This window comes from Galeopterus variegatus, unplaced genomic scaffold (assembly GCF_000696425.1).
Source record: "Galeopterus variegatus unplaced genomic scaffold, G_variegatus-3.0.2 Scaffold13, whole genome shotgun sequence".
NCBI classification, from domain to species: Eukaryota; Metazoa; Chordata; class Mammalia; order Dermoptera; family Cynocephalidae; genus Galeopterus; species Galeopterus variegatus.
In genome coordinates, this window is record NW_007726124.1 from 1,109,794 (window position 1) to 1,165,890 (window position 56,097).

General features: G+C 38.8%; 1 protein-coding gene across 1 annotated transcript; it reads right to left on the reverse strand.

Moving 5' to 3' along the window:
• Positions 1-16,513: 16,513 nt before the first annotated feature.
• Positions 16,514-40,565, reverse strand: FBXO9 (F-box protein 9). Its single transcript, XM_008593258.1, has 13 exons — positions 40,441-40,565; positions 36,487-36,576; positions 34,275-34,427; positions 31,855-31,912; positions 30,068-30,167; positions 27,525-27,664; positions 26,955-27,069; positions 22,383-22,501; positions 22,101-22,191; positions 21,408-21,503; positions 20,979-21,072; positions 19,109-19,260; positions 16,514-17,122 (listed from the first exon to the last, which is right to left on the reverse strand). The coding sequence occupies exons 1-13, from the start codon at positions 40,441-40,443 to the stop codon at positions 17,014-17,016; spliced, it is 1,320 nt and encodes a 439-aa protein (XP_008591480.1). The 5' UTR covers positions 40,444-40,565; the 3' UTR covers positions 16,514-17,013.
• Between the last annotated feature and the right edge of the window lie 15,532 nt (positions 40,566-56,097).

Sequence of the window (56,097 nt, forward strand, 5' to 3'; positions counted from 1 at the left end):
CGCGCCTCGCTCAGCCAGTGAGCGGGAACTGGTCTGTATGTGGGATCCGAACCCTCGGGCGGGAGCGCCGCCGTGCTTCCCAAGCGGCGCACTTATTCAGTGCGCCACCGAGCCGGCCCTCAAATATGTGTTTTACAAATATTTTTTCCCAGTTATTGTGTCCTATCTAACCTAAGGTCACAAGAATTTTCTCCTATGTTTTCTTCTAGAAGTTTTATACTTTCAGTTTTTACATTTAGGTCAGTGTTTCATTTCTGGTGAAATTTTTTGTATATGGCATAAGGTGAGGGTTGAGCCTCAATTTTATTTTTTATGTTGATATTAAATTGTGTCAGCACTGTTTGTTGAATTGAAGTTTTATCACAATCTTTGGTTAAATGAATATTAAGAACTTTTACTTTTATGACTATGGTTATAGCTAAGCCATGTGGTATACTATAATGACATTTTCTTTCTTAGACAATGGTTTGTTTCTCCTAGAGTTAATAATATCTCATCTCAATGCTTAATTTTCTATGTAAATAATAATAGTTTATCCTCAAACACTGTCCAGGCTATAAAAGTCCTTTTCTTTGTTGTAACTCATATTTTTTTCTTGAAGATACTTCCCCCAGAACCTTTATTTCTACTCATATGTGGACAGGCTGCTCTGTAATCTTGCTGCTCTGCAGTCATTCTGTCATTTCTCTTCACCGTCATCTTTGGACTTTCTTCTTCTCTCTATTGAATTCCACGTTTTTCTCATTTTTGCTGTGTTTTTCCATTTTGATGAAGCACACATTCCACTAGTTCCCAAAGAAAAGATGCATGGGAGATACATTTTTGAGCTCTTGCATATCTGAAAACATCTTAATTCTACTCTTACACTTACATGGCTGAGAGTTTAGCTGAGAATGGAAGTCTAGGTTGAAAATAATTTTCATTCATAAATTTGAAGTTATTGTTCCATTGTTTTCTAGCCTCTGTGGTGGTTGTTGAGAAGTCTAGGTTGAAAATAATTTTCATTCATAAATTTGAAGTTATTGTTCCATTGTTTTCTAGCCTCTGTGGTGGTTGTTGAGAAGTCTAGGTTGAAAATAATTTTCATTCAGAAATTTGAAGTTATTGTTCCATTGTTTTCTAGCCTCTGTGGTGGCTGTTGAGAAGCTTGGGTGTCATTTCTGGTTCTTGGAATGGGGCCTACTTTGTCATTTCTGGTTCTTGGAATGGGGCCTACTTTTTCTTTCTAGGAGGTTTTAGATATTTTTGATTACCTGAAATTTCATAAAAATGAGCCTTGGTATGGGTCTTCTCATTTTTTATTCTTTGTATAGGGCCCATCTTCAGATTTTTAATATAATCACTCATATCTTTTAGTTCTGGAATGTGTTCTTACATTTTTAAAAAATAATTTCCTCTTTCTTTTTCTGGTTGTCTTTTTGGAACTTCTTTCGGTTGGGTACTGTATTCAACACATTTTCATTGAGTACCTCCTAACGCACTTGCCCTGGGCACTGTGCTTATGCTGGCCACTCTGCCAGGCAGAATTGCACCAGCCATGTCTACTGAGCATTGCCTAGTTGCAAGAACCACACCTGAGCCTTGAGAAAGTTACAAGGCATGATACCTGATAGTAAGGATCCAAAATCTGTTAAGGTCAAGATAAAGTACAATTAGAAAAATATAAAAGGCAAATCAAATAGGAACATGGATATTACTAGTTACTACAGCACTAAAATTTATTTATATTGATATTGTCATAATATTTGTGTGTAATTGGTAAACATGCTGTTAAGCACCTGGCTCAGTGCCAGGCTCCAAGAACTGTTCAGTGCATATAGCAGACTTAGAGTGGCCTGAACATTAAGAAATATCAAAGGCCAATCAAAAGCAACTATTGGGACTATTATTCTGATTTTAACAAAAATGTAGTGTGAACAAAATGTCTAGAGTAGGAACTAGTTCTACTGCCTGTTTTGTATAAAAACATTAACGTCATCTATTATTCAGTTCACAGTGGCAGACCAAACTCATGTCTTTGCTGCCCCTCCTTCTTGAGATCTTAAATGTCAGTAATGAAGTATCAGAAAAGAATGAACTCATGAGCCAAGAGGACATTAGGGAGACAAGTACCTCAGAAGCGTCAACACATTCCTGAGAGACGTGAAGTGGATGGAGGGTACGCTGGAGTACACTAAAGATGTGCAAAGAAGTGAAACAGAGGAGGCAGGACCTTTGAGCAGCTGTGGGCTCCACATCACCCAGCTGAAGGGTGGGAATGAGAAGGGGTGGGAGGCCAATTCTAGAAGTCCTTTCTGTAGATCAGCTGCTGGCAGTCAGGCCCTCTCCCAGCAGGTGTTTATTCAAATATGTGTTTAGGGAATTAAAAAAAAAATTTAAATAAAATGAAAATAAAAGTAGGATTTGTCTCAAAAGAAATTGAATTAACAATTCTAGGAGAACTGAGGCTTCTACTAGGGTGCTTGTTCCCCAGAATACAGCACTTTTTGTCCTTGCATTTTAGGGGCTAAGGTCTAAAGCCACCATAAAGTGAAGCCTCTTGTTTGACATTTGATCTTGATGCTAGAAACTTTAGACCTACAGAAAAGGAATGAATCCTTGGCTGCTCCGTGGTTGTGCAGTTGTAAAAGCAGGACTCCCATAATTGATCCTCTGACCCTTTTCCCCTAGGGCTGGAATAGGCCTTAGCCTTGGAGAAAGTCTGCAAGGCAAACTTGCTGGCTGAATCTCCAAAAATAGGAGTGCGCTTATCTAGCAGAATATAAGATAAGCATAAAGGCTAGCTTAGCAGGCATTTCTCCAAGTTCTCTCTTTTCCCATGGTTATTTGATATTTTGAACCTTGATTATGGGGCAGGATGACATGATTTATATAAATGTTGAGCTGTTTTTCAGACAACCTGGAGTTACAGTTTTGCTATGAGGCATGTACCATCCGGACCCTGAGAAGCCAAGTAAGACATCAATCAAGCTATGCTGATTGCACTATGAGCCAATAAAAAATCCAGCACGACCTCTACTCTCAAAATTTACCCTATAAATGCTTATGATTCTAAGCCTTTGAGGAGTTCATATACAGCATTAGCTGGCCTATTCTCCTTGGTCAGCACCCTCCAATAAATGTTCATCTTTCCTACTGCAAATCTTGGTGTACAAATTTACTGGCGAACTCATTTGTTTGATAACACGGTGAGCTAGTGACATAGACACAATAATTGAGTTCCAACTTTTAAAAGTAACTACAGATGGAATACAGAAGACTGCATAAAAGTTACAGCACAGAACTTAACTGTTATAAAGGTAAAGGGATAGTTGACAGAGGTAAGAGAGTAAAAGAAGTGGAAGAGAATTTGGGTAGAGTCAATACATCTTTGTATGAGAGGGAATCAGAAGATGCTGATTAACATTGATGGAATAATAAGTAGTGGCTTCATATGTTATTTCAAGTTACAAATATATCTAGGACAAGCATGGAGAAAAATCATGTAACAATATGTGACTGCAAAAAATCACGAAGAGGAAGGTAGAGGGGAGGAAAAAGGGGTGATAGTACAATTGAGCTAAAATCCCATTTTTCATTCTGGGCAATCAGTAGAAATCCAAATTTGATAAATTAAGAAACAGAGGAATAAGTGTTGATTTGGAATGATCAGGGTTACATCAAAACAAAACAAAACAAAACAAAATCAGAGAAGGTTTAGAGTGGTTATCTCTTGGGGAGCTTGGGGGCAGGGGCACTTCTTTCAGTATAAATCCTTTGCATGTACTATTAAACTTTTTTACCATGTACCAATGTTATTTTGATTTAAAAAATTAAAAATAACAAAAGTCAAATAAAAATCACTAAATGAAGTCAATGTAAGTTTGTCATATGTACTTTTTAATGGCTCTGTTGTTAATCATATATGATTAATAACATTTGTGTCTACTAGATGACTTATAACAGCTGTGCTTTTATCCTGTATTTTTCCACTACTGACATATTAGCTGATCCTGAAAGGCACTCAATGGCCCTCCATTTAGGGGAGTGCTTTCCTGTTCAGCATAAGTAAGATTTAATCAGTAAATGTGTTAATGGAGAGAACTGAGCTGAGAGGCAAGTGAGAAGATAACCCCAGACTGGTCAATGGAGTAGAATGGGAGTAAGGGCATTTGGTTAAGGTGCTGCTGACCTGTAGGTGGCCTTGACTGCAGGCAGCACCTTGGCGGCCACTGCTGTCTTTTATCAACCTGCCCCTGCCACGGAGTCCACCAGCAGGGATTAAAGCTAAACTGGACCTGGACATCAGGGCCTGGTTGGAAGGTGGAGATACTCTGTTGGTGGCCAACTGGGTCCTTCCAAGCTCACAGGATGAGTGAGAGATGGAGACCATTCAAAAGTGGGGTGATGGGAGGATTGGGGGAGATGGAGAGGGGGAGAAACAATTTTCTATGCTGACTGAGGAAAAAAAGGAGGGAACAACTTTTAACAACAGAACCAACTCCCATACTTTCATTGTGATATTCAAAACGGAAGGAATAACTGTCCAGCTTCTGACCAAGAATCCCTCCCTCTGTTACACCTCTTTTCCCTGTGTAACAGATATGAAGAAAAGAATTACATGAATACTCAAGCACTATGTATGCACTGACGCCTGGATGGACTGCACTTCAGTAATTTACCCATTAGGAGGGGCTTAACTGAATGTGTCAGGGCCCTCCAAAGTTAGCCTCTCCCTTTTATTGTGGAGACAAGGAAGTTTTACAAGAAAATCCAGTTGATTTAACCATTACAAAAACACAAGGATATCGGCAGAATTATGGCTAACAAATGGAAAACTAGAAACATGATTGAAATAAGCAAAGTGACGTTCCATAACGCAATTTGCAAAAGGTTAAGTCAATCCACCAACAAAAGCTTGTTCTTAGCAAATACTGTGTTTTCCTGCAGCAGTTCCCTCAGTATTTTTACATAACAATTGGTAGGTTAACCTGCTCTCAAGGGCATCTGTCCTTGACAGCCAGCAACTTTGCTATGTTACAATTCTATATCCACAACAGAGATTTTAGCCTGGGGAAAGTTTCCTGTCTTTTGCAAGGTTAACATTTCTAGACGTAATTTTTAAAAGTTAAGCTATACCTGAAACTACAGGGCTTTGGACACTAGGCCCTGTGAAATACATTTGCTTTATAAATGTGAATATACTCCATATCCCTCAAACTTAGAGCATTGTCCTGTGAAGAGGAAAACTCTGGCTCCAGATGATCTCAGCATTTTCTCCACTCATCCTGCAAATATTTACATAGAGGCCACCTCCATAACAGCTTTTCCTTGGCCAGGAGAGAAGACACATATACCATGTGGTTCCTTTCTTGGCTATCCTTTGCCCTAAGAAAAAATAATTTTGGGAAAAAAAAAGAAAAACTGATTTGGCAAATCTAAGCATCCTCTGCTAAGCCTGGGGGCTTTTGATATGTCACAGAGAACCTGTGTTCCATTTGGTATAAAATAAAATACGATAATTGGACAGTGACCCAGAGACATAGGGTTCTTTGGGCTGACGCAGGGTGAGATTTAAAGGCCTGAGAGTTCTTACTTCTTCATGCTCTTTTTGTGAGAGTTCATGCCAACAATTTTCTTCTCATGATACCACAGGAGCAGAATTGCTGTGCTCTGTCCTCCAAGGAGAAAAACAGCTTCTAGTTCCCTGTCAGGTGGGGCTCTTCATGTGCCCTCGAGGGACCTTCTAAGGACTGTCCTTTCCCAGTTCTTCAGGACCATTTGTATTTGCTCTGGTTTTAAGGGAGCTGGAGAATATCCCTTTGAGGGAACTGAAGTCCGTGAGCTGTTGAAGCACCATTCTGAGACGCTAAGTTTTCTAGGAAGGCTGGGAGAAGTGGTTAAATATCCCGATAGTTTTAATGAGAATGTAGAGTGGGCCAGACATTGTGCCAAATGCATTATATACATTTCTTTATTTAATCCTCGCAATGATGATGTAGAATTTACTATTGTCCTCATTTTACATTCAAGGAAAGTGAGTTCTGAGATGTTAAGTAACTTACAAGGATACCCAGGAGACAGTATAGAGTAATGGTTAGTTAAGAGTATAAGCCTTCAAATGAGGTTTGAACCAGCAGACTATTACTCAATACTACTTTGTGTGTATGTTTGGGGGAGGGGGTGCCCACATGCCTTCCTTTTCAATTTTAGTGAAAAATTTCAAGGCAATCCTGCTTAAAGGGAAACTTCAGGGGTGTTTGCTGCTCCAAGTAATTGTGTTCAAGGCTAGCTCAGAATAAATTTGTGACTTACAGGATGTAGTGGATTGAATTATGTCCCCCCAAAACTCATTGAAGCTTGAATTGTGTCCCCCAAGTTTTATGTATTAGAAACTTAGCCCCCACTGTGACTGTTAAGAGGGTGGTAAATCCTATTATGGTAATTGAAAAGTGGAGCTTTGAAGACGTGATTTGATTGTAGGGCTACGCAGTAGTGAATGGATTAAAAATGGTGGTCAGGGGCATGGTTTTGAGGGCTTTAAAAGAAGAGAGAGTACAGTCTGTCTCGCTCTGCTCTCTCTGCTTCCACCATCTTGCAATGTGAGACCCCTGGGTCACTGTTGCCACCACCAGATGGACTTTGGACTTCCCAGTCTCAGAAACTATGAGCAATAAATTTTGTTTTTCTTTATGTATCACACAGTTTCAGGTATTTTGTTATAAGCAACAGAAATGGACTAATACACAAAAGTTTATCTTTTTCTTCCATATCTCACTTTCAGAATCCCTTTCAGAATCTTTTCAGGATGTTCGACTTAATTACAGTAAGAGAAATGCAAGGTAAAACTATACACCAAGATGCCTTTTTCATCTGCCAGATGGACCAATCCAAAACTTTGACCACAAAGCCCGATGACCAAGCACTCTGACACACATTGATGGTGGGAGTATTAATTGGTACAATCAAGGGAAGGAAATTTGGTAATATCTACCAAAATTACAAATGAATTTACCCTTAGCTCTAATAATTCCACTTTTGAGATGTATTCTGCAGGTATACTGGCATATGTGTGAAATGACGAGTATCCAGGTTTATTCATTGCAGCACATGTATCAAAACATCAGATTGTGCTGGCTGGTTAGCTCAGTTGGTTAGAGCACAGGCTTGTAACACCAATGTCAAGAGTTCAGATTCCCATGCCAGCCAGCCACCAGTAAGTAAATAAATAAAAGCTGTGTGAAAAAAAACCCACATCAGATTGTACCCCATAAGCATGTACAATTACAATATGTCAATTAGTGAATAAATTAATTAACTTTAAAAAAGAGGGAGTGAAGGTGGAAGGGTAGAAGAAGAACGAACAACAGTCTACGTAAAGATGTTCTTAGATGTGCTATTTAAGAGAGTAAAAAACTAGAAATCATCCAAGTATGGTCATGAAAATTAGGATCTATCAGTAAGACAGACTTTGATACAGCAATTAAAAACATATCCAGTGACAAAGGAGAACAAATAATTTGGAAAGATGTAAATACAGTCTTTTTTTTTATTGTACTATTCTGTGAAGTTGCTTAAGTTCATGAAAAGGGTGCTTTCCTAGTGTGTCAAAGAGAATGTCACATGACTCAAAATCAAAAGCTTACTGAGATTAAGAACAAATAATTTACTACATCATCCTTGTCTATGGGGTTTTCATTCTATCACAGAACAGGAAATGGATCTGACACGACTGATTTTCACAGTCATTTTGATGATAATTGCCCTAGTAGCTTGTGCTGTCATAAGTGATACCAAGCTAGGTGTTACACGATTTGTTCCAGTTTCTTTCTAAATGCTGAAGTTAAGCTGATTTTAAAATTCCTTTACTTTACCTCAGGACCTTTGGTATTGAGGATAAAGCTATAACTTCTGAGATCTTGAAATTATTAGACATTAAAAGGGAGAATGGTGGCCTGATGAATCTTGTTGGTTTGACATTCAGACAAAATGAAAACTCTTTTCCTACTTCTAAAGAAAAAAGAGGAATATGAAGAAGATAAAACCACACCCTTTCTCATCAATCTTCAAATTTCCAACATCATTTTTATGACATCTTTTTGTGGCATTTTTTATGTGTCAATGATTATTGAACAAAGCACTTGTCACCAGTCTTAAAAAAAAAAGAAAGAAAAGCAAGCTACAATTTACTACAATAAATACAACTTAATTGCGAGCTTTCTGAGAAAAGACAGGCCCATGGCTAATATTTCTATTGTTTCCTCATATTCTTGAAATGGAAAAGTTCAGGCTCAGGAGCCAAGGGGACTTGCTGACGGTCCCAGCGTGAGTCTACCTGGTGGCTCAGAACAAAAACCAGGCCTCCCCAAATTGTAGCCACTGTTCTACAGACATGTCAATGTTCAGGTTTATCTGACACCCTTATGTAATCTAACAGCATGGGCTTCTCTGTCCTGTGAGTATAAATGCCACCATGTTGACATGAGCGTCACCTCAATTCTATGAGTTTATTTTTACCATATTCTAGTATTTCAGAGATAAATAGATGCATCTCCCTATTTATGTGTATATTCAATGTTGTAATGTTCTTTTTTTTTTTAATCCCCTTAAAAATAGTTATTAAATCAATGGCCCATTTTACTATAAATAGCACCTAGGTATTAAAAAATCTGGACAATCTTAATTCTCAAGAGCTCTCAGTCCATAGAGATTCTCACTGGAAGTCCAATAATTCCTCTCCCTGTGTGTTGCCAGGAGCCCTAAGCTCTGTGTGATGGGTGTCACCCAGGTATGCCTTAGTGTCAGGTACTTGGGTGTCAGGTACAGTAGGTCTCTTTGGCAGTCTGTCCTAGAGTTTACCCCACCTGCTATTTGGCAGGCCAACGGGACTCAGGGGCTATGGCTGAGCACTTAGAACATCTAGTTATATTTATTGAGCCTCCACCATTAGGGCCTAGCAAAGCTCCCTTTGCAATACTTAGAAATAAAAATTATTTAAATTCCATGGTGTCCCTAATGTTCCAATAAACACACTCTTTTGCATGTCAGTTGTCATTCTGTCTCCATCAGGCTGTTAATCATAGTAGTTGTGGTTTCTTCTGCTGGCTTTTATTGGTTCTGTGGTAGGAAAACCCCCCAGGGCTTAGGACAGAGATATGGCACTCTGGGTTGAGGTGAAGAATTCTGGGCCAAGATGTGGACACATGCTTTGGATGAGTGGAGGTTAAAAGGCTGACTTTAAATGAGAGCATCCTTAGAAATGGTTGGCACATCTCAGAAACCATCAAAACTTGGTGGTGTTTGCATCAATAAGTAATTGTATTGTAAGGAAAGAACTCTTTGAATCTGTCTCTCTCTGAGGCTCCTGTTTCCTGAGCCACATCAGTCCAACATTGAAGAAATATGGGCTGGTCAGGTTGCTTTGGGCTACTGATCCAGAGTGACGCTGCCAAGAACCTGTCTCTCTCTGAGGCTCCTGTTTCCTGAGCCACATCAGTCCAACACTGAAGAAATATGGGCTGGTCAGGTTGCTTTGGGCTACTGATCCAGAGTGACGCTGCCAAGAAATCTGCAAAAAGCTGGCCGTGAAGATTGAGATCCCTAGCTTCACCTTACAAAATGTAGCATGTTTAGGGAAACAGCCAGCATGGTGACAGATCAGGCTTGGGGAAAAGGAGCAGATAAGGACTGTGGACTGAGCAGCCTACCTGGGGACTGTGTCTGTCTTGCTCACCATTGTATCTCCAGAACCAAACACGTGCCTGGCCCATTTATTTGAGTGCAAATTAATGACAAATAATTTTGAGCTGTTTTGAGTCTCAGTTTCTTATCTGAAAAATGAAGACAATGTTCTTGTCTTAGCATCTTAATAGATCCCTTCCTACATTGACTTACTCTTTAGCAGAGGTTCCCATGGTTATCATGAGAATGAAACAGGATAATCTCTTGTTTTGAAGACATAGTATAAGTGTAAAAATGTCTTTTCTTGACTTAAATGGTAGACCTCACTTCTTTGAATATTCCCAGGGAAGTAAGGCAAGCTATGACAAAGAGCAGATCAAGACATATTGCAGCAAATTATCAGCAAACGTTTTCTCATTTTGTGCACTCCTGCAACAAATGTCTTCCAAGGAGCTTGCAATGTGTGGATGCACAAGCAGACGCATGCCACTCTGCCTCTGCGAAGGTCATCCCACTGAGGCAGGGAAATGGTTGCAGCAGCAAACATTACTCTCTGAATGCTGCGTTCACAGAGGCAGGGAGGACAAGACAAATCAGAAGCCCATTTTTGCACAGCTGCAAAGTGGAATTTTTGAAAAACGTGGTCTTGAGAGATTTCAGCTGTGTTTTTTATCAGACCATTTCAAATAATAGTGGCAAATCTATGGTCAGTGGGAAAAAGTCCTCAGAGTTGGAGTTAGATGACCTGGATCCTATGTAGAACTCACATTTGCTTTGTCCTTGGGCAAGCCACGCATCTCTGGGCCTCAGTTTCCTCCTTTAGTCTTACTGTCTATAGAGCCCAGGTTGAGTTTTAAAGGCACTGTGAGCAAAACCTCATTGTGTGCTGCAATGAGTAGGCTTTGAAATAATTGTTTCATCTTTAGATTGCAGGGAACTTTACACAATTGATCTGGTGTAAACAGAGGTCTCCCCACCTTACAAATGAAGAAACTAGGCTTTGATAGTGTTTCTCAAACTGTGAAGGACAGTGGTTCTATTCGGTGAAATACCTGACCACCTGCCAGGACACATCAGAGAAGACGAATCTTCACCAAATTATCTCCCAGTCCAACCATTAGTGTCACCACAGTCATAATGCATTAAATTTACACCATGCTCACAAGCACTTTCTGTTACCCCACTTCTCATCATTGTGGTGACCACCATTTTTGTACCTCCGCCTGTTTCAAAACTTGTTCTTTCTTAAACAAAACCTCTTGAACTTTACTTTTCTCCTGACTCCTCAAGTTCTTCAGGATTTTTTTTTCTAACTCAAAAAAAGGTCTGCTTTGAGACTGTTATTTCTGCTTCAAATACCGCTATTTCTTCTTGAGCTGGGGCAGGGGTGGACAAAGCTAGGAAGAGCAATTTGCTATTTACAGTCTCCACGACCCTTACGAATGTCATCTTTTGTACTCTGTCATTAAGGAAGAACCAGACTGCATTTTTTCTTAGTTCTTCTCAAGATTAGAGTCCTCAGAATGGGTGTATTGAGACATTGTTGAGCAATTACAACAAGACCATTGGATTTTGGAAGGGACATTAAATTTAATGATATTCAAGGCTTTCCTGCTGTTAATCATTTTGGCTATTTACAAACTGAAGTTTCTTAAACTAATGCTTCCAAGGACAAGGTTGGGCATTTGCTTTAATTTTACCTGAAATTCCTTTGTACTTCCTCTCTCCTCCTGCTCTTTAACTTGGTCTCTGTGGACGTACTTAGGGTTTCCCAGTATTCCAAATTTGCCCTCGACTGTTCCTGGCAATTAGTTGCCCAGGCCTTTCTGGCTACCCATCTTGGGCTGCTCCTGAGTAGAGTCAGAAAGTCACTGAAATTTTCCTGACATGCTATCAAGGACTTCCCATAATCTTCCATACTTTCCTTTTCTATCAGACTTTGGAACATCGCTGCCTTTCATCTATCTCCCCTACGCTACACAAAGCCTGTATTAAGGGCAGTCTCAGCCACTGGTGGGTTAGGAACAAAGGGTAATTGTGTGGTACACATGCCTCTTCTTCCCAATTCCGTACCTAGAGCAGGCATCACTGATCAATCAGTCATGGCATGCTTCCCTACAGAGTTGTGACAGCTTCAGAATCTTTCTCTACCAGCACTGTAGGCAACCACTACCAATTGATCAAGCCCAGTTGCTGATTTGATATAAGTTAAAGCTTAATTGACCTAGTATAAGGGGATCTGTGGTATAAATTACCTAATTGAGATGAGTCATAAGTATAGTCTTAGGGTTTTTAAAAATTTTTGTTTTAATAACTGAAAGACACTTGAACTATAGAAGCCTCTGTGTATACAGCTCTCTTTTGCTTTGAATGGTACTCACATCTACTACTGTAGGCTTGAATTGAGGGCGCCCCAGCAGAGAAGTCCTCCTCTGACACCTGGTTGGTAAAGTCGGCCACAGAGACCCCTCTTCCACTGCGAGGATTAACTATGATGGTCTAACTGGGAATCAGCTGGCATTTACTGAGCATCTGCCAGGGTCAGGCTCTGTGCTAGGTGCTCCAGGTTCATATCCTCTGTTCCAATTTGTGGCCTTTGCACCACATCATGCAGCTAGCTCTTCACATCACAATGTGCAAAATAAATCCCTCCTCCAGGAGCTCATGCAGAGGTGCATCACAGGTGGGGATGAAGAAGCACACGCCAGGATGGGAAATTTTGCTACTATCCATAAACCTTAAGGAAATACAAATCATCACGCAAGGGAAAGATTATCTCTCAGCAACTATACACATTAACTTGGGATCATGCCTGGAAGAAATTATCAGTCATTAAAGAAATCAGACTGAAATCAAGAACAGATGTGAGAAAAGTAGAAAATGACATATGAATTCAGTACTTTTACAAACTGTTGGCAATTCTTGGCACCAAAGCCTCTGTTAGCCAAATGCAGAAGTTGGTGAGCATTCTGAGGGCCTCCAAAATCCACTGTGGTGCAACAGGTATGCTGGAACATTCTACAAAGTGGTTTCACAGTAAAACTATAGAAATTAGTGGGGTCCAATGGCAGTCTCTCTACTCTTCACATTATGAAACACCATAGGCATTTTCTTCTCTCCTGTCAGGAGGAAGAAAAATTGCCAGAACACAATAACTTTCTTTCTAATTACATCTGACGAAGAGCTGGCTGTAGGGGTTACGTCTTGTATGTAGTGACCATTCATCCCAACTTGCCCAGGAGAGTTTATGCTTGTCACAGTGTAATTATAAAAATCAGCACTCTTTCCACTAAAAAGTGTCCAGGTTTTGATAATAAATTGACTATATGACCACTTTGCTTATATAGCAGGTTTCAATTTACTGCTCCTTTGGCACAAACACAGTAAATTGGACTGGATATACTTCCAGGATATGAGGAAAAGTTAGTCTGCACAGAAAAGCCATTTTGTCAGGAAAAAAAGTGCTGCAGATGAAATTTCCACATTATCCTTCCTCAATCTGCTACCCACACATACCCATATTCACACCCATGCCGTATCTACGTATCTAGTGTCAGCCAGCATTATTGGAACAGTCTTGCAAGTTCCTCTGAATCTCAGTTCTACTGCTAAAAGTCTACTGGGTTCATAGGAAGAAGGTGCAAATATGGAAGCTTTAAGTGGATTTAATAGTGATCCACTGTTATCTCTGTATGAGTGGAAGACAACAGGAAGCAGGACTCGGGGCCTCCCAAGAGAGTCACAAATCGGGCCATTTGCTTGTCTGATGGGAACAGGTTGGCCTCTCTTCTGGCTCCCTCCCAATTCCTTCCAACCCCAGATCACTCATCCCAGGATCCCTTTCCTATTCTTTCCAAAGCAGGATATTCAATTTCCTCAAACAGCCAAGACCACCTGGCCAGATGAAAACCGGCCAAGAAAACCAGGATTTCTTGACTAGCTGTTGAGGACTTCACCATGGCAGGAGTTAGAGCACTGTCATCAGGAACCATTTGCTTTTGGATACGCACCTTAATTCTTAGATCCTATCATTTGCAGCTGCAAAAGCCAGTCAGAAAGATTTGGGGTGTTCCTATTTTCTTGTTAATGTGAAAACCAGCTGTCCCTAGCTCTGACTAGGAAGAAAGAGCAAAAATAAAAAGCCTGGGACAAGAGTGCCACCTAGTGGCAAAAGCATGCTTTCATTTGTTTCTTTCAAAAAAGAGAGCCAGTGGAATATGTCGAGGGCTTCCTAGGGATTATTTTATTAAATGTTTGCAACGCAGAAGTAATTTGGAATCAGGAATTTAAAAGAAATGGGCCCTGTCCTCAAAGAACCCACAGTTTGATGGAGGACATCGACATGTAACAACAAAATTAGAATGGAGGGTAGATAGAGTATTTTGGAGACACAGACAAGGGACACCTGGTGGAATCAGGGAACGTGTACAGAGGCACTGAGCTTACGGATAAGTGAGAATTAGCCCCACGCTTGGCTTACCTATCCCTGTGCCAATTACACAAGGAGAGGAACAACTGTGAGGGCTGAACTTGGCACAAATTATCCATTTACTGTCACTTTCCTGTGACATACTCCACGGTTGAAAGCTGTGCTGTCCATTACAGTGGCCACTGGCCACATGTGGCTATCGAGCACTTGAAAGACAGCTAATCCACACTGAGGTGTGCTGGAAGTGTAAGTTACACTCTAGATTTCAAAGATTTAGAATTCAAAAAAAGTTTAAAAATCCCATTAGTTATTTTTATATTGATTACATTTTGCAATGATATTGTTTGGACACATTGAATTAACATAAAATATATTATTAATTTCATGTTTCTTTTTTAAATGTGGCTCTAAAAACTTTGAAATTACTTATATACCTCAAATTATGTTTCTACTGGGCAGCACTGATCTAAACCATTGGTTCAGCTCCAGTGGGAATTATATTTGAGTTTTGATATGATTTCTTTAGAGCTGGACTCTACTGGCTGTGGCTATGAGCAAAGTTTCTGTGGTTAGCCTTGTTCCATCACTGTATCCAGGATTAGCTCAAACAAGTTTATTTAAACTCTCTTAACCTCAATTTTCTTATTTATAAAATGGGACAATATCTGTGTTGTGAGCAACACAGATAAAGTTTAAACTTTATCTGTGCCTATGAGTTCGATTGTTCCAGATCCCACATAATACCCCGTTTGACTAACATCTCTCTTTTCTCAGTCCATCCCCCACTTCCAGCCTCTGGTAACCAACATTCTACTTTCTATTCCTATGACTTCGATTGTTCCAGATCCCACATAATACCCCGTTTGACTAACATCTCTCTTTTCTCAGTCCATCCCCCACTTCCAGCCTCTGGTAACCAACATTCTACTTTCTATTCCTATGACTTCGATTGTTCCAGATCCCACATAATACCCCGTTTGACTAACATCTCTCTTTTCTCAGTCCATCCCCCACTTCCAGCCTCTGGTAACCAACATTCTACTTTCTATTCCTATGACTTCGATTGTTCCAGATCCCACATAATACCCCGTTTGACTAACATCTCTCTTTTCTCAGTCCATCCCCCACTTCCAGCCTCTGGTAACCAACATTCTACTTTCTATTCCTATGACTTCGATTGTTCCAGATCCCACATAATACCCCGTTTGACTAACATCTCTCTTTTCTCAGTCCATCCCCCACTTCCAGCCTCTGGTAACCAACATTCTACTTTCTATTCCTATGACTTCGATTGTTCCAGATCCCACATAATACCCCGTTTGACTAACATCTCTCTTTTCTCAGTCCATCCCCCACTTCCAGCCTCTGGTAACCAACATTCTACTTTCTATTCCTATGACTTCGATTGTTCCAGATCCCACATAGGACCTATTTTGTTGAGACTCCTAAATGTCAGTATCCGTAGTTCTTTTTTTTTTTTTTTTTTTTTTGGTGAAGGCAGGGGGTGTTTTCCTGGAGAGGAGGCCTCCACTTTCCTGCCTGACATGTGTAAACCTAGCCAATTCGACATCTGGGGGCCTACTGGGGACCTTCCTGGAGGTCTTGCCATTTCAGTGTGGTGTCATCAACCTCCAGTTGGAGGTCAGTTGAGTTGGTTTTCTCTTTTTAGCTTCCCCTGCTTCCCTCTGGAACAACAACAGTAATAACACATATAATGGCTACTATTTATTAAGCACCAACTAGATTAGGCATTGTCCTAAGCAATTAACATGAAGGGTGCCCTTTATTCTTCTCGGTGTCTTTTAATGTCAAAACAAGGTTGAAAGCTACAATGACTGCAGACATTGATTTCTGAAAGCACATGAGTGTTCAACTCTAGCTGTATTTGTATCACCCAAAACAAATTGGAATCTGGTGCAGGTCTACCGCACATACGGTCTTGAGGTTAAACACTAATAGGACTGTCACTAGGGAGGGGGGCTTCTTTAAGGGCTTCTAAAAGGTAACATACAATTTACTAGGTAGCTGGCTCTCTCCCAACTTTCATTCTGAACAGGAATTAGGCCTGGGTTTACATGATCCTCTACTATTTTTTTTAATGAAGAAAGGTGGCTGAGTAAGTTGGATGTGCTTCTTAAGAGTTCCAGTCCTGAGGGATTCACTCTTTTCCACTTAACATCACACATTCATAAGGTACCTTGACAAGGTTGGAGTATACGAGGGTATTTCAAAAAGTTCATGGAAAAAACAATTAAAAGATAATACGTATCTTTCCATGAACTTTCTGAAGTACCGTCATAGGTATCTACAGTCTGTGACTACATGTAAAGACCAATGATGAAATGGGACAACAATTAAGCCTCTGCTGGCTATCCTAGGACTGTTTCTTAAATATTCTGATATTTTCAAGAGGCCATCCAAATATATTTTCTTGAAAGAAACATTTATTTGTGATCTTTATTGGTCAAACAGTTTCAAACAAATCCAGAGAAGGTTTTCACATTTTGAGCCTTTAGTGCAAAGATACTATATATCATGCGGGAAATAAAATGCTTATTCAGTGGAGCGCTCCCCTGATGCATTTAAATATTAGGATGCTCAGGCAGAAGACGGTTTATATGACAGAAATTTGCTCATAAATCTGCTTGAAAAAGGACATGATTTGAACCTCACGTTAAAGTTTTTCACAACATAAATGTGTTTAAACAACTTATTTCAAATTGTCTAACTTCAAAACAAAACACCCCGAGAATCAACTATTTCTTTAAATTAAAAAAAAAATCAATTTATACCCTTCTTAAAAAGAACTCCAACAATTTAATAAGTTCTGCTTCCTTATATACGTATGTACATTTATAACTTAGGTGCTCTCTGCACTGCATACTTTACCCATGCACCAGAGACAGAGGACTGGACTCGAGGCTCTACAGAGGCCTTTCTGAGAAGGCAGTGTAGCTCCTCACCCTGGAGAAAAACAGGGGTGTGTACATCCTGTCAATCTCAAAAGCACTCACGGCAGTCTCGCCAGTTGACCTGGAAAGAAAGCACGCAATTACTAGCACAAAGAAATTTCAGCTCATTTAAAATCTGTGCATGTTTGTAGGGGGACCTAATTTTATGCTGTAGCCTTCTTTATTTTTAATTCATCTCAGTAAATTCCAACTAACATTGGCACATTATAAAAAAGTTTGAAAAACTTAGAAAAGTATCAGGAAAAATAACTCACAATTCCACCACCCAAATATAGCCATATGAAGTACTTTCTTATAGTGTTTCTTGCAAGCACCTCAATCTCTCTATTGAGCTTCACTAAGATCATACTCTTTTAGTAATCCTGTTTTTCATTTAACCTTATGACATATGCATTTCCTCACATCATTAAATATTCTTCAAAAGCCATTTTTAGTAGCTCCATAATATTTTACTGTCCGCTTGTGCTACAATTTACTTAATAATCCCCCTTTTGAAGATTTATGTTGTTTCCAGTATTTTGGCAATTAAAAATAATGTTATATTCTTGATATGTCCTTCAAATTCCTAAGAGTAGAATTTTTAAGTCAAAGGCTATGGACATTTTAAGGAGCCTGTTAAAATGTATTTCAGGGCTAGCCAGTTAGCTCAGTTGGTTAGAGCACAACCTTACAACATCAAGGTCACAGGTTCGGATCCCCAAACAAGCCAGCCACCAAAACCAAAACAAAATGTGTTTAGGAATTACATTCCTAGAATAAGATTTAATATTTTCATATTAAATATTAATATGAAACTATTATTAACAACACCATTATTATAGGCATGGGGAAGGGGAAGCAGATGACAAGTTATGCTACCACAGCCTTTAATTCCTGCCCACCCCGAAAAGAGAGAGAGAGAAAATTCAGGCGACCTTACAAACATTACAAAAAGGTCAATGTGATCACTAGCAGCTATAAATGTTGCCATAAATGTCCTTTTTCTCCCCTAAAAAAATGGTGCTTTTCTAATGGGCTTATAGCTATCTTTCATTTGCTTGGTTCTATTTCTGGGTCTGGTTTCTTTCTTTGAAAAGAGAAGAAATTCTACTGCATCAGATTACAGAGAGAAACAAAAAGGAGACAGCAGGACTAGCAGGTCAAGGTGATAAAGAAAAATGCTCTTTCTCAGTTGTCAGGACCTTCCAAATGAGTGGGAAAAGTTATTTGTAAGGTAGAAATGTGACCTTACATTAAATCTTATGAAAGTTTTTGACAGTGTGGTCAAGGCTGCAAGCAGGATAATGAAAACTGACCTCCTCAAAACTTGTCCTCAGAATTTTGTATTCATTCAGAATAGAGCCCTCAATCACACACCAATATTCTTACAAATCTAACAGCAGCTAACCTTAATAGCCATACAAACTAATATTTCTCTTCCCTAATTCCTTTTTAAATTTTACTTATTTCTGTACTGCTCCTTTCTCACACACACTCGTCAGTTCATTAATTATTTCATACAAGTAAATCCTATCTCATAGAACAAAGAGCTTTAAATAGGAATCACCTAATAGATTTGGCTTTGGAATACATGAGTTTTTTTTATTTGTTTTTTTTTAAGCAGACTTGCTTTCCTAACTACAATTTTATTAAAATCAGTGGGTAATCCCCAAGGATAAACCAAATGGAAATAAAGTAAAAAATGATAATAAGATTGAGCTGTGGGAGAAGAAAAATGACCTGGTACTTTAAAACCACTAATGCACTAACAGCTTACAGCTGACTAAATACCATTCTACTCACGGAATGCTACTTTCATTTACAAAGTGGGGCTTCTAATTCACTTCCTCAGGGGAATGAGACAGTGCTCCGGATGTCTTACTTCCTTGCCCAGGTGTAGTCTTTTTCATTTTGGCCATTTTTTTTGTACGTAGTAGTGTTACACTATGGTTTTGCTTTGTAACGTAATGTTAACTCTGAGAAATTCAAAACATATCTGAGTTTCCTAAGTTGAATATAAAGTATACATTTATACTGAAACCTTGGTATTTTTATTGAATTCACTTACTTGTAAGTAATGTGACAAGAATGATGTATCCAGATGAGTTTGTTAAACCTCTGGTGGCCACTGGAACATAGTTGTAGTCCCACATGAAAACTCTGATCTGCTTCTTGTACGGGGACACGACGAAAATATCTGTATTTGTAGTCAAGTGGTTTCTGCAAAAGAAAAGGTACATGAGCTATATAATAAAACCATACTTCCCTTATATGAGTATAAATATTTACAAGAATATATTATGCAAGAGTGACACGAACCGTAACATAATAAACCTGCACACAATAAAGAGTTGTTTTGGATATCACATGAGAATGCATGAGTACCTTGAAAAATATTAAGTACTCTAAAAATATCATGTTTTTCCCCATCATCATCACCTTAGTTGATCATCATAATAATGCAGTCATGTTTAACACAGAGGGTTATTTCTATCTAATGGCTGAAGAAATGAAGATCCAGGGAGGTCAAATGAGTTAACCAAAGTTACACAGCAGTTTCAGTGACAGGAAGTAAAACTTCTGTCTCCTAACTCTAAGCCTAGTATCTCCTGCTAAAAAACGCTTGGTGTTTAACACAGAGGGTTATTTCTATCTAATGGCTGAAGAAATGAAGATCCAGGGAGGTCAAATGAGTTAACCAAAGTTACACAGCAGTTTCAGTAACAGGAAGTAAAACTTCTGTCTCCTAACTCTAAGCCTAGTATCTCCTGCTAAAAAACGCTTGGGAATTTTTTTTAAGATGGAAAGTGATAAATTTGTAAAGGATGCAGAAAAAGCACAGAGTATAACATCTTTTGCAATAACAGTAAAACAGTCAATGGAGAAATAGATGTGACAAGGTTCATTAGAATCACACTTCTGCAAATACTGCTGCTAAAAACAAAAATGTAAACACTATGGGCGCTTTCATTATATCATATGCTCAAGAGGAAATTGGAAAAAACAGTTTTTCCTCTATAGGAGAGTTCCTAAACTCTCTTATTAGATAAAACTTAAACAACTAGGGCCTCACAATTCCTGTCTTGACCTCAGAAAACTCATGATCACAGTCAAAGGAACGATCTCTGTCCCTCAGACTGCTGCCCCAGATTCCAGGAGCCTACCAGAGAGGTAAAGAGGCCAGCAACAGGTGACAGGACTTGCAGATAAAACCCAGCCCTGTCTCAATACATGATGCTTGGAAAGAGAGGGGATTTCATACAAAGGAAATTTCTTTCAAAAACTATTCATTGTAAAGGCAGTAGGCAAATTTTTATTCCAATTACCTCACAATTGACTTCATTGGATATATTACGGTTTTTAACCAGGATTAAAAAAGTGCATATTGAGAAAGGTTGTGAAAAAAATCAGGTCCTCTGTTAAGAGAATTTAAAGCACTTTAGAAAGTAATAATATCAGTAGTTATATTTGCTTGGCATTTTTTTCCTTTTGTAAGAATAGGAAGGAAACCATCTTACTTTAGCTTATTTCCAGTAGAAATTGAAGTCCTAAGATATCCTTGTGAAAGAATTACCTGTATGAGTTAATTTAGGAAGGAAAAAACCCCAAGATTCAAAATAGGAAGGGCCAAAGAACATATTCAGGTATAATTCTACTAATTATTCCATGGAGATTTTGGATTTCTGTTTTCATGTGCAAAAACATTAGACAAGAAAAGAACACCACCTGGAGAAAAACAAGGTGATCCAATAAAAAAAATAACCACATCTTAGAAATCGCTCCTACTCTCTTCAGAGATCTTCTAGAAGTTAACATACATTTTGTGTAATAGTATAATTAATGAAACAGTATTTTTTTATTCTTTCTAATCAAGAACGCTCGAGTAAATAGGGTACTGAAATAAGAAAAAAACTATTAATTCCACCTTTCATACTCACTTCTTCTTTTTTCTTAGTTATGACAGCAAATACTTTGGTCTGATTGTCTGTATCTTGTGACAAGCGATAATGACCCAGTAGAATTGCGTCAGTTCTAAAAAATAAAAAAATACACTTTAAGTATCTAAGTCTATTAATCAGTTATAATATGTACTTAAGTAACCCAGGACGTAATGAATTACAATAGTATTTCTCAACTCGACTGAAAAGAATCAGCTAGAATGTGAGTAAACCTTGATTCCAGGGCCCCAAAGACTTACTCAAATAGACACTCCAGGCAACGGCCCATGAATTGGTATTTTTCACAAGTGTCCCCCACCCCTATGACTGCCTTTTCAATCATCCAGTATTAAGAAAACACTGGGTAACATTAACCTGCAAGTAACTGTGCGAAATGTGGACTAGATAGAAAGCTATAAAAAATACTACCTGGTATTCCTAGTTCTTAAACGGGAAACAATGGACTGAGGCTCCTCAGGGGTTGTCAACATCATCACATGGCCATCAGGGAAGAATCTTATGTACCTAAGTAAAAAAAAAAAAAAAATCACCAAAACACACCACACATAAAGTAAAAGACATATCCTTATTTATCAGTACCTAAACCTGTTCATAGCTTTGAAACCAAACCTAAAACACGATAGGACAAAGAACTGATAGAACACCATTAAGACAAACTTGACTGAAAACCTATTACTCCAGCAACAAAGAATTAAAGGCGTTTTATTATCCTCCAGGGGGAACTGTTGAACTTAAGCTTTACTCACTGAATAAAAATTAGACATTGCTTGCAATGGTTAACATAAGTCTATTTCTCAAAGATTGTAATATCTGGTGAACAATAAGGTTGAATAAAAGCACAAGCTATTTAAAAAGGCAAATAACTATCCCAAGAGCAAAAGAGAAGAGCTCTAAAATATAAAATAAGGTAGAGGCTAGAAGGAATTATATAACTTATATTAACCTATTGGTTGTATGAGTGCAGTTCCTATGTTGTAACACCGGATGAAAATAACGAGTGCCATTTTGTGGTTAAATCAAAAGCAACAAAGAACAGATGTGGAAGTAACTAATAAACTAATACTCGGAGAGAATTTTCCACTCAGTTTACTACAGTTGTACCTGTAATATTCCACTTGGTGCCAGGCTCTATAGAAACCATCAAGAGACTGTTCCCCTTGACGGATATATGTAGTTTTACTGATATACACTCCTGTTAAAAAAGAAGATTTAAAGAAAAAAAACCTTAAAATTACAATCATATTACACATTTCTAGCTTTATTGTAGTTTCCTTTAATATGTTCCTAGTTCTTAGATCCATTATAGAAAATTAAAACTATGGATTTATCAAAACCAGCATTATGGATCACTATTTCTCCTGAGTTCTAAAGAGTTGAACTTACCATCAAACCTAACACGAGGCCGTTCTAAAAACATCTCTCTCCAGGATGCATACGGAACAAGTTTAATACAGCTTCTGCCCCAAACTTTCAAGCAGGCCAGACGCCATATTTCAGGGTCTCTAGGTAATAAAAGCACAACATCAATAAATATAAAAGGCTAAGTCCCTATACGCAGACATAAGTGTTCTTGCTATCAGCCATCTATTATTCAAGAAGTATTTGTTGAGCACTTGTGAGGCACTGTTCAAGGGCTGGGGAGAGACTTATGGACAAGACAAAGGCCCTGCTCTTTTACTGGTAGGGAAGCAAACTGAGAGAAAAGCTTCAGGTGGTATACTCAGTGCAAAAATCAACCAATAATATGCATGTTCAAAACAACATACTATACCCGACAAATATATACAAGTAAAACAAATAAAAACAAATCAACTGGCAAACAAAGCAGACCAAGCAGACGGGAATAATGGTGGTGAGGAAATAACAAATGTCTCAGATAGGGTGGCTGGGAAAGGCCTCTCTGGGAAGGTGACCATAATGATGAGGAAGAGTATCCCAGGCAGCAGCGACCACAAGGCCCTGAGGTGGGAGTGTGACTGGCAGACTCAACAAAGAGCTGCAGCAAAGTGCGCAAGGTGAGAAGTGGACCATGTGATAGAAGAGGTGGTCAGGGGCAGAGGAGGTCCTGTCTTGTAGGCAGGAAGGGCTACTCAAATCAGATGGATGCCACTGGAGGGTTCTGAGCAAGCTTTATGCTTTCAAAAGATCACTCTGGTGGTTTATGGAGAACATGCATTAGGGATATACAGGAGTGGAAATAGGGAGACCATGTAGGATGCCGCTGCATAATCCAGATCAAGTACAACAGAGACTGAGTCAGAATGGTAGTTGCAAAAGCGGTGAAATTGTCAGACTGGACATAAATTTTGAAGGTGGCACCAAGAAGACTTTGTTATAGAATAAGTGCAAAAAGCTAAGTAAAAGACATACTGAAAACTGACATGATTCTCAAGTTGTCCCTGTAGGTAGATGGTATGATCTCACACTTACCAAAAGACCTCAAGATGCCACGAAAATACTCTTAAACCTGATAAACCAATTCAGTAAAGCTGCAGGATACAAAATCAACACACAAAAATCAGCACCATTTCTATATACCAAAAACAAACTAGCTGAAAAAGTAATCAAGAAAGAAATCCCATTTACAATAGCTACAAAAAAAAAAAAAAAAGTACCTAGGAATAAATTTAACCAAGGAGGTAAACAGTATCTACAATGAAAACTATAAAACAATGATGAAAGAAATTAAAAAGGACACAAAAAAATGGAAAGACATTTCATACTCATGGATTAAAAGAATAAATATTGTTTAAATGACCATACAAAGTGATCTACAGATTCAATGCAATCCCTATCAAAATACCAATGACATTCTTGACAGAAGTAGGAAAAAAAAATCCTAAAATTCATATGAAACCACAAAAGACCCTAAACAGCCAAAGCAATTTGAGTTGTTTAAATGACCATACAAAGTGATCTACAGATTCAATGCAATCCCTATCAAAATACCAATGACATTCTTGACAGAAGTAGGAAAAAAAATCCTAAAATTCATATGAAACCACAAAAGACCCTAAACAGCCAAAGCAATTTGAGCAAAAAGAACACAGCTGGAGGCATCACACTACCTGACTTCAAAATATACCACAAAACTATAGTAACCAAAACAGCGTTGTACTGGCATAAAAACAGACACATGGACCAATGGAACAGAATAGAAAATCTAAAAATAAACCCACATATACACAGCCAACTGATTTTTGACAACAGTACCAGGAACATACACTGGGGAAAGGACATCTTCTTCAATAAATGGTGCTGGGAAAACCTGATATCCATATGCAGAAAAATGAAACTAGACTCCTATGTCTTGCCATATACAAAAATCAACTCAAAATGGTTAAAGTCTTAAATGTAAGAGCTGAAACTATAAAACTACTAGAAGAAAACACAGGGGAAACACTTCAGAATGCTGGTCTGAAGATTTTATGGTTAAGACCTCAAAAGCACCGGCAACAAAAGCAAAGATAGACAAATGGGATTATATCAAACAAAAATCTTCTGTACAGCAAAGGAAATAATCAACAGGATAAAGAGGCAAAGAATGGGAAAAAATATTTGCAGACTTATCATCTGATATAATATACAATGAACTGATTTCAACTCAACAGCAAAAAATCCCAAATAATCTGATTTTAAAAACGGGCAAACAATATGAATAGACATTTCTCAAAAGAAGTTACACAAATGGCCAACAAGTATGTGAAAAAAAGTACTCAACATCCCTAATCATCGGGGAAATGCAAATCAAGACCACAATGAAATATCATCTCACTCCAGGTAGAATGGCTATTATTAGCATGACAGAAAATAAATGCTGATGGATGCAAAGAAAAGGGAACTCTTATACACTGTTGGTAGGAATGTAAATTAGCACAGCCATTATGGAAAACAGTATGAAGATTCCTCAAAGGGCCAAAAATAGAACTACCATATGATCCAGCAATCCCACTACTGGGCATATATCCAAAGGAAATCAGTACGTCAAAGAAATATCTGCATTCCCATGTTTACTGCAGCACTATTCATAATAGCCAAGATAGGAATCAACCTAAGTGTCCATCAACAAATCAATGAATAAAGAAAATGTGTATATATACACAATGGAATACTATTCAGTCATAAAGACAGTGAAATCCTGCCATTCATGGCAACACGAATTAGCCTGGAGGACATTACGTTAAGTGAAATAAGTCAGGCACAGAAAGAGAAATACCACATGTTCTCATTCATATGTGGAAGCTAAAAAAGTTGATCTCACAGCATTAGAGAGTGTAATAGTGGTTACTAGAGGCTGGGGGTGGGTAGGGAGATGTTGGTTAAAGGACACGACATTACAGCTAGATGATAGCAGGAACAAGTTCTAGTGTTCCATAGCACTGTAGGATAACTATAGCAAACAATAATTCATTTCACTTTTTTAAACAGCTAGAAGAGAGAATTTTGAACATTACCAACACAAAGAAATGATAAAGATTTGAGGTGATGGATATGCCAACTACTCTGATTTGATCACTATACACTGTATGCATGCATCAAAATATCACACTGTACCCCCAAAATACATACAATTATGTATTAATTTAAAAAATTAATTTAATTTTAAAAAATGGTCAAAATGGTGTTATGTAAAAACAATTTACATGATTCTGATACAGCTCAAAATATTTTTAACTCCATCCGTAACTTAAAATATTCAGTTTTATTTGTTTTTTTTTTTGTTTGTTTTTCCTTTTTTTTTTTTGTCTTTTTTCATGACCGGCAACAGATTGCAACCCTCAGTGTTGCGCCCGTACCGGACATTTTTCCTTTTTTTTTTTGTCTTTTTTCATGACCGGCAACAGATTGCAACCCTCAGTGTTGCGCCTGTACCGGACCGGGACCAGCAACGGGATCACAACCCTCGGTGTTGCGCCCGCACCTCGCTCAGCCAGTGAGCGGCTGGTCTGTATGTGGGATCCGAACCCTCGGCGGGAGCGCCGCCGCGCTTCCCAAGCGGCGCACTGTAGCAGTGCGCCACCAGGCCGGCCCCAAAATATTCAGTTTTAAAGAAGCAAAAACTACTTATATTGGTGTCAGACTGTAAAACATAAACCCCTGAAGTTTATGTTGAAATATGTAATTAAAATTTTTTCTTTTAACAATTACTTTTAGTTTATGAGGACACAAAATTTTTATTACTGAAAATTTGCTTAACCAATTCCTTCTTTACCATGTATTCTCATTTACAATTAAAAGTTAATGGAATAACAATGCTAGAGACCCCAATTTCAAAAGGTTGGTGGCAATCCACTAGGTGCTTAATAGGTGCTTGTTAAATAGAATCACCAAAGACAGAGGCTTCAAGCAATTCAAATATTTTATGCAAAATCCAAGATTCCAAATGAAATTTAAAAACAATACATATGAATTTTAAGAGCTAAAGTTATAAAAGATTTCTAGATGCTAAGGACTAAGTATATATTTTTATATAAGACACTCAAGATAGACTACTGACCAAATGATTTTATATTAAACTTTGTTTATTCTTCATGGAGTAAGATTTTTAAAGTACAGAATAACTTTTAATGGGCCAAAAGGAAATTCTGGTGTGATCTAAACTTAAATCATAACCTCTTAGTGGGTTCAGAATTAATGTAAAAATGACTTGAATATATTTTTCTAATATAATTCTTCTTTCCAAATCAGCCAAGCTAGCATGCAAACATTATGAAAGTAGTATGTATGACTACCTCCGTTCTACATATTATTCTATATCCTGGAAACCTACCAATTCTAGCCTTTTAAATGCTATATTATTTGAGAAAATCACGTTAAGTATAGCCTAGCAGAACTTCTGTTCATTCTAAGCTGTTACCCAGAAAATCAATCAAATTCTTTTATCAAAATTGGCAAAAGACCATAATCTTTCTTTACACTACTGCCTGAGGCATTTAAAAAAAAAAAAAGGAGTACCTGGCACAGATATAGAATCCTCTGCACACCAGGGACAACTGCTCTAATGACCTGAGGTCTAGTTCACTAGACACCACCCATCGGAAGATGTACATCAGGACTTCCATTGGCAGCACTGCAGAAAAAAATAAAATCCTTCAATGGCTCTTTTACATGTCATTCTACTGTCACAACCACACTCTCAGAGCATTTATATATTCCCAGAAATTATAAATTTATAAGTCATACCTCTCAGTATTGCTCAGAGCTACAACATGAGTGTATTTAACTACCCAATAGTAATTAGTGGTTCCTAACATCAAGACACAAATATCTTTGTTTTTTCAATATAGAATGGATCTGAAATTACTTTTAAAAAGTACCTCTTTCCCTTACAAGATTATTTTATCACCAAGATATATTAAAATAAATGTGTTAGAAAAATAGTACAGCAATTATAACTAAATCTCCCACCATACTCTGAACTAGGGCAGCAATTATCTGGCAAATTATTTGACACTGTAAGTTTGGAAATCTTCAATCTAAGGTTAAAGTATTTCACACTGAGTTATACAAACCAAGAATTCACACCTGATATGTGAGTCTGACTGCTCTCGAGCTCTGGCTGACACAGTTTGAGAACAGATTCCTGAAATGTGAGTTGCTGCTGGAAGTAGGACAAGAGATCTACCATCTTGCTATCATCATCTTCATCATCATCATCTTCAGTGCTGAAAAAAGGAGTGAATAAATTAAGTGCTTCAGTCTACAAACATACGGTTTAGAAAGTGATTTTTCATAGCACTTTCAAATCTGCTTTAGAAAAAGTCACCTAAAAGCAAACTTTCTTACTACATTCTAAAAATGTGATAATAGTTTATCCTGTCTTGCAAAGGAATACCATACCAAGTTTTTCAAAGAGCAAAGCTTCAGTAATCACCACCCAGAAAGAATTAGAATTTTTGGAAACAGGTTTTGAAATTTAGTAATTAGTTTTATTGTAGAGATTTCATGAGTTGGTAAAAAAATTTAAATGATTTGAAAATCTTACGTAAATAAAATTTTTAAGTGGTCTTAATCCATTCTAACTGGATACAAATTAAATATACAGATGTCATCTTACTTACCAGGTGTTCTAACAGATGTGCCTTAACTTACCACCCTACCTTTACAGAGGAAAATATTTAATTAAAAAAAAATCTTAGGGTCCACAAATTATCTATCAGCATACACAAATGTGTAGTTAAGAGTTCTAGAAAAATGTCTACCTTTCCATTTTTGCTAAAGTTAACCTTAAGGATGATCAGACTTACAAAAAGGCTTGGATGAGAATGAAGTTAGAAAACCAGGAAGGGCTTTTTATAACAACAAAAGTCAAGTGTGGTTGAGACTAGATAGGCTCAATGGCTATTCTATATTTTACAGAGGAAGGTAATAAAACAGCAAAGAAACTTTTAGGGCTTATCAGATCTGGCAAGAAAAAAATGACTGTATCTTTAAAAAACTTTCATAGCATCTGGGTTTGTATAAAAGGATGGGAGAGAAAAGAAATACTTTGTTTTAAAACAAACTTTCTTAACACCTGGCACCTGTTTATAAAACTGGCTACGAGCTGGGTCTAAATGACTCTACCCCAATTGTTTTTTTCCTACTCGAATTTAAAGGTTTAGAAAAAGCCCAAATGATGCATTTTAAGTACAAACTACTTCACACCATTAAACTCTAATTTGGTGAATGGTATTAACTGAAAAGTTTAAAAATGCTAATTAATACTGACTTTACTGAAATATTTTTAAAACAGTAAAGGCCCCTTAGATGTTCAGAATCTTGTAGAGCATTTGATGTAAACATGCACGGGCACCCCACGTTCCTTGGCTATTGACTAATGTAACTGTGCATGTGCACCCAGATGTCCTAGATTATGGACTTAAGTATAAAGGACGAGTGGCTCTGATCCAAGGGGCCCTCCACCCCCACAATGCCGCTACTGCTGCTGGAGGCTGTTGCTGCCAGGACCCTCCGAAAGGCCGCTGCCGCTGGACCTGTAAGCCACTGCTGCCATTGCTGAGGACTGAGCTCATGTCGTCTGCCAACGGCTCCCAGGATCTTTCCCAATTACCTAGTGTGGACCTACGTGTGAAGGGTTTGTGACCCAGTCTGTACAACAGGCTTGAAGGGTCTGTGAGCCCTAGCCCTATCAATACACTTATCCAAAGCTTAAGTGTTAATACCATATGCAGTTAAAAAACACTGGCAATAAGCATATATTATTAATAAAGGTAACTTCATTATTTCATGACAGAAGCAATATAATAGCTAATATCTCATTACCAAAACTATTTTTCTATGTATTGACCACTTTCAACTTGACATTCTCATGGGTACAGACTCTCTTCCTTTCTAATATCAGCAGACTGGGCTTCTGGGGCTAGGATTAAGCCAAAACAATTTTATTATTGCAAATAGCTTCAAAAGTATTGGCTTAAAAGTATGTTCTCTTGATCTTTGTCCATATAAAACCATCAGTGCTAAGTCACGACTTTGCAAGAGGCAACTATGCAATAACACATGCTTTCTTTTAGTAATGCTGACATCCTACACCTGTGATTCTGAACAAATGTCATTTTAAAGTTTTAATAATGTTCTACCTATATACATTAAGATAATAAAGTCAACATTCTCCTTATAAAATTAAAAACCTCTTTTAAAAATGTAAAGTTAAGTACATACAAAAGGAGAGAGACTAGAGCAATGACATCCCACGTACCCATCACCCATTTCAACCATAATTAACATTGTTACCTTTGGCCTAATTAGTTTAATACTTTCTACTTCAAATAGATTTCAGAAAGTTGAAATGTCTTTTAATTTACTCCTAGTAATCACACTGCTTTTATAAAGGAAAACTTTTTCATCATCTTATTTTTATCTCTATTTAAAATGTGCATTTCTATATTTTAATCTTAAAATTTCCCGAATTAAAAAATTTCTACAACTTCATAAACAAGGATATTATTAAAGACTATATAACTTAACAGAGTTACCACCATCTTCTTATGTTAAGAGTCAACAGGGCAAAGACGCTTAACTTTAACAAAGTCTATGCATTACTGTCTGTCAAATTATATACGCACTAGCTGTTTCCAACGCCATCACCATCTGGAGACCGGGTATAAGTAATCTTGAATTCTATATCAGGTACAAGTTGCATAGCCCTACGATAAAACTTGATGGCTAAAAAAAGAAATAAAGCTAAATTAGCTATGACCACACATTTCTATCATTTCCTTTGGTTACTCTTAACTGTGGTTTAATTTGGTAACTTTCTTTACAAACACCCAAATTCCCCTTCTCTACATGCAACAGTAGTTCAGTGAACAAACTTATTTCCAAACCTTACTGCTCCAAAACTTGCTTCTAAAGCTAACGTATTATAGAAACTTAAGATGCTGTATTTTACTCAACTTTTAGTCCTTCCCATCTTTTTCCTCACCCTCTTATGCATCTTCAGAAGTGAGCTTATGTGCTGTCTTTAAGCTCTGAAAATGCAACTGCTATAGCTCCAAGAAAAACACTTCTAAGCAAACTTTTCTTTCTATAGGACACAGAGTTGAGGAAAAGCAAATGCTTTCTAGGGGGCGGAATAAAAAGAATTTTGTTATTCTTCAAATTCAACTTCCTTTAGCCCAGCTGCCTCTAATTTAGCTAAATAACCTTTAACACCTGTTTTTTTTTTTTTGTCTTTTGTCTTTTTTCCGTGTCCGGCAACGGATTGCAACCCTCAGTCCTCTAATTTAGCTAAATAACCTTTAACACCTGTTTTTAAAAATATCTCCTGGCCAGGTGATTTAAGGCTGTAACAGTCAATGGCCACCGCACTTCCCAAGCGGCGCACTACAGCAGTGCGCCACCGGGCCGGCCCTTTAACACCTGTTTTTAAAAATATCTCCTGGCCAGGTGATTTAAGGCTGTAACAGTCAATCTCTCTCCACAGAGATGTACCAACAGAACTTTGGGCTGTTCAGGCTGACCAGTTCTTTTTCCTTGGATGAAGTCTATTCAATTCAGTATATTTTGCTATGTTCTATTATTCTGGGTGAATTACCACACACTAACTGGAGATGGGAATCCAAACTAATGAAGACTGCACAGGGACTTGACCAATTGGGCCCTTTTAAAGTCTAAGTAAAAATATCACTAGAAGAATCTTGCAGATAAATGCAATAACTCTGAATAATGCTATTCTGGGGGCATTTTCAAATGATTCAAGCACAAGCATTTTTCCCATGCCCCAATTATTATCTTTACCATCACAAAATGAAGGCATAATTACAAACTTAATAAGATAAACAGTCCTATCACTTTGTTACTTACACATTTTTATTGGGTTAATAAAAGACAAAGCTGAAGCACATTCCTTTTGGTAAAATGTAAATTAGAACTTAGAAAACATCTATATGTTCCTCAATTTATTCTTTATGTTCCCTGCCTCTGAAGTAATTTTCACCTATAAAAAAAAGAGTATCCTATTTTAAAATGAATAACAATTTAACTTTATTAATGAAGAACTAATAAATACAAAAACTAAATGAAGAAAAATGTTATTTTATTCATCCTACCAATATGATGATGTTTCCCAGCAATATTTTTATTTCCAAAAAATATTGCTGGGAAACATAATATTGTATTATGCTCTAATATTGTATTCCTGATTGCTCCAGCAACATTTTTTGGAGCACTTTCAGGTTATGTAGAAATGCAATTTCTATTTTTGAACTTTTAAAAAACAATTTCAAATAAAGGGAGACTGATATTCTATACCAAATTTGTTCTAGCTGAAAAAAAAAAAAAAAAAGGTCAGTAACAAGAGTTGTTATCCAGACATGTCATGACAATATGATCCAGTGCCCTGAGTTTTTACCTTCATAGAGAGCTCCATTTTGTTCTTCTTCTACTGCTTTTAGAAAGAGTTTTCGAGCCTATAAAAATAAAAAGTGAAACAATTTTTAAAAACCTGTATTAAAAATGAGTATGAATGGTAGGAGAGACTTTTTCACAAATGGTACTGGAACAACTGAACACCATAGACAAAATAATAAATCTTGACCTCATACCTTACATAAAAATTAACTCAAAATAGATCATGGACTTAAATGTAAAATATAAAGCCTATAAAACTTTTAGAGGAAAAACAAAACAAAAAACAAACAAAAAAACTCCTAGGACTAAGCAAGGAGTTTTTATATTTGACACCAAAAGCACAATCCATAAAATAAAAAGTTGATAAATTGAACCTCATCAAAATTAAAAACTTTTGCTTTGCAAAATGCCCTATTAAGAGGATAAAAAGAGAAGCTACAAACCGGGAGAAAATATTTACAAGCCATACATTCAAAGGACCTGTATCTAGAATACATAAAGAACTCTCAAACCTAGCAGTGAAAACATAAGCAATCCAATTAGAAAAGACATGAGCAGATATTTCACAGAGAAGATATACAGGTGGGAAATAAGCATATGAAAAGATATACAACATCATTAGCCATTAGAAAAATGCAAATTAAAATCACAATGAGATATCACTGCACGCCTATTAGAATGGCTAAAATTAAAAAGTAGTTACAACACCAAATGCTGGTGAGGATACAGAGAAACTGGATCACTCATAGGTTGCTGGAAGGAACATAATATGGTACAGACACTCTGGAAAACGGTTTGGCAATGTATCTTAAAACCAAATGTGTACTTAGCATAGAACCTAGCAATTTCACTCTTGGGCATTTATCCCAGAGAAATGAAAATTTATGTTCATGCACAAACCTGCACACAAATATCCATAGCAGCTCTGTTCATAGCAGCCAAAAATTGGAAACAACTCAAATGTCCTTCTACTGGTCAATGGTTAAATAAACTCAGGTACATATACACCATTCAATACTACTCTGCAATAAAAAGGAACAAACTACTGACAAACAGGACTTGCATGGATCTCAAGGGAATTATGCTGAGTAAAAAAAGTCAGTCTCAAAAGGTAACATACTGTATGATTCCATTTATACAACATTCTTAGAAAATCGAAATTATAAAAATAGAAAACATATCAGTGGTTGCCAGTGGTTAGGAATGGCTGGGGAAGAAGGGGGAAGGGAGAGAATAACTATAAAGATGTAGCATGAGGGAGCCTTGTGGTGACGAAATTGTCCTGTATCTTGATTGCAGAGGTAGTTACACATGTAATAAAATTGCTTAGGACTATCTATACAGATACAGAGAGATGTTTTTTTTTTTTTTTTTTTTTTTTTTTTTTTTTTTTTTTTTTTTTTTTTTTTTTTTTTTTTTTTTTTTAAAGATGACCGGTAAGGGGATATTAACCCTTGACTTGGTGTTGTCAGCACCACGTTCTCCCAAGTGAGCTAACCGGCCATCCCCATATAGGGATCCAAAACCATGGCCTTGGTGTTATCAACACCACACTCTCCCAAGTGAGCCACGGGCTGGCCCAGAGATAAGTGTTTGTAAACCCAGGAAATGTGAATAAGCTCTGTGGATTGTACCAATATCTATTTCCTATTTTGATATTGTACTATAGTTATGCAAGATGATACCATCAGAGGCGGCCAGATGAAGGATGCATTGGACTTCCCTCTATCTGTGAACCTGCAATTATTTCAAAATAGAAATTAAAACAAAAACAACTACGGAAGACTTTATTCATAGGGTAATGTCAACTAGTGACTAATTGTCTGTAAACGAAACTTCAATCTGATGGTGTTAAGATGATAGCCTCTATGGAAGAGGCAAATAAGGCAAAAGTGAGCTGATGAGCTATGCCTACTCCATGTGAGTAAGTACCAGGAGAGGTGACAGCACTCAAAGTGTTTTCAGTGTTCTTTCAAAATTTTCCATGATAAAGAAATGATTAATGCATCACTGTAACTTGATTAACTCAAAATATAACAAAATACTTCATTAAGAACTTTGAACAATTTTTTTTTTCCTTTTGGCTTTCTATTAATAAATTCAGAGGCAACAGTATCTTAGAGACGAAGTGAATCTCAGGGTCTATAAGTTAACAAAAGACAGTTCTATGAAGACAGTACACCCATAACAAAAGAAGCCATGTGGAGTGGTGGTACCATCTGAAGTACCCAGAAGTATTAGTGAGGAATATATAAACTGGTATAATAGCCAAAATTTTTCTATGAGGACAATTGTTTTATTTTACAAGTTATATGCTATGTCACCAGAGTACAGGTATAATGATTACCTACTCATGCCACTGAAAATTTCTATGTGCCCCCCCAAAAAAAGGTAATTTGTTACAATGTCTATAATACTTAACTTTTCTTCTTTTGCCAGTTCTTGTTTTCCTTTGGTATCTGCTGCTTTCAGTAAAGAGCCTCTTGCTGCTCTGCAAGATCGAGTTTCTAAATTGCTAGAGCCTACACCAGGAGCAAGTTCAAACATCCACTGAGCTCGAAACATCTGGAGTTGTGCCTAAGGGGAGAAAAGTATTTAAGGATCCATCAAGGAAGGGTAGCTTAGCTCTGGAACAGCTTATCAATATATCCAACATCTATTTCCATGTATATACTTATTTTCAAAGACCAGAAAACACTGTCTTTTAATTTACTAAATTAATACCCATTAAACGTCTATTATCTTTTAAAATAATTTTCTGCTTAAAACTTTAAAGAATCATGAAAATTAGCCTAAAATAGGTCTTTTTATATAGCAAAAGTCTAATGGTATTGCTGAAACAAATTTTAATTAAAATTCCAAATGTAAGCCATCACTTAGGGACTGAACTTAAAATTTCTAATAATTTGTTAATGAATGCATCATCTTGTAGACATTAAGAACACTGCTCAAAAATTCTGTAGGCGAACCTAAAGTCTTTCTTTCAATAAACATTTTGTATTTCAACAAGGAAATATTTTTTCTAATACATATAATTAAAAAAAAATTAAAACAAAGAAAAAGTAAAGTCCTCCTGAATGGTGGTCTTGATGTGCTGCCCAGATTCCCCCTCATGAATAAAAACTTTGTTACCTCAACTGCTGGGAGTACTACCTGAAAACAGCCCTGAGTTGTCAGCCCTTTTGGCTATTGTCTCAACAAGCTCACCCCACCTTCCCAATCCCCACCCAATGACTGAACAATGGCTGATAAAGACCTCTCTCACTGCAACTCAGGCCAGCTCTGAAAGGTATTCCATCTTCAGAATTCTGGAGGGATTGGCTAAGGCAGTCCATTAAGACTGCACTGAAGCTGGACTTCTCTCCCTGCTCACTCCTGCTTCCCTTCCTTCCTCCCTTCCATGAGCACTGATCCCAAGAGAGTTTTCTAAAGAGGATCTCTAATAAACCAAATAGAATCCAAGCTGGGATATCCCTCCTCCCAAAGATGGCCATTGCTAATAGAACTGTATATATTATTCCTGGTTTCCTTCTTTTTAAAGATACATGTTTAAAAATATTTAAGCATAAGATATATGTTTTTAAAATTTTTCTTTAAATTCTGTTTTCTGTACACTCTTTTGGTTCTCACACTCCTATTTCTAACGTGTTGCACATATTTCTCTGACCTACAGAATCTTTAGCAGCATTCATTATTTACTAGACAACGCATCTCAAATAAACAAGTATTATAAATCTTATAAATTTGGTGAGATGCACTTATCCAATTACAGTGACGTTTTTCCTATTTCAAAACAGAGATTTACCTCTTCCTTTTAAAGGGCTGCAGTTTAGTTCACAGTATGGACGCATTACTAATTAACACGAATCATGGATATTTAGATTGTATGACATTTTTCCATATAAACAATGCTATAATAAACATCTTTGCACATGCATATTTATTCACTTCCCCCATTGTTTCCTTAGGATTAATTTCCTGGAAGTACAATTGCTGTATCAAAGGAAATGCATGTTTTTCATTTTGATCCATATTGTTAGTTTGTCCTCCAGAAAAGTTGTAGCAATTTACACTTTCATGTACTTTGGGTGAGTGTTCTCACAGCCTGGTCAGCAATGGGCATTATTCACCAATCTGATTAAATTATTAATGAGACTAATTATCTCTTCAAATGTTTGATGGCCATGTATATTATTTTTCCCATTAACTGCCCATTTATATCTACCCTGTGCTCCACTTACTAATTTATGAGAGCTCTATATACCAAGTATATCAATCTTCTGCCCATATGTGGTAAATAGTTTTCTGACTGACTATCTCTCATTTCTGGTGCCTTTTGTTATTTGCACATTTTAAACTTTTAAGCAGTCAAACCTGTCAATCTTTTTCTTTAAGTTATGGGTTTTGAGTCATGCTTAAGCCTTAGTTTGAATATTTTAAACCCATATATTGAACTACATAGCCGCAAATATTGCTATTTCTTTTTACGGAAATGAAACCCATAACATAGTTTAAGTATTCTACAAACCAGTACGAAAATACAGTTAATGTAAACAAGAACCTACAAATCTCCAACTTCAACTTATGTATGGGAAGTAATGGAATAAGAATTATATATACAATTAAAGAAACATGCCTGCAGATCTGTTTCAGCAGAGCTTTCATTTTCACCATCCTCTCCTGCTCTGACAGTATCAGAATGACAATCTTCCTCAGCTTCTGCCTGAGGAAAAAAATCCAAATAACATTAGAAGTATACAAGCACTAGTTTCCCTTTGTAATCTGTATCTCCTAGTCAGCTATTTAAGCACCATAAAGTCAACACTTTTTGTGAAGCCCACTTTGAGCACCAAGGCTGTAGGGTGCATTTGGAGTCTATTTCTACCCCCCCCCCAAAATGTGAAAAGCATATCCTCTACTCTGAACCACAGTATTAATATCACCATGAATCTTAACATTTTCCTACAAAATTTAACAGCAATTCCATTCATCCAAAAAGCAATCTAATTATATCGAAAATAACAATTCAAGTCCATTACTATTCATAAACGATTTGATACGATTAATGTAATTGGGTAAATGAAGCAAATTCCTCCTTATACATCATGTAACTATTTACTGACAATCTACAATAAATATGTTTTTTTCTTAGAAAAAGATGAAATAAAATAGGATATTTTTAGTTTTCTCTTTTAGTTCTACAATAAAGTGTTTTATGAGAAAAATATTTAAATATATACAAAGGAGAACAGTGTAATTAATCCCCAAGTACTCATGACCCGACTTCAATAATTATCAATGTAAAAAAATAATTCCTTAATATCAAATAGCAAGTCACAGTAATATTTCTCAAAATGTCATATGTAAAATACATATTTTAGTTTGTGAAATCCAAATATAAATGAAGTCCACATATTGCAATTGGTTGGTATGTCTCAATGCTTGGAATCCTCTCCTCTCACTCTTTTTCTTATAATTTGTTTGTAATGAAACTGGGTCATTTTTCTGTAGGGTCTAGATTTTGCTGAAGTGTCGGTAAATATGTTCCTTTGCTCTCTTACTTTCTGTAAACTGTAGTTGGATCTAGAGAGGCTTGGTTAGATTCTGGTAAGATTTTTTCTGGCAAGACTACCTCTTAGGTGGTGGTGTGTTTTCCATCAGGAAGAGAAGTGTTCTGAAATGCAGCTGACAAAGTACTTCGGCAGATGTTCCAAATATAAATGAACCTAACTGAGGCAAAAAAAACCACCCAAATAATTTTAGTGTCCATAAACTTCGGCAAACAGCAAAACAGAAAATACTATAATGTTTCAGGCCAATGAAATATAGAGTTGCTTCTCTAGGTATCTTCTTCACAGGTAAGTTTAATGATACCAATCAGATAAAATTTGATAGTTTATTTTTTTTTTAATTCTGTAGAATAAACAACTCCACTGGGCTCCAGTTAAAATGTTTTTGTAGGTAGTTAAAAAGAATAACTTTGCTTCAGAAAATAACATTTAGTTGTAATACAGAGTTCAGCAAATAGTTTTTGTTTCATGAATCACTTAAAAGACTATAGAAAGGGGCCGGCCCGTGGCTCCCTTGGGAGAGTGTGATGCTGATAACACCAAGGCCACGGGTTCAGATCCCTATATAGGGATGGCCGGTTAGCTCACTTGGGAGAATGTGGTGCTAACACCACCAAGTCAAGGGTTAAGATCCCCTTACCAATCATCTTTTAAAAAAAAAAAAAAAAAACATAGAAAGATGTCCCTTCTTTTACACGTCTGGCATGTTGTTAAACACGCTCAATGTGAATATGACTTCTGTTTATTATTAATATTTAAAATGTGGTAGGAAAGCTCATTAGTCAAAGACTTGTAACTGAATACTTTTGTAAAGAAGCACCTTCTATTTTTAAAATTGTGAATCCAATTTTATAAAGCTGGACTGGAATTACTGTGTATGGCTTGGGGCTTGATAAGGTCTCAGGTCAGATTCCTTCCATTTTATCCTTTTATTCTCAACAAACGTTTGCAAAATTAAACTTAATCCTACTTTCCAGTGAAAACGAAATGTTGCTTCAGTTCAGTCTGTTAGCTAACAGACCTATTAGCAAATGGAACTTGCTCAACATTTAATATTTTCAATCCTATAAAGAAATGTGGTGATCAGGGAAATGACTCTAAAGTTTAGCTAGAAATAATAAAACCAATTTAATTTCACTAGTTCCAATATAAGTTTTACAATTGCAAATTTTCACTGTAAGTTATTTCCAGGGGAAAAAAAATGTTTATATTAACACAGATCATTGGACACAGCAACCAAATATACTTGCACTATATTACATTTAAGCCTTACTTTCTATCTTATCTCTGGCAACCAGACTTAAAACAGAGGTACCTTTAAGATCCAAACTAGTTAGCATAAGGTAAAACATTCAGCATACTAAAGAATAAGCCGATGAAGAAGTATACAAGAGGCCAAGATAAATTTACAGAAAATGGAAAATTTAAGCATTAATGTTTTGTCAAATACATCTTTTAAAGTCCCTTTAAGTTGGAAGCTGCTGTGGATTGGTTGAAATGTGTCCCCTAAATTTCATATATTAGAAGCTTAATTTCCATTTTAACTGTTGAGGGTGGAAAATCCTACTACGGTAATTGAAGGTGGGGCCTTAAAGAGGTGATTAGATTGTAGGACCATGCCATAGTGAATGGGTTAAAAATGGTGGTCATAGGTGTGATTTGGAGGGTTTTAAGAAGAGAGTGAACAGCCTCTGAGTTAAACTGATAAAAATCTAGTATTGTATCAACACCATGCCAGGCTGATAATAGGAGCTCAAAAAAAATTGGTTGAATTAATAAAATGTCATGTGTATATGTAATGAATATCTTAAGGATGAGGAATGGACACAGCAATTTTTTCTTCCCTGAGCTGTATTATAATAGAGTTCTATCCATTACTTGATTTTGATAGTATGATCACAAAAAAACTATCAGATTTGGGTATTACCACATTTAGTCAACTCAAATACGACCTGAAATAAGTAGGCCTTCGGTTGCCACCCAGAGGTTTTCACTTTATTTTTCATAAGAGTTCGCCCTAAATGTCACCTTTCAATTAAGTAGTTCATATATTTGAGTAGCTCATCTTCATCATTTTGTTTCACAGGTGGAATAATGAAATATAAAGGTTAAGTGCTTAATCCCGTTCACAGAACTACTGAAAGTTTACAGGCAGAGTCAATTTGTGCTTTTTTCTACCCTCCAGGTTAATTTCATAAAATTCATTCACTCAGGCATCCAATTATTCAATAAATATTTGAGAGTCTTCTATAAGACAATTTAGTATTATTTCATCCTCAATTAATTCAGCCCTAGCCAGAGATTAATCTCTCAGATGCACTATTCGAAGCCCAACAAAGGCAAAGGACAGAGACTACATATTCTAGTGTGCAACAGTCCCATGGAATTTGTGCTGTCAACTTCTGCAGCTTAGCTGTCCCTTCAGACTGCACAGAAGCTGCTCAGGCCCTTGCTGCCATGAAGTGAGACTCGATCCCTCCAACCCCTCTCCGCCAGGACCAGGACCGCCTGCCAACTTCCTACCCAGGGCACTGACGCCTCGCGGGCAGGTGCGTCCTAAACCCAAGGCTTCCTAAGGGGTGGGAACGTCTCTCTGTGGGCCCGGCTTTCCAGAAGAGGTGCAATCAACAAGTGTCTCTGTTTGCAAGGGCTCACTCCCGAATTCAGATGCTGCGACAGCTCACCCCAACCTACACTAACTGCTTTTGATAAAATCCCTCTAAGGGGCTAGATTCGTTCAACCTCCTCAGTAAGCCGAGAAAGGGCACTTTTTTCGGGCCGTCTTGCAACCCTCTTCTTTTCTCACCGAGTCCGACTGCGGGGTTCGGCAAGAAAGAACCCTGGGGAGCTGTCAGGGCTGGCATCCCTTCCACTCTCTCTCAGGCCAGGGCTCCTGAGGCTGCCATGCAACTCCCGCTCCTCCGAGTCTCCCCTACCCGCTCCCTTGGGCCCCCACCCCCAGGCCTGGCCGTTCCCCGCCCTGCAGTGTCCCCTAGAAACCCCCCTTCCCAGGTTACCATGCTGGCGGGGCTGCCGGCCGCGGTCTAGGGGCTCTCCGAACCCCCTCTGCACCGTCCTCCGAGGAGGGGTGGTGGGTGTCCGGGTGTCTACTCCTGCCTGTCTGCTGCAGCGGGACTTAGCAGAGTTCTCGGTCGGAGAAGCGCACCAGGCAGCGGCAGTAACTGCGGGCCCGGCGTACGGCAGCCATCTTCGTAGGGCAGGGGGCCAGATCGGGGCGCGCTGGAGCGGCTGCCGTGGACCGGGGAGCGGAGGGACACCCGCTGCCAGGAAAGGCCGAGGACTTGCGAGCACCGCAGCGTCTGCCCTGCTGGATACCCCGGACGCCCCGGCGGAGCTGCCTCTGATGCTGCGGAAACCTGCGCCGACGCACTGAGCACGCGCAGTGACGTCAACGCCTGAAGGCGCGACCCGGCCCCCTGGACGCGCGCGCCGTCTAGAGGTGGACGAGAGGAGTGGGTCCGCTGTGTGCGGCTGCTAGTTCGCGGAACCTCAAACGCAGCCCATGTATTCGGCGCAGCGAACACTTAGGCAAAGTTGAACAAGCGTTATCTCAAAAGTGTTTGTAAGTCAAATTTAAAGTTGAGCCCCTTAGGCAAGCCGCCCTGAGGAAAACTAAACTGGACGCTCCGGACGGTCTCTACGCGGTCCGCGGCTCTGGCTACAGTCCTAGGATTGCGGGGAAACAGCGAAACTCCACAGCAGTCACAGGCTCTTACAACGACTGAACTTTCTTACAGTGCACAGAGAAGGCAGAGATGGAGGAAAAGATGCGCCTACACACTTAGCAGGGGAACGGAAAGAAAACAGCCCACGCAAGGCACGTCTCACTACAGATCCCATAAGGCAATGGGGGAAGGGCCTGTAACTCCAAGGCCGTGAAGCCCAAGTCCAGCGGAGACGGCCTCCGCGAGGCATTCTGGGATTTGTAGTCTGCCGCTCCGCGTTCAGCACCGGAACTTGCACATGGTCCTTGCCCCGCCTCTTAAAGCTCAAGCACCTGATTTCACTTCAAGTGAAGACAGTCTTACTAGTTACGCGATATTTTATTTTTCCACACTTTAAACCTTTTGAGTTACAGAAGTTTGCATGCAACCTTCATAGCCTCTTACCTTCATTTAGCAAACATTTACTGAGTTTGTAAGGTTTCTACTAGGTGCCACGGACTAAATCATCAGGATTCCAAGACACTACATTCACCGAGCTCAGAGTTTAAATTTCTAATCCATTCTTTTATTCTGGAGATTTTAGAAATGCAGTACATCTTTGGCAGAGACATGGAGGGAGGAAAAAAAAAAAAAAAAAAAAGACCAGAGAATGAAGAGGTACAATAAGGAAGTACAGATGTCATGTTTAATATTAGGATTCACTCTTTGGATGGGTGTGTTTTAATTTGCACCCTGAGTCAGCTATTTGTAAAAAGTACCTTCGTGTTTTTAGTTTTTAAAGGAGACTCTAGGTTTTTTCTGGTCAATTAGCACAGTTGATTTCTAGCAAGCAATTAAGTAATAAAGCTTAAAATATTTGTAAAGATAAATTGAGCAAGTAATAAAACACTGTTTTGCTTCACAGCTACTAATTTTCTATTTTAGGTCAGTTCCACTGCATCCATTAGACCTTGTTACAGGGTTATATTATCTCATATTATATTAACAGGATTATAATTTTCCCGAGACCAGAATTACTGGTCTAAGTTACTAGCCCAGTGAATCCCTGCTAAAGGTAGACCAAAACGGTCCCTTTATTTGCCAGGTAGACTGCTTGGACAATTGAATCTTACTATAACTGATAATTGTAGTTTCTTTAAAAATTGCTTTTCACAGGAGTAGTATACGACTTGCTAGGCTCCCTCTTTTTTTTTTTTTTTCTTTTCACTGATAATGATTTTTGGTTTTGATTTGCCATAGGGTTTGGCTGTTATATAGGCAAACACAAAGGTAGATAAATGTTACACATTTGCCAAGTGGCCAGATGATCCTTTCCTATTTGGGAGAGGAAGCTTGACAATCTTATATGTGGTATGTTTCTTCAACAGGAGCAAGAAGAGAGAGCTATTCAGGCATTTTGTATAGATTCTTTCAGGAAAAACTATCTTTAGTCCTTAGAATTCAAAAATAAAAATATTGGGAGGAAATTGATATGCTGATGAGCTGGGAAATTTAAACTCAGAGAAGTATCCACAATGTGTTAAAGGGTTACTGATTTATTAATCAAAATTGTGTTGCTTGGAGCAGTGTGCTTCCCCTAACAGAAACTTTGGAGGTGGGGCCCAGGAATTTGTTTTTAGCAAGCCCTCCAGATGATTCTGATATCTCCTGCTAATGTTTAAGAACCATTGGCTTAGAACAATCATGTAAATTTAAATCAGGGATCTGGAAGCATTTCTTTTTTCAAGGCTCTTCAGAGCCAATCCTTCTAAGGGTGATTTAAGGTAATGTCTATAATATAATTTATGACTTAAGTGAATGTGTTTAAAAAGTAGGTGTTAAGAGTTAAGATTTCATGTAACTTGTTGCACAGAGAGGACAGGTGTGTAGAGGACATCTAGTCAGTTTCCCACATGGGTAAGAATCCAGTTTTTCAAACTGAAGTTACTAATATAAAAACTCTTCAAAGTTCAAATGAATGCTAATAGTTATCAGTTGCGTTTTTATTTTAAATATTTTTCTATTGTGGTAAAACATAGATTACATAAAATTTTCCATTTTTAACCTTTTTTTAATGTACAGTTCAGTGACATTGATTACATTCACCGGTACGTTTTTTAAAATCGGGAAATGCTTTCACTCCCTTTAAGTGTGCTCAGAACATGCATCGACAACTAAATTGGTGGAGTCAATCTGTAAAAAGGCGTGCGTTTGGAGTCGGGGGTCGCATTCGTGATCAGGGGGAGGCAGCGATGCCTTGGCTCCGTGCTGCCCTAGGCCGAGGGCGGTGCGGTGCGGCCGGGCGCCCCGGGCGAAGTGGACGCGGTGCAGGGACGCGCAGGGCCAGCGAGGGGAGCTGCAGGGTAACTTTTCCCAGGGAAAGCGGCCGGTCGTCCCCGCTAGAAGCCACCCTGCCTTTTGTTTGTTTTCCTGCTGGAGGCTGGAAGGCGGCCGGGTTCCTGCTGCACTACCATGCGCCGCGCGGCCCGGGCGTCCCCGCACGGAGCCCTCGGCCTGTCCTAGCAGGGATCGCCCCCCATTTCCAGTTCCTGAGCGGGCGGCTGCGCCCCCCTCGCCGAGGAGCTGCGCTCACCGCAGGGCGGTCCCCCGCCTGTGTTCGCGGCGCCAGTAAGTGGGGCTTACGGATTAAGGGGCTTTCTGCCGGGCGACCTGTCACTCGGGGTGCTGGGCTGGAGCTGAGGGGGGGACCCCTGCCCCGTGGCCCCGCGAAGGAAAAGGCTAATGGGCGGTAGTTCTCTCCGCGGTCATGTGGGTTTCTCCCTCCTAGCATGAAAACTCCTGTTTCCTCGGAGTCTGGAGGATTTTGATGGGTGTTTACTTTCCGTCTTAAAGAAGGGGATGATCCTAGCTATTTGAATTCCCTGTGGGGGCATGTTGAGGACTTGTTCTTGGAATTTCCCAGACTAGGCCCTTGGATGTCCCGCAAAGGGTCTGAGCAAGAATCCTCACGTACTTATTTGCAACCATTTTTCACTGAATTTCTTTCTGCTCTGATTTCTTTATTACTAATCAGAGTAGATGTTATGAGAAGAATGTTAAAGCATTTTCCAGAACAACTGTTTCTTTTGTAACGTTGATCTATTAAAGTTTGATTTTGACTAACATGAGAGCTTATATGTAAGGAAGTTTAATCCATCATTCTGCAGAGAAGAGTGTTCTTAAGACCTGCTTTTGCTAAAGCTGGACCAGGCTGAGGAAATACCACTCTGAATTTTGCTTGGGGTCTGGATTTCTGTGAGGTACTGCAGCTTGTGTTTTTTATATTGGCCTGGAGCACTCTTTGTTGTAATAGAAGTTTGATAGTTACAGTTTTCATTTCCCACATTTCCCAGTGAATGGGGGGATTTCAGGGTGTGCCCCAATAGTGAATGTAACTATTGCTGAATGTAAAATTAAAATAAGCTTTAAATTTGTGTAGTCAACATATAAAGGTATGTAAAAACATATGTCAAAGATATGTATAAACATATTAAGAAGAATTTGTGTATCAACCATATGCTTAACTGCACTAGGAGTTAATATATGCATAAATATGCACATTTGAAATAGTTTCTGAACAAAGCACTACAATTTGGTAAAGAATCTTGAAGGCCTTCTTATCTGAGGAGCAGGAATTGTAAAACAGTAGGAAGTGGGTGTAGAAATGAGAGCAGTGCTGGGATTCTTTATTTAAAGTGACATCTTGAACCATTCCTTGCTCCCTGAGGTCCAGCCTTACAGTGACCCTGCCCACTTTCTGTTTCTCCCTTTCCGCTTTGCCTTGTCACCTTCTCCAAAGTCAACATTGGTGTCTGGGCAGGAAGGGGTGCCCAGGAAGGGGCAGCCACATTTCTTAATGAGTTTCACATGGTGGAGGGGTGCATTGGAGGGTGGAGCCGAAGTAGGCAGACCCCTGCCCTTTTTTTTTTTTTCCCAAGGGAACTCAGCATTTAGTCATAAAGAAGTGGTTTTTCTCATTCAAGTTTCTTCCCTACAGACTATGCATAAGTGAGCAACCAGGACCAGGAACAAGCCATCTGGGGTTTTATTTATTGACTGTTCAACATCATCAGAGCCCTTTTCGTACTTTCATTGTTTGTTTTATTCTCACTGCTTATTAAGGTTCCCAGTGAAGGTGAAAATTATGTCAGTCATGACAGGAATTATCTTTAACCATCTTTTCCTTTATTTCCTTCATCCCTTCTATCAGTGATTCATCAAGACCTTTGAAATGTGTTTTATATAGATCCCTCCCTCTTTATTCTAACCCAGACCTCACCCTTCCTGGCCCTTAGTAAGCCCTCATTAAATGTTTGCCAAATGACTGAAGGAATGAGACTCTTCTCTCTGGTCTTTTCAGCATCTTGTTGCCCTTCTAATCTTTTTAAATGATTACTTTCTCATGTCTCTCCTGGCCTTGCAACCTTCAGTTCCTCTCCATTATCCACTATCTCAAGCCTAAAATGATATGCCTGCTTTTTCAAGGCTTTTCATAATTGGCCTCATCTTCCTATGTGAATCCTATTTGCAGTTCAGCGTACATCTTTGCATTCTATGCCATTTGGTCTTCTTGCTGTCCTGCTGAGGTGCCAGTCTCTTTCCCACTGCTATGTCACTGCTCCCATTATTCTCCTCAGAACCTCCTTCTCTGCTTTCCACTCTCCTGCGCAACTCATATCCATCCTCGGACAAGGAGCCTAAGTCCTACTTCTTTCATAATATCTTCTCTACTCATTTCTTTTCTCTCTTTAAAGTCTCGAGATACTTGTTTGTTAGCCCTTGATTATATTGGCTGTATTGATCTCTAACTGGGTTAGGTTATTTTAAGCCTCTTTAGGTCAGGAGCCGTATTTTATGCATGGTAATGTGGTCTCATGGGCTTTGGAGTCTGGCAGAATTGGGGTCAGGGTCTGACTGTACTTATTAGTTGTGTGGCCTTGTGGGATTCTCCTTGCATTAATCCTCTCACATATAAAATAGGGGAAATGCTTCCCTCAGTGCTCGGGGTGTGAAGGTGATCTACAGTGCCTACTCAGTAACTGGCATATGCCTGAAAAAGGTCTCATCCCTCAATGATGACTAGCAGAGTCCTGAACATGTAGCATGTATTTAGTAAATGTTTGTCAGCTGACTTGTAGTAGACCCCAAGTCATGGATCAGCCTAAGGCCCAGAAATGCAGGGTAACTTTGCAGTGAATCCTTTAAGTATTATCCCTCTCTTACCTAAAATGGCTTGAACTTAGGTTGTTACTGGCTACAGCTCTGCTTCTGGGATAAGTTGCTATTTTTCCATCTGAATCTTGCCAGGAAAACTACTGCCTTAAAAAATAAATTTTTGTTTTTCACTGCTGCTCTTGCAGCAAGCTCCACTGTTTCGTTTTGTAGGATCTTACTGATTTGGAGTTGTATGTAACCCTTCTATTGATGTCTGCCCTTATAAAATGCATTTTTCTCCTTGTGGGGTGTGTGTGAATGTGTATGTTTGACTAGTGGTTCATTGGCAGAATTCTGGGTACAATGACCTTTCTGTGTATGTTGCTCTGTAAGCCTGCGGATAGTGTCTCACTGTTTCTTTTATTAGCAATCTTTGACAACCACAGCATTCTGAGAAGAGCTTATGACTTGAGTATCAGAAATCTCCTACCAGTGGACCTCAGTATTTGTGGTTGATGTGTTGACTGAGAGAATGCGCAAACAGAGGTGTGTGCAGGATGACTTATGCACATATTGTTTTGGGGTCATAGTGTAACCATGTCCTAGTTTGAGGTTGTGCTTACCTTTGAAATACAGTTTAACTTCCTTATCAAAAGACATGAGTTCTAGAAAATTACCTCAGAAAAAGAGTTTGTGAAGCAAATCATTTTCTGGGCCAAACTGCTTTAAAATCCTAAGAAAATGTTGTGGCTGGAAGAAAATCAGAAAATCCTTTACTTGCAGCCAAAGAAGAAGTAAAAGCAGCAGCATGGGTTCACCTCGAGATGGTAACTGAGGTTGATGTGGGCATTCACGCTCAATCTCTCTGCTCCTCGTGAGCTGCTTTCTGCTGTTAGAAAATATTACTACTCAGTATATTTTAGGGAAATACTCAATCCAAGCAGAAAGCTTTCATTCTTGATTTCCTTCCAAGGAAACTAAAGAGTCCTTACACGTTAAGTGTCTGACTTGCTGTGCTCTGAAAGTTGAAATCTTCATAGGAAGAGTTCTCTTGGTGAGACTCACCTGTGCAGGCTGGAAACAAATCCTGTGTGTGTTGACTTGTGAAGCTGTGTCAAACTTCGGATAAAGCATATCTTGGAAGATCGGCCACTTTTTTTTTTTTAATATGTGCGTTCAGGATTAACAAAGTGCCTTTTACCGAAAGGGAAGTCAGGAGCGTTTGATACATTTTTAGTAGATTATCAAACCTATGTTATATCCACACATATAAAAATACACTACTCTGAAGATAACAGGGATTCTATTCTTATTATAGTTGTGTCTCTGGATCTCACCTGTAAAGGAAGGATGTTGGATGATCATTAAGGCCCCTTACAGAAAAAAAAATTCTAATTTTATAGTCTGAAGATTCCTCAACATTATGCTTTGAACTTGGGTCCTTTTGAACTTAGCATTGACATCTACACTAATTAGCATTTGGTTATATATTATCTTACTTTAAATTATTGAGGGCTACTATAAAAAATAATTCCCCAGAACCAAAAAGAAAGTATTATGGTGTAATAACCAACTATATTTGACAATAACCTTAAAGTTACTATCTGCATGAACTTAGTTTCCAGAAGACATTTGCCATCCTAACTCAATTTTTTGAAGTGGGAGGGCCTCAATAGTCCTCACATTTCATTTGGAACTTCTCCTACCATGCTGAGGACCATCAGTAGGCACTTGATAAATGTATAATTATGGCCCAGAGGTGGCTGTTTTTGAGGAGAGATCAGTGTGAGTCATTTTTTACCTTTCTGTAGTGAAGTATGACTTGTGATAAAGTGCTGCTAACATGTGACTGCCCTTGTAGCTACTATAAAAGATAATGCCCCAGAACCAAAGAGATAAAGTATAATGGTCTAATGTCCAACTACATATATGATATTATCATGAAAGTTACTATTTGCATAAACTTATAGTTCCTAGCAGATAATTGTTAATGGTTTGTTCTCTTAGACACTGCCTTTGCTTTGAAAGTGAATTTATTAGAGTATTATTTAGCTAAAACAAAGCTAAATGAGAAAAAAGTAAGATATACATACCTTCATGTCATCTTAGCTGTTGAAAAGAAAATGTTTTCCTAAATTAGTGTTAGTTTTTAGAAGGATTCATAATTTTTGTGCCATAGTCCCAATATAGTTGTCCACTTTTGCAAAGAAAGGGGGCCAGATGGGGTGGCAGTGGGGGTGGACTTGGTAGTTCAGAAAAATCGCCTATAGTCAGAATTACCCTTTATAGATCCATAAGCTGCTCATTCATTCATTCAACACATCCTTTTAGTGAGCACCTATTTGTGCCAACTAGATGCCCGGGACCCCTTCAGGAGCTGAGAATACAGTTGTGAACATAACATAATTTTTGCCCTCACAGAGCTTATATTCTAGGGATAAACACAGTTTTGTGTATGTAACCCTGTAACCTAGGGGCAAATGAGGGTTGTGTGGAGAGTGCTAAAGTGTTTCTGCTCACTTGCAGGGTTTCCTGTTTCAGGGTTGACAAACTATGGCCTATGGACCAAGTCCTTCCCACCACCTGCTTTTGTAAATAAACTGGTATTGGAACATAGCCATACCCGTTTATTTGTATACTGTCTGACTGCTTTCATGCTTCAACAGCAGAGTTGAGTAGTTGTGACAGCGATGAATAGCCGTCAAAGCCTAAAATATTTACTGGCCCTTCACAGAAAAAGTTTGCTGAAACCTGCTCTATTTTATTTTTATATTAAGCCATTTCTTCCTTAATACATTTGTTGATTTGTTTATTATATGTGATAGTGAAGCATCTTATACCACATGAGATCAGCACCTTAGTTAAATGTGCTGTGATATTTGTGGGGTTTCTTTGTTGGGTTCTTTTTTTTTTTTTTTTCTGTAGCTGGCCAGTACAGGGATCTGAACCCATGACTTTGGTGTTACAAGACTGTGTACAGTTACAACTGTAACTGTCCAGCTTGTGCTGTAATATTTGTATAGAGCTTAAACATATATATATTTTTTTCAATCCCCTTATCTTCACCTCACCCTGTCTTGTCCACCCCTAAAATGTGGGCTGGCAATCAGGTGAGCAGTTGGAGCAGGGACTATTGCCACCCTTGATAGTCTTCAGTAAGCTGGGGGCTCTTGCTCTAGCTCATCCACAGTTTTACACAAGACAGGGTGAAGTTATTCTTTTCTAGCTCTTCCTTCCATCCTTCACAGTCCACAAAAGCCACTTATATGTCCTAGCTTAAAATCATCTGCAAGTGATTGATGTTTTTTTTAAAGTTCAGGCATGAGCACCTTTGGTACTGCAGGAGAAGCGGTGCGAAGTTGTGGACCCTTCTCTTGGGATTAAGGACCTAGTGCAGGAGGAGTTCTTGTCTCAGAAGCCAGGGCTGAAGGAGGAGAGGGAGATGAAGGCACGAAGCAGTTTCTGGGGTATAGACAAAGGCACGCCATATAAATGATTTTCTCCTGCTGTCATCCAGTTGGTGCAATAGCTGGAAGCATCTTTAATGCACTCCTCTGTCAAGGTAAAGGCAAAGCAAGTTCCACGTTAAGGACAGTTCTTTTGGCCTTGTAGCTATTTCCAATGCAGAAAAAAGCAGTGGTCCAAGAGGCGAAATGCCTAAAAGATTTGTTTACTAAAATGTATATGGCCAGAAGAATTAGGGCCCAGGGAGATGTACTATTTTTAGTACCCTTTTAAAAGAAATTAATACTATTAAGTTACTGTTATAAAGTTGTGACACATTCCAACCTAGAATCTGAAGTGTAATTATAAGCCTGTCAAGGTAAAATGGAGCTCAGAAGTAACATGAGAAGGGTCATTTAATGATTTTTGCACATAATCCAGTTTTCCTATGAGGATACATGACAGTACGGGAAACTTTTCAGTGTAAAACAATTAAGACAAAGGGAGACAAGCTCCTCCTAAGGGTCCAAATGTTGTAAGGGGACCTGGTAAACCACAACTCCCAGAGAGTCCCAAGTTTGCATATAATTTTCTATCCCCTGTCTTAAAAAAATGCATCATGGTGGCCTGTATTCAATGACCATCAAGGTTTCAAAATAAAAAACGGACTACCATTGTCCCTTCCCTGCCTATGACTTCCAGGCTATGAATGAGCAGGGTGCCCATCATGAGCTCCTGGCCATAAGCAGATGTTCTTTGCCTCCATCAAGGACTGAAGTCCAGGAGAGAGAATTGGAGCAGAGGTTTTCCCCAATGTCACCTAGCCAGGAAAATCATGACATATTTCAAAGATTTTCTGGAACTCTTTGAAAGAGAGCTAAAGCCATCTTTCTCTGTTAGTTGGGTACAGCCTCACCCAAAGGCCTGATCTGCTAGCATGGAGGGGCCTTCCTATGATCCTCTGAGACACAGTAGTTCCAGCTTTGTTGTGGGGGGCCCAGGCAGCCTGCCTGCTTCAGCCATTCTGTGGTACTTGCGATTCTTCTGCTTCAGAATGTCAAAACATTTCTAGTCAGATCAAACAATTTGATTATCTTCACTTTGCACTTGAAGAACAGAAGCACTGAGAGTTTTGAGGTACTTACCCAAGGCAGTACAGAAAATAAATAGCAAAGACTAAAATTCACATTTGGGCCACTGAAACAATCTTTGAGTCCCTGCTCTGTGCAAGCAGAGTGTGAGGTCTGAGAACACAAAGATGAAGGAAGTGTAGAGAGTGACCTGGCTGATGCAGAGGGCAGATCCTCCTGTCACTCACCACGGGGAAGAGGCAGGCAGTGGGGTGAGGCCAGAGCTCTGTGGCATCCCTGTCTATGGTGTCTGCGTGGGTTGAGGCAGGAGGCTCTGAAGAGGTGATGAGAAGGAATTGAATCTTAACTCTGGGGCCTGGCTGAGGCACTTCTGCCTCTCTTGAAAGAGAGATGTGTAACATACACGGTTCCTTTGGGGCACTGTCTTCTACACTAGCCTTATGTGCATGTGATGGGAAAAGCAAAAACATTTGTCCATTCTTTTCTTAGACAAATGCTAGCTTGATTCCTAATACAGAATCACAGAGCATTAGAGGAAGAAGCCAGCTTACATCATCAAGTCCAATGCCCTGATTCCACCAAAAGTAAACCCAAGGGCCAAGAGATACTCCGAGTGACAGTGGGTCAGTGCTGAGTGGAAACTGGGACCCAGTGCTTCTTTGTTGCATTCACTTCACTTCCACCATGGGCATGTTGGGGCTGCTGAGGGCCCCAGTAGGTTAACTGATGTTTGATTATAGAATGAAGCCAACTAGAGCACAGCCACATTACTGGTTTCCATATTTGGACTTTGAGATACAAAGCACTTCTATTCCTCTCATTCTCAGACCCTCCAAAGATTTCATGATCTTTCGACCTTTCCTGTAAGTTTGGTACAGTCAGCCTGGGTTCCTATCTCAATTCTACCACATAAGTTGTATAATCTGGACAAGCAACTTGTGTCTTAGTTTCTTTATCTGTGAAATGGGAAGGATGATAATAGTACTGTGGACAAGTTACAGTTTTGGCTTATTTGACATAGTAAGAAGCAAAGTGTGGATTAGTTATAGTGAGTGATTTATCCAAGTTAATTCTTGGAGTCAGTCAGCATATTTGGAAGTTCTTCTGGTTCTAATATGCTAATTCCCAAGTTAATCTCGGGCTACTACATTCCATTCACTTCTCAGGTAATGTTAACTGTCTATACCAGGAGCTGAATTTAAATACTATTGGGACAGAGGAAGCGAAGAAGACTCAAGAAAGCCTTGTGTGTGCTTGTCAAACAGTAAGAAATTGCTCTCTTAAAAAAAAGAACAATTTTTCTTTAAACATGAGGGTATTTTTTTTTCAGGCTTTTACTTTGTCACTTTTAATAGAGGCATAAGAGAAATATTTTTCTTCCAGGAAAAGAAGTGGTTGTGAAGGTGCAGAAAAAAAATGACAACTGAAAAAAAAATGGCAACTGACAACAGAGAGGATGGGGGCTGTGCCGAGCTTCAGAGCATGTACCCAGCCTAAAGAGGTGCGAAGTCTGTCTTTTTGTTACCATTGAGAGCCAAAGACCCCATGTTGTTAGCTCTTCAGTTTTTCCAGAGAAGCCCTGAATCAGGATTTGTATATGAAATTTCCAATTTTAAAAAACAGACTCAAAGCATACCTCTGGATTCAGCCCGCAGACTGCTAGTTCACAGCCTCTGGTCCACACATAATGGAATCTCCATATGCTAATGTCAGGTATTTAGAGATTTGAGGTGAGAATTGTGAAGTCTGGTCCATCATGCAAAGTTAGAGAGAAAATACTCTATATTTCAAAAAGGAATGCCTTTGTTCCTTGGGTAAGTAAGTATAGATTTCTGATTTCATTCCTAAAACACTCAACTTTGAATGAATGCAAACCACTGCTGCTGTAATTTAGACGATATATGAAAATCTTTGGGGTGTTTTGTTGGAGAGTGGTAGGCTAAACAAGAATCCACAAAGATATCAGGTCCTAATCCCTGGAACCTGTGCAGGTTACCTTATATGGCAAAATAGATTTTGCAGATGGGATTAAATTAAGGAATTTGAGATGGGGAGATTGTCCTGGATTTTCTGGGTAGGCCCTAAAGGCAAACACAAATCCTTTTAAGAGAGAGGCAGAGGGAGGTTTGAAGATAGAACAAGAGAAGACAATGTGACCATGGAGGCAGAGATTGAAGTGATATGGCCACAAGCCAAGGAGTGCTGGCAGCCACCAGAAGCTGGAAGAAATAAGTAATGAATTTCCCCTTGAGACTCTGGAGGAAATGGCAACACTTTGATTTTTGGCCCACTGACACTGGTATTGGACTTCTAGCCTCCAGAAATGTGAGAGAATAAATTTTTGTTCTTTTAATCCACCAAGTTTGTGGAAATTTGTTATAGCAGACATGGGAAACGAATACAGCTGGTAAGAAAAACTTTTTACACTTTAAAAAAATTATTTTTTGACAGTGATACATGGATCAGAATATGGATAAATGACATGCCCTTAACAAGAGAAGTTAGCCATTATTTAGAGATCAGTGGCCCAGAGCCTTCGTTTAGATTCCTAGCTAGTGATCCACAGAGCAACTTCTTCCTGTGCACTCTTGTCCCCACTCTTCCAGTAACATACCTCAACTGCCATCTCTCCTGGTCATTTACGTGTATTTTACTTTGTCAGCTCAATGAGAAGTTCCCAGAGGCCAGATCTATCACCTGCACCTCAGTACTAAACATAGTACCTTATACTTAATTTTTCACTTGAGTGATGCTTTGTTGATACTTAACTTCTTGAGCATATTTCAGATATTCCTGTGTCTGAATATACTTCTATAAAATAAAGTTATATACTTCTATAAAAATAAATATTTCACATATTTCTATATCACGCAACATAAATATGAGTACATTTTGCAACCATAGAAAAGACAATAGTTGGCTTTTGTACCAAATTTAAAGGAATACAACAGTAGAAACTGTCTTCTACTTATGGACTGAGGTCTCAATGGAATGACTTATGGGTAAAATATTGTGGGATGAGCAAGAGAGGGAACCGGTAGGATTACTCCTGCCAGCCTAGTGGCCAGGAGAGCCCGGGAGGAAGCTGAGTATGCTGCCCGCCTATTCAGCCCACAGAGAGACACTCAGACGCAGCAGGGGTTCCGTCAAGCAGTTCTGTTTATTTTCACACAAGCACCTGCTTTTATAAGCATATGGCAAGGGGATTTCCTAATTTCAACCTATCATCTTAAAGGTCATGTGAACATGCATCTTGCTCTAATACTTTGCTATTGCAATCACGTGGTGAGCACAAGCACGGAAATACCTTTTATCCAGTAATTTTAAAGTATGTCTTTCCTTGGCCACTCCCCAGCAGCTTCCGTCAGGCGCCATCTTTATCTCTCCTGTCCAGGCGAATGTTTTCAACAGATTACATATGTGTATGTGGGTGGGGTCGTGGCTACTTATCTGCCCCAGGAGGAGGTGTGTGGCCTCAGTGCCCCAACAGAGAGGAGCAGACATCATGCACTTGAGAGGAACCAGGATGACATGGTGGTGATTTGTTTTTATACTGAGTTGAGACTTGAGTTAGATACAACTAAAGACATAGGATAGCTTAGTGGCTATTGTTATAAATGAGCGTTCTAAAACACCGAGTTAATAAAATACATTGAAGTACCCAACTTTTAAAAAGAGAATAGCTGTTACACATAGGCATTTTACACCTTTGATGTTTGCTTCTCTCTTAAAGAAATGTCTCTGTAGATGTAGACATCTCTCATTAAGTATCAAAGAAGGATGTACAATAAAAATAGTCATCTTTTTGACTTAAGCGCTGTTGCTCCCCATGTAGTAAATTTCACTATCAGTGACATCCAGGGAGGGCCGCATATTGGGACCCACTTGGCATGCAAAGGGGGTCCCTTCATGATTACCACCTGCCATGTTACAGGGCTAGAACAAGATTCCACAGGGTCACACAGAATGGGTGAAGGAATAAGTTTTATTGGAGAAACTTCCAAATCAAGGGATAGTGCTATGGTTTGAATGTTTGTCCCCTCCAAAACTCATGTTGAAACTTAATCTCGAATGTTACAGTATTAAGAGGTGGAGCCTTTGAAAGGTGATTGGGTCATGAGGGTTTGTCTTCATCACGGGAGTGGGTTAGTTACCATGGAAGTGGGTTAGTTATCATGAGGGTGGGTCAATTATAAAAGATAGTTTAGCTCTCAGAGTGCCCCTCTCACCAAGTGTGCCTTCTGCTCTGTTATGACACACATGAGGCCCTCACCAGAAGCCAACCAGACACAACTGTCATGTTAAAGGCAGACACACAGGGCAGGCCTCTTTGTCAACTGTCTTCATTAAGGAATAGATTCTTTCTCAGAAGCCTTTCTTCCCTCAGCAGCTCAGTTCCCTTTCGATCTCATAAGTCAGAGCCATAATCCCACTCCTAAACAGTTTTTAATAGGAAGTGGTTTTATTTTGCTTGGCTTAGACTGATCATAGTTGATGCAGTTGGGGCTGGAGTATGTGGCTGCCATGCCTGAGTATGTCGAATCCTCAATAAAATCAGGTTTCTATAAACTAAGCAAGAAGGGGAACATTGCTATTGGGTAGACTAGCAGTGGCATCGGCCACAGTGCCCTTCTTTTTTCTAGTGTGTTGTCCTTCACCGTATTGTTTTCCCAGAGCAATAATGAGTTTTTGTTCTTACTTTCAGATTATGACATGAGTCATCATATTTAGGCCACCACAAAAATGATGACTGTGGGTTGACTGCTGCTGCTTGTCTAATGTTAATTTGGCTAATACCACTTCATTTTTTTTCAGTATGGGAAATAATTCACTAGTGTAGACAATAGAAAGCTCAGTGGTCATGGTTCTGTTCCATGGATCTATATATATAGTGCAACTAATCCTTCTCTCTGATATCCCTTTCTATACTTGAAACTGTTGTCATGGCTTCCCAAGTCTCTCTTGCTTCCAGCATCCTGTGTTTCTTCAACTACTATTTTCGTGCTTTCATTCAGGCCCCTCACTAAGTTCTATAACATCTTTCTTGAAGTTTGGCATCCAGAGTTGAACAAGAATTCAGGTGTCGATGGGACTATGATGCCCCTTGTTCTGAACCCCGGGATGTTACATTGCACAACTCCATTGGGCATCATTCACGTTGTGTTCCATGTGTACCCTGGAGCCGTGCAATGTAGCAGCCTTGTGTAAGTGCTATCTTCCTATAAGTTCTCTAATAATGTGCTATCTTTGGGGGAAAAAATAGAACATTAGAGGTATTAGCAGTTGTACTGAGCATCTCCAATGAAAGATTCAACACCCG

Coding starts and splice junctions, on each gene's coding strand:
- FBXO9 (XM_008593258.1), bottom strand. Junction 31,913..34,274: donor AACTGGCAAAAGAAGAAAAG/TTAAGTATTATA, acceptor TTATTTTTATAG/GCTCGAAAACTCTTTCTAAA. Junction 30,168..31,854: donor AAATGGAGCTCTCTATGAAG/GTAAAAACTCAG, acceptor TTCTTTTTTTAG/CCATCAAGTTTTATCGTAGG.